This window comes from Grammomys surdaster, unplaced genomic scaffold (assembly GCF_004785775.1).
Source record: "Grammomys surdaster isolate TR1022 unplaced genomic scaffold, NIH_TR_1.0 125928, whole genome shotgun sequence".
Taxonomy (NCBI): Eukaryota; Metazoa; Chordata; class Mammalia; order Rodentia; family Muridae; genus Grammomys; species Grammomys surdaster.
The window spans coordinates 3112366-3179401 of NW_021620751.1; the positions used below are offsets into that span (position 1 = coordinate 3112366).

The 67036-nt window shown below is 39.7% G+C and overlaps 2 protein-coding genes and 1 long non-coding RNA gene across 3 annotated transcripts; 2 read left to right on the top strand and 1 right to left on the bottom strand.

Annotated features, from left to right (window-relative positions):
• The first annotated feature begins 10216 nt into the window (after positions 1-10216).
• Afp (alpha fetoprotein) lies at positions 10217-28229 on the top strand. The gene is made up of 15 exons (XM_028752653.1): positions 10217-10360; positions 11025-11076; positions 12084-12204; positions 15422-15633; positions 16538-16670; positions 17674-17771; positions 18979-19108; positions 20770-20984; positions 22902-23034; positions 23646-23743; positions 24260-24398; positions 25803-26026; positions 27117-27249; positions 27752-27806; positions 28085-28229. Exons 1-14 carry the CDS (start codon positions 10258-10260, stop codon positions 27794-27796), a joined length of 1836 nt encoding a protein of 611 aa, XP_028608486.1. The 5' UTR covers positions 10217-10257; the 3' UTR covers positions 27797-27806; positions 28085-28229.
• LOC114608650 lies at positions 18496-34057 on the bottom strand. The gene is made up of 2 exons (XR_003709397.1): positions 33964-34057; positions 18496-18670 (listed from the first exon to the last, which is right to left on the bottom strand). It is a non-coding gene; the product is annotated as an uncharacterized LOC114608650 (long non-coding RNA).
• Positions 34058-36626: 2569 nt separating this feature from the next.
• On the top strand, positions 36627-60198 carry Afm (afamin). The gene is made up of 15 exons (XM_028752595.1): positions 36627-36756; positions 39077-39125; positions 39330-39462; positions 40903-41114; positions 41967-42099; positions 42685-42782; positions 43504-43633; positions 47920-48134; positions 52111-52243; positions 54358-54455; positions 55298-55430; positions 56794-57017; positions 57997-58129; positions 59217-59274; positions 60061-60198. Exons 1-14 carry the CDS (start codon positions 36669-36671, stop codon positions 59262-59264), a joined length of 1827 nt encoding a protein of 608 aa, XP_028608428.1. The 5' UTR covers positions 36627-36668; the 3' UTR covers positions 59265-59274; positions 60061-60198.
• The last annotated feature ends 6838 nt before the right edge of the window (positions 60199-67036 follow it).

Consider the following 67036-nt stretch of genomic DNA (forward strand, 5'->3'; position numbering starts at 1 on the left):
CCTCCAATCTGCCATGGCTCAGGGAGGCAGAAGTATGGGAATTTGACTGAGTTTTCTCCATGCAGCGCTGGGTGGATCCTGGGGTATGAGAAGCCACTGAGCTCTGCTCCAGGCATGGGTAGATCTCAGCCTGAGACCCCATGGGGGCAGAGCTCCTGGGTTAGAGGATCTTCCGGCTGTGTGGCTGACCTGGGACCGGTGGTCTCAGCCTTTGGGCACCCAGATGCTGCGAGGGGGTGAAGAAGGACTGAGATGGAGGGTACATACGGGCTGGACTGGCCTGCAGTCGAAAGGGACGAGGGAGAGAAGCTTCAGTGGCACCCCACGGTTGTGGAGACTCTTGGTCATGGTGACTCGCTTGGCTGGTTCATAGCTAGCTCACTTGAGTTGGCATCCTCTGTGGCTGGAATGCAGAGAAGTCCTCCCTGGGAGATTAGGTGGTTGCTCATTAGTTGAAGGCCTCCTCCATGGTTTCCATGGTGGGCCCCAAAGACATAAGGATGTCCATGGTTTTAAAAGATTTATTGTCATAGTGGAAAGTGGATGAAGCTGTACCCTGTGTCCTCAGGGAGGGCCTGAGGTTAAATATCTTTTGCAAGTAGGAGGGTCTGGGAAGGAATGCTTAATTGGCTATGCCCTCTGGCCTTTAGGTATTTCCTTAATATGAAGATCTTTTGAGGCTCTGCGGCCTGTAGTCACGCTCTATACCTGTGCTACCTGTGCTACCTGTGCTACCTGTGCTACCTGTGCTATGTGACCTAAGGCCACAAACCTTTCTTTGGGAGGGGCTGTGGATAAGTGAAAGGAACCAGTGCCCAGGAGCAAGACCGAATACCTACCATTCCATTAGGGTCACTGGGGTTGAAAGCAGACTCAACTGGGTACCCCACTGCCTCACACAGCCCAGTGCCCCATACTTCTGCACTGTATCAAGTATGATAGCTTTTTTAAATTGCCCTCAAACACCACAGAGAACAACCAACTGCTCAGAAGACTCTTCTTATGAAGGCACATTGTGTGTGTGTGAGTGTGTGTGTGTGTGTGTGTGTGAATTCTGAATCACCTATAACAGTAAGCTGTCACCAGCTTTGCTATGTGTTACAGTTTAAGCATACATGTCCTCTCTAAATTCTTATGTGGACATCTAATTTCCAAGGTGACAGTAATTGCTAAAGGCATTTGGCAAGTTATTAAGCCACTGGGACTCTGTTCTTTTTTAAAAATTAATTATCTGATTTATTTTCATTCCAAATGTTGTTCCCTCTTCCTGTTCTCCCCTCCCAGAGTTCTTCACTCCATCCTCCCTACCCTTTGCCTCTGAGAGGGTACCCCCTCAAGGCCTTCCCCTTCTCTGTGTCATCACATCTACAGGACTAGGCACATTGTCTCTCACTGAGGACAGACAAGGCAGTTCTCTGCTATTTATATGCTGTTTCTCGGAGCTCCCAGGGGTCTGCGTTAGTTGATACCATTGGTCTTCCTTTAGAGTTGGCATCCCCTTTGGTTCCTTTAATCCTTTCCCTAATGTTGGCTATAAGTATCTGCATCTGTCTCAGTCAGCTGTTGATAGAGCCTCTCAGAGGACAGCCATCCTAGGCTCTTGTCTGCAAGCACAACATTGCACCAGCAATAGTGTTAGGGTTTGGTGCCTGCCCATGGTATGTTTCCCAAGGTGGACCAGTCACTGGTCAGCTCCAATTTTGTCTCTACATTTTGTTTTTTAAGACAGGAACAATTCTGGGTCAAAAAATTTTTGACAGTGTGTTGACCTGTTTAGCTACTGGAGGTGATCTCTATCTCCCCACTATTGAACATTTCAAATAAGGTCAGTCCCATTGAGCCCTGGGAGCCTCTCATGTCCCAGTTCTCTGGGACTTTCTAGATGTTCTCCCCACCCCCAGTCCTTGAAGCTGCATATTTCCATTCATTCTCCTGGACCTCTAGTCTTCTCTCCTGTCTACCCCCATATCTGATCCTATTCCCCTTTCCCCCATCCCCTCTCCCACCCAGGTCCTTCTCTTTTTCTTCCTCCTGTGATTATTTTATTCCCCCTTCTACATGGGATTGAAGCATCCTCACTTGGGCCTTTCTTTGTATTAAACTTCTTATGATCTGTGGGTTGTATCATGGGTATTCCACGATTTTTGGCTAATACCCACTTGTCAGTGAGTATATACTGTGCATGTCCTTTTGGGTCTGGGCTATGTCACTTGAGATGTTATTTTCTAGGTACATCCATTTGCTTGCAAAATTCATGATGTCCTTGTTTTTAATAGCTGAATAGTCCTCCATTGTGTAAATGAACCAAATTTTCTATATTCATTCTTTGGTTGAGGGACATCTGGGTTTCTTCCACTTTTTGGCTATTATGAATAAGGCTGCTATGAACACAGTGGAGCATGTGTCCTTGTTAAGAGCATCTTTTTGGGTATATGTTCAGGAACCATATAGCTGGGTCTACAGGTGGGACTATTTCCAATTTTCTGAGGAACTGCCAGATGGATTTCCAGGGTGGTTGTACCAGTTTGCAATCCCGCCAGCAATGGAAGAGTGTTCCTCTTTCTTCACATCCTCACCAGCATGTGCTGTCACTAGAGTTTTTGATCTTAGCCATTCTGATTGCTGTAAGGTGGAATCTCAGGGGAGTTGTGATTGCATTTCCTGATGACTAAGGACTTTAAACATTTCTTTTTGTGTTTCTCAGCCATTCAAAATTCCTCTGTTGAAGATCACATGAAGCTCAAGAAGAAGGAAGATCAAAGTGTAGATGCTTCAGTCCTTCTTAGAAGGGGGAACAAAATATTCAAGGGAGGAAATATGGAGACAAAATGTGGAGCAGAAACTAAATGAAAGGTCATCCAGAGACTGTCCCACCTGTAGATCCATCCCATCCATATACAAACACCAAACCCAGACACTATTGTGGATGCCAAAAAGTGCTTGCTGACAGGACCCTGATATAGCTGTCTCCTGAGAGGCTCTGCCAGAACCTGACAAATACAGGGGTAGATGCTTGAAGCCAACCATTAGACTGAGCACAGGGTCTCCAACGGAGGAGTTAGAGAAAGGATTGAAGGAGATCAAGAGGTTTTTCAATCCACAGTAAGAACAATATCAACCAACCAGACCCCTCAGATCTCCCAGGGATTAAACCACCAATCAAAGAGTACAGGTAGAGGGACCCACATCTCCAGCTGCATATGTAGCAGAGGATTGCCTTGTCGGGCATCAATGAGAGGAGAGGCACTTGATACTGGGAAGGCTTGGTGTTCCAATGTAGGGGAGTACCAGGGTGGGAGGTGGGAGAGGGTGGGTGGGTAGAGGAGCACCCTCATAGAAGCAGGGAGAGGGAGGATGGGATAGGGGGTTTCCGGAAGAGAAACCAGGAAATGGCATAATATTTGAAATGTAAATAAATAAAATATCCAATAAAATAATTCCCCTGTTGAGAATTGTCTGTTTAGCTCTGTACCTCATTTTTTAAAATTGGTTTATTGGGTTTTTTGAAGTCTAACTTCTTGAGTTTTTTATATATTTTGGATACTAGCCCTCTATCAAATGTAGGGTTAGTGAAGCTCTTTTCCAAACCTGTAAGTTGCTGTTTTGTCCTATTGATAGTGTCCTTTGCCTTAGAGAAGCTTTTCAGTTTCATGAGGTACAGTTTATCAACAGGGGCTCTGTTCTTATGGACAGATTAGTACTTTTGTTTTGAGAACTGGTCTCAATATATAGCTCAGATTGGCCTCAAATTTATGGTAACCCTCCTGTCTCAGCCTACTGAGTTTTGGAATCACAGGCATCTGCTGCCACAGGCAGTTGATTAGTTTTCCGGTGAAAGAGGTTAAGGGACTTTCATAGTTTTGCTTGTGTTTTTGTCCCTTCTGTCATTTATGGTACCATATTAGAGGAATGACCTACATCAGACATTGGGTCTATGGAGACCTCATGATCTTGAACCTCCAAGTCTTCAGAATAGAAAAATACATTTATATTATCTGTAAATTTTCTCATCCCTGGCATTTTGTGAGAGCAGAGCAACGAAAAACACATGGGAAAAGGAGTGTCCAGCAGTGAGTCTAGCACAAGGCTGAGCATTCATTTGGTATTTCCTACATCTGGCCATTGCTGTAGTAGCTGGGCAGAGGCAGGCTCCATTTGAAGAAGTCACCACTAGACAAGTATTTAGGGAGGAATTTTTCTGTACATGTCATTATTTCAGATGTGGTGTTTCCCTCAAGTGGTTTATAGTTTGACTGTGTGGACCAACTTTCTATGTTAAGGACCCCTACCCCTACCCAGCCTGTTCAAAGAAGCTAACCCAGAGAGAAACAAACACTTCATGTAGAATGTACATTTTTGTGAAACTGGTTTTCAGTTGACCCTCCACTGACATTGCTGTAGCTCTGCTTGACCTATATCGATGTCTGAGTGCACCTTTATTGACTTTGACATATTTCTGTCCTTTTAAGTTTGACAGGCAGCTCGGTTGCCCAATTTGTCTCTGAACTTTTTTAGTTTGTTCCTGTGTGGGTGAAGAAAAAATATTTTCCCCTCTTAATACCAAAGATCCAAAGATAAAATTCCTTTGATGAAGGAAAACAGCCTTTTTTCCTCCATTTTTATTTTCCTTTGAGCAAAACATGTTCGAGTCAAATGTGGAAGGTAAAGTGTTTTCCCCCAGATCAGCTCAAACTAAACAAAAGAGGGAGAGTTGATGGGAACCAACCGAGGGGACAGTTACATGGCATCTGGGGCTAGATGTGAAGAGACCAAGAAAGAAACCAGCAGAGAAGACATTGGCCAGGCTTGTCATGAGCAGTATAAAGGTGTTTACATATCTTAACACACAGCAAAACATCTTTCCATGTTTGACTTCTAGTTCCTTGATATAATCATATGTTAGGGGTTCCTTGAGAAAATGGGAGAGTCTTCACATATGGGTTCAATAAACATATATAGAGTAAGTAGAGAGAATTTAACAGCATCAGGGAATGGGGAGGAAAATGTCCAGATGAAGTGTGAGCTGCCCTCTTAATTCGTGAGTTCCCAGTGATACGGAGACCACAGTAGCCATGAGTCTGTTTTCCGCTCACAGATATCAAGAGTATGGGATAAATGTAACAAAATCTTCAGAGTAAGGCGGGCCACAGTGGTCTGAAACATTCCTTATAGTTAGAGTGTGTCTGCTTTGCAGGGTTCATTTTAAAATTTGAGGATGACAGGCATTGGCTTCCTCGAAAGATGCTAGATTCCATCTCATTCTCATGTGTGCTCTTGTGCCTGCAGAGTACCAGCCCTAGGTAAGATAATACATGAATATTTCAACAGCATTCTGTTACCAGAAGAACATCAGATGTGTGCAATTCATTCAAGGGCATAAATTCTGACTGCCATTTGATTCGATGACATTTTGATTTCTGTTTGTAAAGATTATGCTGTGTTTCAGATGTTGTGCTAAGCACCATGGTGAATTCAAGAAGTTAATCATCTGGGAAGAGTCAGATGGCTCACAGAAGACTAGGATTAAAGGGCACATAAGAACTTTCATGAGAAAACAACTTAAAGAGTGTTAGAAGTTGTCAGAGAGGGACCTTCTCTAGTGAGTGCTTAAAAAAACACCCACAGACAATTATATGGTCTATACCTTGAAGAGTGGTGGTAAGTTATTATACGCAGTGATGGGTAAGGCACTAGAAATGTAAGAACTATACTTTCAGGAACACACACACACTTGCACACACATATACGTACATACACACACATACATATATACACACAGAGAGAGAAAGAGAGAGAGAGAGAGAGAGGGAGGAAGGGAGAGGGAGAGAGAGAGAGAGAGAGAGAGAGAGAGAGGATCCTGAAAGAGTGAAAGTCATTTTCTGTCAATTCACATATGCAGTCTAACTGTACATTCTAAATATGCTAGTTCTAAGAATGGTGATATTTACTCTCAACTTTTTAGAAATATTTGTACCCACCCAGCATTTGGGACACATCGTTCTACCTCCACATGAAAAGACACTTGAGGAGAAGTATTGTTTTTGTGATATAAATGATATAATCCAGAATCAGTCATATTAAATGATTTGCCAAATGTCATATGGCTAATAACGGACACAGGCAAGATTAGCATCTTTTTGATCACAGAGTTCAGTTTACCGGGTCACATTGCACCTGGGGAGATTCAAGGATTTATGGAAAAAGTCAACAGAACAAGAATCAGAGCAACCGGAAAGTATTTGTCGTGAACTCTGTACTTAGGACTAAGCTTTGAGCAACGGCACAGCAAGAGTTAGCATTGTTTGCGGTCAGCACACAAACTGTGGTTCAAAGCTCCTCTTTATCTCTTCTTGCAGCCTTTGCTATCTCTGGTTCTGCTTTACCACACAGTTTCTCATCTACCCCCCACAGCTACACTAACCCTCGATATGCTGGAGATATTCCAATACTCATCCCCTCTGTGTAGTTCTGGAGATAGGAAACAATAAGCCAACGTCTGTCAACTTCTTCAACCTGCAAATCAGGATGTTGTGCCTACAACATTCCTGGGAGTAAAGAGCAAGCTTGGGTTACATTAAGTCAGTACAACTAGCCAGAACCATTAGAGCAAACCAGTCTCTCCCTCTGTCTCTCTGTCTCCCTCCCCCGCCTCTCTCTAGGATACAGTATGTGTGCACTTAGCTTTTAAATCATTTTTTAAAAATTTACTTCATTCATATTATGCAGTTTTATGTGTATTTCTCATTTCCTATCAGCAATGCTTTCACCCATGTGGCTTATTAGACTACACGCTGCATCAGGTTCTTAATTGGTCTAGTCTCCTTTGACAGTAGCAGAGACATTTTCAAAGGACAAAAATAATTTTTTTTATTGGCTCTCCTTTGTGGGCCTCCCATTGTTCTCAGATGAAATGGGAGCATGGTGAAGTCCTTGAGATATAGCCTCTGCCAGCCTCATCAAAAACAGTCCCCATATCAGGTTCAGTGATGGGAAAAAGAACATAGCTCCGTAAGCTCAACAACCTGAATTCCATCCCTGGAGCTCACAGAAGAGGGGAAAGAGGGAACAGAGTCTACAGGGCTGTCTTCTGACTATTATGAGTATGTGCCCACATTTCTAAACTCTGTTTCACAGACGTTGCCTTTCTTTTCATTCCTGAAATACGCTCTTCGCTCCATCAACAGACCTTTCATTTCCTTTTACATTCCTCGAGTTAAGAGGTAAGCCTCATTATTTAGCCTACCTACCACCTTTACTTCGTGTCTCTTTGAAATGTGACTTCCTTCAACAATACCTCACCCGCACAAAGATGCCAGGATCTCTTTTCCTTCCACACAGTACAACATCCATCATAGAATCTGGGTATAGTGGATGCAGTCATTCCTCCATCCAATGAGATATGGTCTCAGTCAGTAATCCTGCCTAATTCTTATTGCTGACTCTTCCCTTCAGCATCTCAAATGCAGACTTCACACTTTTGTTGAATGAATAAACAGACTCCCACCTGTTAAGTTCTACTCAGTGGCAGGCCCTATCCTGAGTTATTAATTCTTACTAGTTTTTCTAACCTTCATTTACTAAAAAGGTATTAATTTTTCATAATTTAATAGATGAATGTATTGAGAGTAAAGTTTGTTTGAGTTTTTGTCATCTGGCTGACAGTTTGAATAGTCAAGGGTAGAGCCTTTCATATACTAAAGTCCAGTTTGTTTAACCATAGTGCCTCTGAGGGGTTTCATGGGCTCAGGAAGTGACAAATAGAACCAGACATAGAGCTATGAGAGGTATGTGGTGTGATCTCAATATTTGCGACAAAGCTTTGAGCAACAGCACACGTGGGCTTGGGGTTGTTTGCAGATGGTACTAGAGATCTCGCACAAAGTCATGTGGCAGATAACGGAGAGGGCAAAATGCAATCCTCGTCGCCATACGTTCATGTTTAACTGTGACCCTGTGTACCTTTCTGATCACATGCTTTGGAGTTGTGGAGATCTCCTCACAAGGTAGAGTGAAGATAGGAATTAAGGATGACACAAACCCTGCAGGCCCTGGGCTGATCTAGTCTGCTCTTCCTGGCTTAGGTGTAGAAGCATGCCAATGAATTGGTGGCTGATATAACATGCCTCTCTCTTGATATGTACATATTATCTGTAGCTTTTATGTGTATATGTATGTATATATATGTATGCATATATGTATCATCATATTTACACATGATTCATCTAGCTTTTCTGAAAAGATGATGAAACCAGACACTTAGCCTTGCATATTACATACATACTAGCATAAAACTTAACATAGAATCTGTAAAGATAGGAAGATCTCAGAATGATCAAGGAGAGACATAGCACACATGTAATCCAGGACCCGGGAGGCCAAGTTAGGAAAATCAGGAACTCAAAGCCAGTCGTTCACAAACCAACCATCCAAACGATTGACCAGCCAAAAAAAAACCAAACTAAAACGGAGATGCATATTTCACTTTAAACCCTTGTCATTGGATGAATCCATTCACTATCCACTCAGCAAGTGTTGGTTCTTGCCTCAACACTTGATGTGCTATGCATAGTGTAAAATGTACTCAGTGTACTTAAATCATTTACTGTTATTTTATGAGTTGAGATGGGAGGAGAGAGGGAAGGAGGAAAGGTGAGAGAGAGGGGAGAGAGGAAGAGACAGAGAGAGAGAGAGAGAGAGAGAGAGAGAGCGAGAGCGAGAGCGAGAGCGAGAGCGAGAGCGAGAGCGAGAGCGAGAGCGAGAGAGAGAGAGAGAGAGAGAGAGAGAGAGGGTGTCAGAGTCTGATTTCCCTTGCAATCTAGAAAGCTAATGTTAAACTCTGGCCTGTCATTGCTGTGTTCTCATTTACATTTTATTTTGAGGACAGAAAGAAGTACAGGTACAGTCTGAAAATAAGGTCATACTGTGTGTTTCCCCCCATTTTCTATTACTAATATATTATGAGAATCTTTCTATTACATTAAATATTACCCTACAAAACCAGTTTGATAGTAGTGTTTCTATCCATTATATTTTCTAGTGTATGTCATTTGCTTTTATAATCACAACTTTAAAATAGCTGCTCACAGGCTATGCAGATAGCTCAGCAGTTAAGGACACGTTCTGCTCTTCCAGAGGACCTGGGTTCAATTTTAAGTGCCCACATGGCAGCTCACAATCATCTGTAACTCTGTTTCTAGGGGAGTCAATACCCTCTTCTGACCTCTTCATGAAACAGGAATGCATATAGTGCACAGACATATATTCAGCCCAAACACTGAAGCACATAAAAGAAATGTTTAAAGAATGGATTTAAAAAAATAAAAAAAAATAAACTCAACTGCATATGAAGTTTTAGCAAACATGTCTGGACCTCTAGATACACAGATTCTGACACACCAAAGTCTCAGTTATAGTTTAGATATGCACTGGGAACTTTTAAAAGTTTTCCATTAACTCTAATGGGTAGAGAAATTAAAAACTATCCTAGACTCTATGGCATCGAGGGTGAAGGTATGAGATGAAGTACTCTTAGGCTTAGAAGTATATCAGTGCCTGTTAGTGTTAGCATCATTATCTTGAGGGCCTGAGAGGATGATGCAGCTGACCCACGTACCTGTGACATACATACAGAATTATTCTTTGGCACATAAAATTAGAATGGGAACTCATTCATCAAGTTTTGTGCTGTAAGTTTTCTATGTTAAACCAGACACAATACACTAAATAAAATATATCCACTTGACCAACAGTTTTGAGCTAAATAATAACTGGATAATCAAGAAATATATCCACTAATGAAGAGTCTGAATTAGTCAAACAATATATTCAGTGCCTAGCACACAATATGCATTTTATTATTTCTTTTAAAGAGAATTAATGTAGTTGGATTTACATAGTAAGTCTACTATCTTTTCTTTATGGCTATGTCAATGTTTCACATAGAAATAAATACATTATTCTAAGATTATTCATCTTAGGATGAATTACCTATTTGAACAGTTTAGATGGTGAAGAACATTTGCAGCACTTGCAATACTTTGTTTATTTTGTCCTCTCTGAAGTGGTCTTTGTCCTTGAACATAGGATACAAGTGACCCTGTGCTGTTAATTATTGGCAAATTGCCTAACTTCAACATAAGGAAATAAAGAAATATGTTTGCCCACTGAAGGTTACTAGTTAACAGACATCACTTAAAAAGGATATAAAAGAACTTCAGCAGAACTGTTCACAATATTCCGCTTCCAGCACTGCCTGCGATGAAGCAATCAGCAGCCATGAAGTGGATCGTATCCATTTCCTTCATCCTCCTGCTAAATTTTGCAGAATCCAAAGCACTGCACACAAATGAGTTTGGAATAGGTAAGATGCTTTATGACTTGGGAGCTATTTTTCTATAACAAAATTCTTTAACATTCCCAAATTTGCATCTCCAGGTATCTTGATTTAGGCATTATATGTACTGTTACGGACAAGGAATCTATTTAACTGGCAGATAGATTTAGATAAAGGATAAATGTAATTTTATGTAAGAGGCTTATAAAATAACAGCAGCGTTCAGCACAATCAGTTTTTGTTGCGTTTCATGCTCAATTTTTTGATATTATTTATTTAGACAGCCCACATGTCTAGTTCCTTCGGATTGACAAAAATGACGTTTTTATTCTCAATCTTTTAAAAAGGGCTAATTCTTTGACTCTGGAAAGCCTTAGTGTGAATGTTCAGACTGTACCATAATTGTGTCCAAAGGCTACTAAATTAAGCCAGGTCGAATATTACAGTATTAGGGGAGCCAAATATTAAGGAAACCTGAAATATGAGTATTAGTGTTAAGTCTACAACTGATCATTCTGGTTAACATTGTTGTTTAATTTTTTTTAGTTTTCCCAAGTGTAAAATTAAAATGTCTGGACAGGTGGTTCCTAATAACTTCACATTTCTAAAATTTGTGGTTTGGGTTTAAATTCAACAACGATTGATTTCCCAGTTGAAGTCATCACTTGTCAAAATCCATTTTCTTTTCCAGCTTCCACGTTAGATTCTTCCCAGTGCTTGACAGAGAAGAATATGAATAACATGTAAGTTTTGCTTCCATAAATGTGCTGCAGAAATGGCATGCAAAGATAAGTCTGGGTAACTGAATATAAGTTTTTAAATTACAGGAACACATTGAACGATTTTAAGGTTTTGCTTATGCTTAATATCAAACTGCTATGCAAAATTTTTAACTTCAGTCAGTGCTTTAGATCTTAGCCTTTACATTGCCTGGAATTCCACAAATCAAGCCAAATCAGATTTTTTTCAAAACTGAAGATTAATTTCTCTGCAGTTTTGTATGGGCTCAGGAGTGTGCCTTATCAGAACTGATAGGAAGATACTGCAATATTCTCTATATTGTAAAATATTTAATATCAAGTCACAGGACGTAAGCTATTTTTAATTTCTGTTATTTGTGGAAAATATTTTATTCCTTTAAACATTGTAAATAAAAATTAAGATGTCTGGACAGGTGGTTCCTAATAACTTCACAGTTCTAAAATTTACGGTTTTTGTTTAAATTCCACAACAATTGCTCTGTCCTACTTATTTGAAATTTAGAGTAAGGAACTTAAACGTGTGTGTTAGTGATGATGTCTGCATGCAGAAAGCTGGACACACGTCACTTTGAGTCAACCTGGGACTAGCACAATCTAAGATTGGGGTTCAGTCATGCTGGGAACAAACATAATTGAAGGTCCAATGACTTCATCTTTGCTTAAATTAAGTAAGAAAAATAGTGTAAAGAATGTAGACCTTCCCAGGTATAGATAGATGCTCAGTGAGCAGTGATCCAAAAAAGAGGAAGTACGTTTTGGGGAAATCTATTTTGACTTTTAAGACTCACATCTGTATTTAGGGGTGAAGATGACAGAAAGAAGGCTGGCATTTCCTTCTGAGTGACTAGAACCCAGTTTCCCAAAGATCTTTAGCAAAAGGGGCCTTCTAAACAGATCAGAGCAGAAAGCCACCAACACACAAAGCTGTACTTGAAAGACAAGCGTGACTGGGTCTAGTCCTTAAGCCTCTGCCTGTGGTCTCGTTTCAGAGCAATCATCACCTTTTCCCAGTTTGTTAAGGAAGCCACTGAGGATGAAATCAACAAAATGACTAGTGATGTGTTGACTGCAATGAAGAAAAACACTGACGACTGGTGTCTAGAAAACCAGGTGAGTGAATAAAGAGAAAGCCACGTTGACACTTAACCAAAACTTAGGTTGCAGAAGACAAAAAAGATGCCAGGAATTTGTACATTTTCTGAAGGCAGGGTTCGATTAGTTCTAGAATCCTGAACAGCACTGTGTTGCAGAGCAAGCGGCTGCATAAAGGAGCTGAGATTAGCACAAGACTCAGTTAAGTTTCCAGAGTAAGGTTATCTGAGTGACCATGGACACATTCTCTCCTTTGAGCTTTCATACCTGTAATTAAGGAGTGACATTAGATCCATTCAGAGCTGTCATGGAGATTTGTGTTGATGATGAATGGCAATATATTGCCTCTTATGCAGACAGTGTGGCTGACAGCATTCTAGGCATCACTGCAAACACATTGATAATCAAAACGCTGCTTGGAAGGTGATGCCAACAGAAAGTCTGTTCAGTCAACTAAGAGAACTTGGCTGCAGCTTATCATAAGAACCCCTATTTTATTTACAAATGTTAATTTATTAAATTACATTATAATATTTATATTTTATACATATATTACATGTTACATACTATATTATATATTACATGCAGAGACATATCACATATTTTATATTACATTGTACATTATATATTACATATTATATTCTATATGAACAATTCATATTTATTATATAGTTATAATTTTATATATTATATCATATTATACAATAATAATTTAATTAATTGACTGACTAATCAAATCTCTATGATAATCCTTCAGGGTTGAGGATAATTTTCCCATGGAGGAAACTTAGGCACAGGGAAATCATTCCTTTGGGGAACTGTAGTTTGGCAGAACTGAGGATTAAATGAAGTCTTCTGGCTCCAGAATTAGGTCCTTAGCAAAGTGCTCACTGTCGAACACAGCATGGTGAATGTGAGGCTCATAGCAGGTTATCTGGGTTGTTAGATATAGTACATACACAGACAGGGGCATAAATGTCTGATATCCAGGTACGACAGAGCTTTAGAAAATCAATCAAGTTTAAGTACCCAGTTGTCCTGGTATAGAAGCTCAATACAAAATAGCTATTATTTAGTTAATACTGTATAGAAATAAACTTTATACTTGTTGGAGTTATGTAAGTATGGAACAACTACATTAGAGCTCCGTGATAGTGAAGTTGAAGTAGCCAAAATGTTATGTGTCTGGCCACTGTGTAGAAGATCTCCTTTTACAAAAATGATAAAATGTATTCTTTGAGACTTTCATAAAAGTATTTTAATTCCCAGCCCCTTCTAACTCCCCCAGTCTGCCTCCACTGCTACATTGTTATTGCAGTCTCTGTTTTTTTTTTAAACTTATGCTGTCTAATTAGTGCTTGCAGTATGTGCACGGGCACAGGACATTCCAATGGTGCATGTGCCAAGGGCCGCACCCTAAGAAACCCTGCTTTTTATCTTCCAACCGCCAGTCACTCCTCTGCACAGGCTGGGGATTTATGAGCCCCTCTCCCTCCATGCGAGTTTTGATTAGCTGATTTTGTGAAGGTCTTGTGCAGACAACCACAGCCACAGATACTCCATGTGTGCAATTGCCCTGTCGTGTATGAAAACAGTTTCTGCTGTAGTCTTCCTGCAATCTCTGGTTGTAGAATTTTTTCTTCCCTCTTCTCCAATGGACCCTGATTTTGAGGGGAGAGAGCCTCTTCTCTCTGTAGATGTCCCATTTGGGGCTGAACACATCACAGCTACTTACTTATCTTCTGCATTTTGGCCAGTTGTGAATCTCTGTATTCATCATCATCCCCTGCAAGTAGAATCTTCTGGGATGAAGACTGGGGGCTGGACAAAGCTCTGCCTTTCTTTGTTTAGAAGGCAATCTGGTACTATGTCCATTCAGTAAAATAAATAGAAATAGGTTTGCTCTTAGGGACTATACCATACTCAGCCGTGGGTTCTTGGCCCAGTTTACAGTGCCAGGCCTGAGTGTCACCCTGTCAGAGAGCACTGCTCATCACTCTCATGAATTTATGCCACTGTTGTACCAATGGATATACCTTAGCCAGACTAATTTTAGTTCACAGGGTTTACAGCTGGGTCAGCCTGTAGATTAGATGACTTTTCTCCCCCAGCACTGTGCACAGCCCCTTCTGGAATTATGAAATCTAGTCTGTAACGAGGCAACTTCAGATGCTTCCAACTCTAAAATTTATTAGTTAATAGAGATCTCTGGTTTGTACCTTAGTTTTAGTCATTCTTTGTCAGTCAGTTAAGAGGGTATGCATAAATTATGCCCCAAACACTTCTTATCATATCATGCCTTTTGTATTCAGTTAGTGTTCAGGGTAATGTTGCAAATGGGATGACCTGTCACTGCAAATTCAAAAGATTTATTTAAAAAGGTTGACTGAAACATATGGTAGTGCACCTCTATGATCTCAGGGGTTGGGAGGCTGAGGCAAGTGGATCTGGATTTGGGGCTACTCTAGTTTACATAGTGAGTTTCAGGCTGGTCATGACATCATCAGGAAGAGACTATCTTATCCACCTAGAGAGCATCACAAGCCAAAAGTGAATATAGAGAATTAGAGTCTTAAGAGAGACTGTCAAGATTTTTAAAATATTAGCAGTTGTTAAATTTTAACAATGATTTCCCTGAGGTGGGTGACTTCCTTCAAAATAATGGTCTTGTCCAAATCTTAGTGAATTTAGGTGCTAAGGAAGAAAGCATTTTAAAATGTTGTAGCTAAATCGGTAATTATGACTAATGAAGGGTGGTTCTATATTTAGTCCACTTTGAAGTCCCTCTTATTTTTAACTAAAAATAATATCTAGTTTTTGACTACTTTCGTGTTGTTAGAAGGCCAAAAGAAATGAGTATCTGTAAAACAATGATTATGTAAGAAGAGGAAAGTTTCTATTATCTTGGGGACAAGTTTTTCATGAAATAAAAGAGTAAAATTCACATAAAACAAGATAGGAAAGATAAAATACTGCATGGCCCCTTTTACTTTTAAAATAATTATATCTCACACACAGAATGTGTGGTACCCAACAGATATAAGCTTAAAGCCCTTCACCCTAAAAGCTACTAAAGAAAGTCCTCACATTAGACTGAGAGGAAATACACTGAATGTGTATGGAAATTCTTCTTAACTTACTGGTCTCATTTTGGACACTAGAAAACTTTACACACTTGTTCCAGTGGAGTTAGATAGTCGCCTTTCATTAACAACGAAAGATTTTCTTTTCCCAGCTATCTGTGTTTCTGGATGAAATGTGCCACGAGACAGAACTCTCTAACAAGTATGGATTCTCAGACTGCTGCAGCCAGAGTGGGGTGGAAAGACACCAGTGTCTGCTGGCACGCAAGAATACTGCTCTGGCCTCTGTCCCACCCTTCCAGTTTCCAGAACCTGCCGAGAGTTGCAAAGCATACAACGAAAACAGGACAGTGTTCATGAACAGGTGAGGACCCTCCAGTGGGTGGTCATTGTTTTTGCTGTCTACACGTGTACTCCAAAGTGTGTACAAGTAGGAAATGTAGCCAGAGTGTGTCCATGTACTCCAAAGTGTGTACAAGTAGGGAATGTAGCCAGAGTGTGTCTGCTGAGGTCTGTGCAAAGAACACCTCAGGGGCTCCAGTTAGACATACACTGTGAAATGCAGAACAGACTGCTTGCAGATTCAGCCTGTGATCCTTCAGCCTCTGGAAACATAGCTCCTTCTCACCTTTAAAGTTTTTATTTTGCTTCACACAAAAATACATCAGGACTGCAAAGAATGACTTTTGAGAGCCATTAAATTGATAATTAAGACTGCGTAGTCAGATGTGTTTGGAATAAATGTGCTCGGTACAAATGATTGAATAAATACTCACAAGCTTTGATGTCACCCTGTACCCTTCCTTTTAACTTTAAAAAATATTTCATTTTATTTTTGAAACATCATCTTAGGAAAGCCAGGATGGTCTTGGACTAAGTATGCAGTTAAGGATGGGTTTGAGATTTAAGTTGTCTTACTTAGAACCTGGCTTGGCTGATTCCCCAGACATGTCTGAGCAGACTTACTGAAAAAGACATTTCAATAAGAATCATAGCATCTTTGCTTATCTGTTTTCATAAAAGACTCTGGAACAACACATTGGATCTTTTCTTTTCTCCCGAGGTTGACATGTAGGAACTTTTTGATAGCATCTGAAAAAAGCGTGCACACTTCCCCATAACAGCACAGTAAAGAAAAAGTCCACTGGACTCTGTTGCTTTTGCTGTAACTGTGATCTTTAAATAAATTCCAGAGCTCAGTTCAGGGCAGCTGCAGTCTATTCATCTTTTACATGTTCGCAGATTTCCAAGCGTTGTCTATTCCACAGGTTCCTCTACGAAGTGGCAAGGAGGAACACCTTCATGTATGCCCCTACCATTCTTTCCCTGGCTGCTCAGTATGACAAAGTAGTTCCAGCGTGCTGCAAAGCTGACAACATGGAAGAATGCTTCCAGACAAAGGTAGTATCTTTGTGAAGCTATCTAAAACTAAATGGAGTCTAGCTATAGCTCAGGGAAAACAGAATTAAAGGTGAAAATGTGCCTCCCTGTGGAGGATGCCATCTTCAGAAGAGAGTGTAATTCTTTCTTATCCTAAATGAAAGTCCTTTTTTCTTGACCTTTCCAATTATCAACAGAATTTCATTTTCTATTTATAGTTAGAAATGATACCCATAATAGTAAGGTATAACTCTAGGCTGAAGTAAAAAATGTGTGTACTTTGTGGTTTCATGAATCAGCATTTACTGAATCTTTAAAGAGAGCAGAGGCAACAGCGATGTACGTACTTGGAGGAGGTGATTTAGTAGCTGCAAGCCCGTTTGAGTGATGGGATTGTGCCTCTCTTCTGTAGGGCAGAAAACAATGTTGATACAGAATAACCAGCCCTATAGGTAACTGACAGTTGGAGAGCACATTACAAGTTTAACCAGAGACAAGGAAGCTGGAAATTGGTGGGGTTGTTCATGTGTTGGCAAAATGAAGCATATTCCAGCTTCTGGCTTTTGTTTGGTCATTTCACTTTGCCTTTTGAGACAGAGTCTTGTTACATATTGTCAACTGGGCCAAACGCCTAAGAATCACGCCTATAGCGCAATCTTTCTTTTTCTCTTTCTTTTTGTTTTTCTTTTCATTTTTCTTTTTCTTTTTCTTTTTTTTTTAACAGAGTAGGAACCAATAGGCTTTAGTTTGCCTGGAGGCTGGACAGGTGCAGTTGTCCATGTGGTCCCAGTATCAAAATTATGATGTATTGATTTGAAGACTTTTAAAGAGATCTCAGGCATATATACATAAGAATTAATCTAAAAGTCATAAAAATAGAACAATGTGCTTAAACGTCCTGCATTCTAAGTTTAGTAAAAGCTATTTTATACTTTCAGGTGTCACCTGTACTGAGCTTTTCTAGTTCTTAGATTCTAGAGAGAATGAGTGGGTTTTCTTAACACTTCATTTCTTCTGCATCTAGAGAGCAACAATTGCAAAGGAATTAAGAGAAGGCGCCATGCTAAATGAGCACGTATGTGCAGTGATAAGAAAATTTGGATCCCGAAACCTCCAGGCTGTGTAAGTATAAGCTTCTTAGGAGGCAATCTGATAGGCTCAATGTAACGTCACTCCGCCCCCCAATAGACCATATTTCCCCAGCTCTTCTACAAAGTAGGTCAACCTTCACAGAGAGGCCTCTCAGACTTGTAGCTTAACAAGAAATTCTTCTTGTTTACCAGGCTTCCCAATCAACCCTGTGTGTCAATTGTTACTTCTCAGTAAAATATTCCCTTGAGTCAACAACTTTAGAAGCCAGTGGCAGATGAGCAGATGGTTCTAGGTGTCATGAGGCCTAGGTATTGTGCGCAGCCAATCCCCAGTGCACATTTTCAGTCCCATAGTTCCTTCCAAAGACTGGCTGTGCCTCCCTCCTGGAAGGGGTCAGATTTATCTCACAATTGCTTCCTGATTCTGCTAGAAACTTAGTCATCATTTCATAAAACACTTTTTAAAAATCTGTCTTAACAGTAAAATAAAAATTAAGACACAATGACAGAAACTGCATAATGTTTCTATCAGCAAGAGAAGCCATACACTCCACAGTTATTCCCGAGCTGTCAGTAGCAACGACTCAGTCATTTATTCAAGGAAGCAGGCTCTTTGCACAGAGACCCTTCCCATGAATTCTGCAGGTTTATTTTATACTTCCTTCTGCCACGGTCTAATGCCTTGGTCTCTGATGTCAAGTCTGGTCTACTTCTTTCAATCTGTCGATTCGGGCATCTGAACTCTCCTTGATTTCTCCCATGTATTTATTTCTATGAGATGAGAACTAAGTATTATTGTCAAAGAATTCCCCCCTTCTTAAATCCTTTATTCTTTAATAAAGATACACATTTGTCCTTTTTGAGGCAGAATCTGGTAGCTCAGGCTGGTCACTTCCAGTCAGCTGGAATTATCGCTGAATGTCTCTGTGCCTGTAACAAAGATCCCAAATGTTCAGAGTCAGGGATGAACAAGCAAGGACAACATTTATCTTGAGTTCCTAGAAAGTCTTCAGGAAGCTACAGATTACTTCCAAATTATTTGAGGACCCAGTCCCCAATCTGCAGAGCTCATGCCTGGTGGAACAGAAGCTAATGAAACCTAAGATGTGTTTCCTTTTCTTTTAAAAGAACACACCTCTATTTTTTCCCATTGGAGGCAACTCCCCAGATACTTTACAGGCAATGCAATTTCATCCTGATAAACAAGATATATATATATTTTAATCTTCTTCTCTCAGAACCATTGTTAAGCTAAGTCAAAAGTTTCCCAAAGCAAATTTTACTGAGATTCGGAAGCTGGCCCTGGATGTGGCCCACATCCACGAGGAGTGCTGCCAAGGAAATGCGCTGGAGTGCCTGCAGGATGGGGTAGGAGTCTCCCTCTCTCCCTTTTTGCTTTGTCTCACTTAATATTTCACTGTGCCTGGCTTGGCTGGGGTGCAGCAAACTTACAGACTTTCTAAGAGTAAAATTTAAGCTATGCCATGATTACTTTTGGGTCTCACTTCAGGCATTAGCAATACCTGCCCCTGGCCAAGAAACTATGGTACATTCAGTTCTTCATTTGGCTGAAATACAGTCTCTCTCATGAGTTAGTTGCAGATTTACAGTGAGTGTCACTTGTCAGGAAAATGTATAAATTGACATCAAAGAATGACATCAAAGACCGGAGAGATAAGACAATAGCCTTCTTGAAGTTATAGACTGTCTTTTGTTTACCACTGTCTCTACAGGGCAATGTCTGGCACATTGAAGGATTCTGTCTCAGTTTAATGACAGACTTATACATAAAAATAATGCAGGAAACTGTTGTATGGCGGGGGTGGGGGGAAGGGAAGGGGGAAATGTCCATTTATTGCCAAGCAGAGGTGTGAATAAAGGGATTTAAAAGAATTAGACCCCTAGGCTTTTAGCAATAGACTATATAAGAACTGGTAATATACATGACGTGGCCATTTTGGGCTAATCCTGAGCTTTCTAGATATTGAACGAGAGAGGTCTGTATATACCAAATCACTCCGCTTTTTATCCCTGTGACACCAAGGACTACTTAAAAAAAAATCTCTGTTGTTAGAGGCTCATATGATTTTGGAAACAGGGGCATCAGGAAAGACTCACTTCAACACACTCTAGGGTCATTCTTTGTAGAGGTAGCGAGGGAAGTCAGCAGGTGGCAGGGGCTCCCAGGGGACAGAGTAGGACCAGCATTAGGGCAGCTGGCACCCCTGCGGTGTGGAGTGGATGAATCCTGAGGCACAGATTTGATTACTTATTTTCTCGTGCACATTAGGAATTCACCAGCCCCTCAGTAATACCAGCAAAAATTATTTTGTTTTTCTTTGAGGTCAGCTATCCCTGTTTGTAATTGACAATTTTATTGGTTTTTGTTTGTATGTTTAAAAATTAGCTTTTAACTTTTGGAGCTCTAGCTACTTTTTCATTGAGTGGAAAAATAATTTCAGTACTTTACAGGAAGGCTTTAAAAATTGAGTAATAGGTTTCAAGGGTCACTGTTAAGAATGCACGTCCCTGAGCAGAGACAGTGTCTCTAGAATTTTGCACAGCCAGTTCGTCTTCTCGACTGCCCTCTGGAGGGTAGAGTGGGTCACTGCAGATCCTTCTGATCAAGATGGAGGGGAAAGCTAGCAAGGTTAGAATGCCAGCGGCGAATATTGCACATTGGAAAATTTTAGTAACAATAAAACGCTGCTGTCTGGTTTAAGCAACACACTTCCTTTTTTTATGGAAGACGTTTACAAAAATAGAAAGTAGGACCTAGATGAAAGCTGTGCAAAGGAGGACTCGAACAAATTGGAACGCAATGAGGAAAAGCAAAGATGAACAAAATATAAGGGAAAGATAGGTAAAAAGCAAGCAGAAAAGGAGAGATGAAGTGAGATAACCTTATTGACTCCTGATCTTTCTTTTCACCTCGCCATTTATTTCTTCTTCTACTTCCTTTCCAGGCTCTAAGTGAGAACCTTAAAGGATAAATCTTTGAGATTTATATTTTACTTTACCCATTACAGGAAAAAGTCATGACATATATATGTTCTCAACAAGATATTCTGTCGAGCAAAATAGCAGAGTGCTGCAAATTACCTATGATCGAACTCGGCTCTTGCGTAATTCATGCAGAAAATGGCGACAAACCTGAAGGTTTATCTCTAAATCCAAGAGAGTTTTTAGGAGACAGAAATTATGCCCAATTTTCTTCAGAGGAAAAAATCATGTTCATGGCAAGGTAACATGCTTTGTAAATGTACATTTGCAATGATAAAGACCATGATGTGATTGGGAGTGGTAGGCTATTGTACTTTAGCACAACTGAGGCTGTCTGCCTAGGTGTTGTGACATCTAGGGACTATAAACATAGAACTCATAACTGGGGGATGAGATAAATTATAGCGTGATGAGGACCCCAAAATTATCACTATTATGAATCTATGTTTTGTTTTATGTCTTCTCTGAAATGAGGCATGGCATTCTGTTTAAAATATCTCATATGAAAACTACTATGAACTTTCAAAGATAATGTATATTTTTTTGTAATAAGGGTTGTATAGGCTGCCAAGTCGGCTTAGTCAGTGGGTAAAACGTCACGCAAGCCTCACTGCCTGGATTTAACTCAAGGAGGCTGACGTGGAATGATTGAACCAATTTCTACAAGTGGTCCTTGACAACACATGAGTGCTGTGGCATACACGCCCCCTTCTAGTAGATAAATAAAATTAAATTTAAAAATAGGAAGTGCTCAAGATCATGAATATAATGATTTGCAATAATGCTTTAGAAAAAAAAAACATTCCCCAAACTATAACTCAATAGAGGAGCCAGATAACAGCTCTTTCATTGAAATAGATTGCTTGATATTTATAGAATTTTTGAGAAATGAAAACCTGCTTAGAGGCATTTGTACAATGGTAGCTTTCTGTAGTAGAGTCATTAGGCATGTATTCATTCTATTTGCCTTTAAGGGAAGCCAACAGTCAAGTTAATACCTTTTCCTTTATTGTATGTTTCTGTGGACTCCATTAGAAGGGGGTTTGTGCAGCTCTTAGGACATCATGCTTAATGGTTTCCGAGGGCCTTTCCTAAGCTAAGAGTCTGACACTAATTTTCCCTGCCAGTATTCCCAAAAGATGTGGCTCTTTTGTTGCACTAAAATCAGGCATTCATGCATCATTTGTACTGCTAAACAGAGTTATGCAAACTAAAACAAAGACTAGATTTAGGAGACACATCTAGGCATTTTATTGGTGGTAGAAGTAAAGGCTACCTAGAGCACAGTTAACATTAAAGAGCAAGCTCTACGCTTATATAAGCATACACATGTAAGAGAGCTGATAGTTTGCTTCATAGAAGCAGGACTTCAGTGGAAAGAATGTTTGCAGGAGACATTTTCTCAGCTGAGAATGGTCTTCCTCCAAGTCTGTACCCTTCCATTACTCACACATCTGCTGCTCTATCCCTCAGACAAAGGAGCAGCGCTTAACCACAAGCTGAATTAGTGTCCCTTTATCTTTGGGTGTTGCCTCTCTTCCTGCCTTCCATCTTTCTTATTTTTCTTCATTGATTTATCACTATCAAAGAGAGATGACACATTTAAGCTTTTGTCTGCCTCCTTACGACATGTGCCTTGGGGGGGGGAGGTATTTTCTCTTACATGGCATTAGCTCTTCACTGTTTAAAGCAATTTTAGCATACCATGCACTCTGAAAACATATTTGTTGGATATATGAATGGAAATCTTGCAGCTGGAGAGCCAAAGTGAGACACAAAATAAAGTGGTATATTTGTATCGTTCTTCTTTAATTAAAAATAATTTAACATACATGTATGCATAAATTTATACTTAGATTTTGTATATGAGAGAAAACATGCAGAGTTTGTCTGAGCCTGGCTTATTCACTTAATGATTTCCAGGTCCATTCATTTTCTGGCAAATGTCATGATTTCATGAAAGGACATTTTACCAGGTGGTTTGAGGGACTATATATAGCCTGCCTTAATAGTTTTGCTGTTCATAGGATTCACATTATATTTTGTTTTTCACATTATGTCTGTATGCTCTGACTGTTATATAGGAATAATTAGAGAATTAATAGTATAATTTTGTCTTAGTTCTAATGACATGATATTTTTTTCCTACACATTTAAGCTTTCTTCATGAATTTTCAAGAACTCACCCTGACGTTCCTGTCTCAGTCATTCTAAGAATTGCTAAAACATTTCAGGAAAAATTGGAGAAGTGTTCCCAGTCTGGAAATCTACCTACATGCCAGGACAATCTGGTAGGCAGCACTAGAATTTGCGTGGATAGTCTGTAAAAATGCATTGATAGAAGTCTTTGAAAATACAGTTTGTAGGGCAGTGAGAAGGCTCGGTATGTAAAGGCACCTGTTGTGTGAGCCTGGGAACTGAGCTGTATCCTTGGGTACCATGTAAAGGTAGAAGGGGAAAAGCTCCACTCCACCAAGTTGGAGCGGCGTCCCACATACCCTTTGGCAATGCTCCCTACCCGATAATGAAAAAAATATAAAAAAGTTACTAGTTAACTATCAATTAGCTAGTTATACTTGTGAACTAGTAATCTAGAAATTAGTTATTCTATCTAGCAACCAATGGCTTATGTAAGAAATAAACATGTTAGTTAAAAGCAGTATGGTGAATAGAACAGAGATAATATTCATCCTTGCCAGCTTCAGGAGAGCAAAAATCTTCTGTCCAATGGTTGTATTCTCAAGAGTCCATTTGTTTTAATTCCTAAAAGTCACACTGTATCATCTTCAATATTTTCTAAAGGTTCCTAAGATTGGTTTTATAATATAATAAGATACTGGCATATAGAGATTGTGTGTCTGGGAGTAGAGACAAATTCATGTAATAATGTCTGTATTTTTAGGAAGAAGAATTGCATAAACACATCGAGGAGAGCCAGGCACTAGCCAAACAAAGCTGTGGTCTCTACCAGAAGCTAGGAGCCTACCACTTACAAAATTTGTATGTGTTTTGAAATGTTTTCAGTGACTTGAAATTACTAATTAATGGGTGAAGGAAACACAAGTTTAAATTCTTAAGTCACTGTTATTCTTACTTCCATCCAACTGGGGTATAAATGTGATTACATTATTTCTCCCAGGTTATCCCTGGTTAAATATTAACAAGAACAGCCCATGAAGTCTGATCTTTCTTGACTTCTGGTTCCCCAAACCCTGTAGATTTTTGCAGAAGAGATATTCATTCTGCTCTTGGTCTGTCAAGGTTCCAACACCCGAAATTCACAGTTGAAATCAAGGATGTGCTAAGGTTGGGAAGAGACCAGTCTGTGGAGCAATCTGCAACCTGGAGTGACATGTGGGGAGGATGAGGGGGAGGGCATGTGGCGTGATTGACAGAATTAAAAGCTTCTCAGTTGTGGGGACTACATGTCTCTGGTCTTCTGACATTAAAAGTAGGTCCTAGGGAAGGAAGAAGGGCTAAACACTCAAGATGATGTGGTAAAAATGCTTCTTCAAGGTTCCTCATTGGTTACACGAGTAAAGCCCCTCAGCTGAGCCCCGAGGAGTTGATAGACCTCACCGGAAAGATGGTGGGCATTGCTGCCACATGCTGCCAGCTCAACGAGGAGAAATGGTCCATCTGTGGTGAGGGGATGGTGAGTGTCACATCGCATGTCTGTTCTGTTTGACTTGAAGCTGTTTTAGATCTCCATCTAGGAGAAACAGTAGAAACCTGTGTGGAGGGGGCATTCCTTGGTGTCTTCAATAAGTTCAGATGGAAAGTGTGTGGAAAAGCTGTCTCTCAGTGGTTTGCCTTTGGTCAGGCTTCCTATCCTTCTCGAATGCTTAGGGGAAATGCAGAGGGTTTATTCAACGACATAAAGGCAAACTTTACACATAGGAAAGATAATAACCAATATATTCTCCAACTTATTGCTTCTTATTCTCTAAATTCTCACTTTCATATTGGAGAGAAAAAGAAAAATTTCACTTCTAATAGATCACAAGTAGTCATCTTATTTTATCCACACTTAAGAGTTCTGCCTCTTGCAGGCCAGTCATATCATTAGAGTGCTATTTGGGGTAGTTTGTACCCAAGCAATGTACAGGAGTAAGATCCAGGGGTCTCCTGCCACTAAGCTTGAGCTGTTTGCATTTGACATTTGAGAATATAAAAAAGCACCATTTTGTAGGGTGACTGTCTTAGATTAGATAATCAAAGTGATCCACCCAGACATAGCCTGAGAATAGGAAGCACAGAAACATTCTAACAATCATTAAAATTTATAACTTGGTGTTTAAGGGATATCTTTGAAGTATGAGGGATTAGGAGAATCTATTTGAAGGCTTTAAACACACACACATTTATTTTCTACTAATTGTGTGTGTGCATGTGTATATGTAGAAAGAAATTGCAAAGATAGATTTGCCCTATCCTAACTTTCAGAAAAGAATTCTCTGTATCAAAATAAAAATGCAGAAGTTGAAGGGATGACTTAGACAGTTAAAAGGGTGTACTGCTATTGTTGAGGACCCAAGTTTGGTTTTTAGCACCCACTGAAAATGGCTCTCAAACACCTTCTACTTCAGTTCCATAGAGAGTTGATGTCTCTGGATTCCATAGGCATCCACGATCACCTGTGCATACCACCCCCCTAGTTACACATGTTTTAAAATAAAATATTTTTTAAAAAGGCAAAACACAACCAGATACACACAGAGAACAAGCTACCAACTGATTTCTACTCATAAAGATGGAAAGACAGTTTTCCATTTTGAAAGTCTGTCTACAATCAGAAGCATACTTCAAATAGCTAAAGGGCTTTTCTCAACACCATGTGTGCCAACATCTGTCACTACATACTAAGCTTTATCCCAAGCACATGGGTAAATGGTAAAGTCCATAACATATGGTTACTAAGGCAATTATACTGCATAGAAAAATTTCCCATAGTATTCGTGATAAGTTCCTAGACTTTGGGAGTCCTTGCATGAAATTTCTGGAAATGTGAGCCAACTTGGTAGCTAATTTTGTCTCCCTGCTTTCTCCTTTTAACCAGGCCGACATTTTCATTGGACACTTGTGTATAAGACACGAAACAAACCCTGTGAACGCTGGTATCCACCACTGCTGCAACTCCTCATATTCCAATAGAAGGCTATGCATCACCAGCTTTCTGAGAGATGAAACCTATGTCCCTCCACCATTCTCTGAAGACAAATTCATTTTCCACAAGGATCTGTGCCAAGCTCAGAGCAGAGCCCTACAGACCATGAAACAAGAGTAAGACATTGTTATTTTCTTTCATGTAGAAGACTGAAATAGAAGGAGGAGGAGCTGAGACTCCTGCCTTACATGTTGAGAACTTCTGGATTCACTAGAACACGTTGTTGCCCTTGAAACACTTAACAGTCTCTTTAAAAATAGTTCTGTTTCAGTTTTCATACAGCCTTATAGGGGAAGTTAGTTTGAAAAAAGTCCACTGAGGCAGACGATTTTCTGGTTATGAAAAATTGTCTCAGTCATAACAACTGCAACATATTTGTGAGTAGAAGGAAAATGGATGATATATTTTGAAAAAATTAGGAGAGATCTTTGTAGAGAGTCTGGACACTTCTAATTACGGGAAATGTGTGATTGCATCTATAAGCAGGATAATTATATCTGAGTCAACCATGTTGTTTTTAAAAAAGGAAATAAACACACCATTCATGACGAGACATTCTGTAATGGTAATGGGGTGACACTAGGGGAACTTATGTTCTTAAATATATGTGTATTTTAATTTAAATTTAATACTCACTGGCTTTGTACATGAGCTTCCTACATTGGCAGACCCATTCTCCCAGTTTTCTTCACCCCAGGCAGAGGCGTGTCTCCAGAGATAGTAAGAAAGGTGCTTCCTTCCCCAAGCTTTCTTATGGCCTTGTCAACTTTTAACTCCAACACATAATCACCGCTAAGAGTATTATAGGCAGCCAGTGCTCCTCGAGTTAAGCCATGATAATGGCACAAGTAAGCATCTGGACATCTGGGCTTGGGAACATGGATAACCACACTGCAGAAGAGCAGAGAGACAAGGATAACGTGGATAAGCAAGACAGAGAGCACAGTTCCCTCTCCATAAAAGCACACAGAATCCTGACATAGTGTCTCCTCTGTAATCTGCACCAGGGCAGGCCAGAGTCTTGGCATGCTTCCAGTCTCGTTCTTTCTGATGAAAAGTGTGAGGACTAACCTTGGCCACGAGTGGAAGGAGAAGTGTCTGAGGGTGGCTGCTAGGGTTCTGAGAATGTTCTACCAAATATGTTCTGGCAAAGTGCCATTTTTGCATGGCAGATTCTCCTGTATTTTCTTTTGTTCCAAACCATAGGCTTCTCATTAACCTGGTGAAGCAAAAGCCTGAATTGACAGAGGAGCAGTATGTGGCTGTCACTGCCGATTTCTCTGGCCTTTTGGAGAAGTGCTGCAAAGCCCAGGATCAGGAAGCCTGTTTTGCAGAAGAGGTACGTACGAACATCTCATTCCCTAAAGTCTTGGTGTGGTGTATCCTGCAGTAAAGAAGAGAAATACTATACTACAAATCCATAACTTACAATAATGACAAATTTAAATTTCTTTTTGAAAATCTTATGGGGTTTAAAAAATAATGCAATTTTTCTAAGTATTAGGGAGAATTAAAAAAATATTCTATATTAAGAGAATCAGTAATTTTGATTTATTTCCTAATAGAATGATTAAATGTATAAATAACTGATGATAACATAGACTGTCTCTGAGCTAAAGTAAATTAATTTTCATGAAGTGGATCAAAGGAATTCACTAGTTAGCATATTAATTAAATGACCAAGATAATAGGAGAATATTTGTAGGAAATACTTGCCACCTCACTTAAGAGCACAGTTCTGCACACCCACAGTGGAGATAAGGAACTGTCTAAGTTGACATCTGACTGGCACAGTTCTCTGTCTTTTCACCTCATCATTTGTATGTGTTCTTGACTTCCAGGGTCCCAAGTTGATTTCCAAAACTCGTGATGCTTTGGGGGTTTAAACATCTCCAGGTAAGGAAAAATTCAGCCCAGGCTAAATAATGACACTGATTCTTTCAATATATCAATCAATATAGTGATGATTCTAAGAAGTATCATTAATTTCCTTTAAAGTGAATATAATGTAATAAAGAAGGTTTATTTTTAAAACACTAAAACAAAAGTTTGGGAGATTTCAAAGGCTTCAGAAAATACCACCAGAAGGCTTTCCTCTGATCCTATTAACAAAAATAAATAAATAGATAGATAAATAAATAAATAATATAAACTATTTTCTTTTTCTGTTGCAGAAGGAAGAGAGGACAAAAAAAAAAATGTCTTGACGCTTTGATGTGAGCTTTTTGGTTTAATTGTAACTGACAATACTTTAACCACATGGTGAAGACTTCCATGTGAGACTTGTATACCTCAGGAATAAAGACTTTTTCAACTGTTTCTCTTCTCCTAGCTTGCTTATTTATAAAAAAAATAAGTTTGTTTCCATTTATTTTTTTATTTGTATCGAAGTCTCGCCAGTCCCTACCTTATGTGGCCCCTCCCCCCACACTCCCTTCCACTTCGTCTTGGAGAAGGGGAACCCCCCCAAATCCCCAGGTACCAACCCATCCTGGTACATCAAGTCACTGCGAGACTGAGTATATCCTCTTCCATGGAGGCCAGACAAAGCAGCCCAGTTAGGGGAACAGGACCCACAGGCAAGAAACAGTTTCAGGGACAGTTCCCACTCCGGTTGTTGGGGAACCTGTATGAAAACCAACCTAAATATCTGCTACATATGTGTGGTGAGGGGACCTAGGCCCAGCCTATGTATGCTCTTTGGTTGGTGGTTCAGACTCTGGGAGCCCCCAAGGGTCCATGTTAGTTGACTCTGTTGTCTTCCTGTGGAGTTCCTAGCCAATCCAGGTCCCTTAATCTTTTCCTTAACTCTTTCCATAAGACACTCTGAGCTCTGTCTAAATTTTGGCTGTGGGTCTCTGCATCTGTTTTGATCAGCTTCTGGGTGGAGCCTCTCAGAGGACAGTTCTGCTATGCTCTTCTCTGTTAAAAAAAAAAAAAAAGAGTATCATTGGGCCTTGCTCATGGAATGGGTCTTAAGTTGGGCCAGTAGTCATTAGTTGGCCATACCCTCTGGCTCTGCTCCGTTTTTGTCCCTGCCTTTCTTATAGGCAGGACAAATTTTGGATTGAAGGTTTTGTGGGTTGGTTTGTGTCCTTACCCCTTCAGTGGGAGTCCTGTCTGGCTATAGGAGGTGTCCACTTCAGGTTCCATATCCCTCATTGCTAGGAGTCTCAGCTAGAGTCACCCTCATGGGCTCCCTGGAACCTCCTCAATCCCAGATCTCTGGTGCATCCTAGGGGTCACACTCCTACCCCACTCCCACCGCTGCACCATTGTCTAAACAGATTCTTTTAAAAGTCATGAGTAGCAGTTAGTGCAGAAGATGAAAGCTACCCATAATGGATCTACCACAGTAGAAGTTGATGTCTCGGTGACCTGAGAAGACATTCTCAGGATAAGCACTGTTAGGTTCTGCCTGGTCCTCTTGTTCCTTATACACCTACTTTTCATGTTCTAGTGAGAAATGTAACATAATGAGACATGGAGTTGCCATGTTTTCATAGGATACATGAAAATTCGTCATGAATTGCGCTCTCTGGCTGGCAGGCCCTGTCCTGGAAATAATCATTCTATGGTTACTAATTCCCAGTTGCCTTGGCAGAGAGTGAGAAAGAGAATCAAAAAGCAGTGGCACCAGGCTGTGATCTTACAGAGGTGACAATAAATTTCTGAGAGAACGAGAGAGCAGGTGAGATCAGTTTGGTGGAAGACACTGCCACCATTGTTGAGGACATCTAGAAGATGAGCCTGCATTTCTCAGCACAGGAAGAGGAATGTCCAGCAAAGGGACAGGGCATACAAGTGAAGCATGAACGGCTCCTGGGTGTGCATCTGTTACACTTAGAAGCAGGAATTATAAAAATGTGTGAAGAGGCTGGCTACAAAAACTGCAAATAGAATGATTAAAGAGAACATTTAAAGGGAATGAAGTCTACATTGTCCTGAGGCCGGAAGAGGAAATATCAATCCTTTGAAGTTTGATTTAGTGAAATCCCTGTCAAAATCCAAAAATTTATTTCATTTTATTTTATTTTAGACATTGACAAGCTGATTGCACAATTCAGATAGAAACGGAAGTGATGTGCCAAAACTAAAATAGCCCCTCAAAATGAAGAAAATATCAGGGCCAATACTACTTTATAGTTCAAGGATTTTTATAAACCTACAGTAACAAAGAGAACATTTGTCTAAACATAGATCAATGGGTCAGCATAACAGAATTAAGTGGTCAGAAATGAATTCACTCAAATATGGACAACTGATCTTTGGGAAATATGACAGGGCAAACCTCTGGTATAAGGGAAGCAATTTTCTAACAAACGGTTCTGAAACAGTTGGAACTCTGAGTGCTTGGAGAACCGAGAGCCATGCTTTGTACCACACAAGATGAGCCAAAGTGGATCATAATGTGAAATTCAAAACTATAAAACTTACAGAGAAAATACTTTGGTTTGAGAAGTAGACACATCCTTAAATATTGCATCTAAAGCGTAACCCATAAAGAAATAAATTGAAAGTTTTATTCAACTCTAGAAGACATCACTAACAGAATGAGAAAGGTGAATCCAAGATTGGGGGGCAATACTTTTGCAAAGCATAAGCCGTCAAGGCGTGTGTGACAAGAGCTTACTCATATCTAGATGATACTGACCAATCCTCGAGACCAAACAATGAGCAAGTAAGTAATGCAATAAAAATGAAAAAGTAACTAACTTATCCCATCACTCAAGGTTTAAGAGAGAATAATGGTAAAACCAACCAAATAAACAAACAAAAGTCCCAAACAAACAAAACACAAAAACACATCAAACGTCACTAATTAAAAGTAAAATGAAACACTTAGAATGGTTATAACTAAAATACCATCAATATCAATTGTCAAAATGCTTAGAATTCACACATTGTTTATGGGAATGTAAAATGGTTCATCTATTTGTAAGACAATTTGGTTCTTGCTTAAAAACACACATACATATATAGAGAATTCTGTTCCTAGATATGCATGTACCCCAAAGGAAATGCTTGTTCATACAAAGAAATGCACACAAATGTTCAAGCTTCATCTGAAATGACTTAAAATTGACAGCAACAAAATCGTACAATGGGTGAGCCAACTGTGTGATATTCATATGTGTCCATGAAATACTACTTCGGAAAGAAGGGCAACTGACATGTCAGATAGCATGACTACAACTCTCTAGTATTATTAATGAAGTGTAAGGTAATAGAGTGCACATTTTATTACTCCATTCATACAAAAATATAGAGAATATAGATCATTGTACAACCATGGGATGCAGATCATGGTTTGTTTGGGGAAGGAAGAAATGGTGAGGTTGGAGGGAGAGATTACAAAAGGCCCTGGGTGCTTTTGGAGGTGCTGGATATATTTTCACCATCTTGATTATGATGATAGTTTTACATAAATCCTTGTCACTTTAAATATTCTCAGTTTAACTATGTATCAACTAAACTTCAATGATTTTGACTCACTAAGTCCACTTGAAATATTACAGTCTTTTATTTGCGTATTTATGATCCCTTATAGACTGAACATTGTATTACGGAAAGAGAGAATCCCAACCTTGCTGAGTCAGCTCCAGCATCCAGCCCTAGGTCATACCCCAGTGTCCTCTGTGTGAATTGCTACAGAGCATGGAGTATTTCCACACCCAATCTAGAAATAGAAACACCAACTTAACCTGGCTTCACAGGCCATCCCAGGGCATGGAAGTGAGCTACAGATGTGACTTCCTTTTTTTTTTTTTTTTCATTTTTTTTCGATACAGGGTTTCTCTGTTTAGTCCTGGCTGTCCTGGAACTCACTCTGTAGACCAGGCTGGTCTCAAACTCAGAAATCCACCTGCCTCTGCCTCCCAAGTGCTGGGATTAAAGGTGTGTGCCACCACTGCCCAGCCAGATGTGACTTCTACGGACAGCAGTTTCTGTCCTTCTGTCTTAACCAGCAGCTCTGTCTGATGTGGAGATCAGACTTCAACCCTCCTGAAGTGCAGAGAGCAAACAGCCATCCCACCTGGCTTGGCCTATGAGCTACAGCTCTGTGCAAAACACCTGACAGAAGCAATGAGAGGGAGGATTTGTTTTGGCTCACGGTTCAAGGACTCAGAGTTTATCCAGGTGGAGAAGGGATGGCCAAAGGTGTACTCTATGGGGCAGGAACAATTACAGCTACTTATTGCATGATGTTGACCAAAAATCAAAACTAAAAACCCAGAAGAATGACCAAGCTGCAACCTTCAAGAGCTATTCTCTAGTGGTCTATATTCTTAATGACCCATTTTCACACACACACACACACACACACACACACACACGCAAAGACACACACACACAGACACACACACACACACACACACACACACACTGATGCTAAGAGCTAGAAATCAATTGGTCAAACCTGTGAGCCTGTGGGGAATATAATATGCATTTCTATTCATGTCCAAGGATACTCAAGAGTCTAGGATGGTGGCTTCCTCCTCAAATGCACAGTAACAGTTCAGAAGAAGGAATGATTACATCACTGTAAAAGTAACTTTTATTCTCCCGAAATAATTGCTGTCTCCAAGGCTTACTGCTTCAGTCTGCTAACCTAGGCCTTGTCCTGGAAGCTTCTAGCCTCCATACAATCTAATCCAGTTCTAGAATGTTTTCAGCCTCTGAGACTTGCTGTTGAAAAAGCTCACCCTTTTCTAGTTCTTTCTGAGCTCTAGCTGGTTGGTTCAACTCATCTGTTCTGGCCCAAACTCTTCTTCAAACTGACTGACTCAATCAGACTCCTCTCACTCAGCCTCTCCTGAACTGCTCTGCTTGGCCTCATACTAATTTTGGCAATCTGTTCTAACCTTTTGGCTCCTTCTCATTCTCTGTCTCATTCTGTCTTCAACTGTGTCTAACTTGTTCTCTCTTCAACCTGTCTCTATAAAACTATCCCAGTAAAACTGCCTCCTTCCTCTTTTCCCTCATCCTCCTCCTTTCCCCTCTCCTCCACCCTCCCCCCTCAGCACTGCTCTTTTAAATCTCTTTTAAATAGCTTCCCTTTCCTCTCTCCTCTCAGGAGAGAGAGTTGGGCAGATCCTATTCTGCCAAATCTTTCTCTGATTTGTCGTTTTCTCTGCCACTCAATGAGACATCATTTTCAAACATGGGTGCTTCCTTCTACAAACTAACTTTACCTTCATTGTTTGGAATTAAAGGTGTGTAATAAGGGCACGTCCTATTCCAGTCAGAGGGATTAAAGGGGTATGCTAAGGGACGAGCCACACTACAACTAAAAACAGGTTTTTTTTTCCTGCCCAGTAAATAACAATCTTGGTGTTCACAATATGATCAAATACCTGGAAACACATCAGGAGAGAGAGAGAGAGAGAGAGAGAGAGAGAGAGAGAGAGAGAGAGAGAGAGAGAGAGAGAGAGAGAGAGAGAGATTCAATTACTATTGAATATCCTTAACCAGAACCTTTCATGTAGTCACAAAAGCTAAAACAGACAAAAAAAAAATAGCATTTCAGAAAGCCATAAATCTGCAAATGAAGACAAGTAAACAAGGAAAAAAGTACTCACAAACCTGCCAGAAAACAGTGAATAAAAATGCAGTGGTGTGTTCTTACTTTTGAATAATTACCTTGAATGTAAATAGATTAAATTCAATTAAAAAAAAAACACAGACTGGCTACCTGGATTTCAAAAGGAGCTAACTTTATGGTGTTTGTGAGATTTACTTCCTGTATGAGCACATGTAGTCTGAGAACGAAGGGATGAGAACAGATATTTCATGCAAATGGAACCAGGAGAGTGCAGTGACAGCAATGCAGGGACAGCAAGCAAGGACAGCAAGCAGGGACAAATAGGCTTTAAGTCAAAAGCGGTATGAAAAGATGAGAAGGCAACTGCACAATGAGAAAAGAGCAAAACAGCAGAAGTGTTGTGTTCACTCTTCTGGGGAGACAGGAACAAACATCTCACCCCAGAGAGGGCGCCAGTGACAAATCTAAGTATCTAGGCTTACAGGGCATGGGAGAAAGTTTACTTACTGGATATGGCAGACCCCAAACAGCTGCATCACGACAGACCCACCGTTTTAGATGATGACCCATAACAGAGTCCTCCCCGAGAGTCCTCTCTGCAGTTATCGTTTCACTTCCTGTGTAGTGGAGGACCTCGGGAGAGCTGTTGCAACTGGGAGGAAGCAGAGAGGAGAGACTGCCAGAGCTCAGGTCCTGTGATTCCTCCTTTCCTCCTTCTGATTGACAGTTCTGCCATCATTACCATAGGTCGACTATCTTCCTATTGTTCTCTTCATTGTCATGGCCTCTTGACCAAGTTTAATCTCAACTCTAAAGTGATCCTGTGATTTTTATGAATCCCTAGAGGAAAGGCCATATTATAATATAACAGGAAGATACGCAAATTATAAATATATCACAGCAAATCAATGGGCCTGAGAGATGGACTTCAATTTCCCACCTCCAGACAGAAAAGAATCATTGAAATTTTAGATTTAAATTATGCTTCAGACTAAACAAACTTAAGGGGAATACACAGAGCATTCTATCTAACAGTGCTAGGACCAGCTGTTGTGTTGTCTGCACAGTTGGTTTCTACCACAAATGAATGCCAATCATGCTCAAACTTCACAAAATCCAAACAGTGTGAAAACATTTACAAAGAGACGCTCCCAGGGGAAAAAAATCACCTGAGCTAAGGATACTACGAGGCTGATTGATGGTTAGAACCATGAGTGCAGAGGGCTGGAAAGGTGCAGGTCCACAGCAAAATTATCCTGGGCTATCTCTAGTTGCCGCAGAAGGCTTTAACGTGCCCCTGCATCTGACCCAACATCACTAGGATTGTCTGATAAAACTCTCTGGGAAACAGGCAAACAGAACTATCATCTCTACCACCTCAAAAGCTACATGTCTCATCAGATAACATCTCAGGCTCATCAAAGAGACTTCGACCTTTTACTGTAACACGTCTGCTTGCTGTTTCCATCATAAATTTCAAAAAATACCTTGATTTATGACTTTCTTTGTTCTGTTGCAATGAAAACTTTATAAAGTCAGTATCACATTAGTGATAGTGTTTGGGCCAAACAAATCCATGTCCCTAGGCCATTTTCACTCATCTTAGGTCTGGAATCAACCATCTCTGATTTCCCTTGGGATGTAAGCTACTTTATCACCTATCTATCTGTCTATCTATCTATCTATCTATCTATCTATCTATCTATCTATCTATCTATCTTTCTATCTGTGTTTCTTCCTTCCTTCCTGATATATATCTCTACCTCTATCTCTATATATATCTTCTTCTCTGGAACCCACAGAGAACATATCTCTGCCTCCCAAGTACTGTGATTAAAGGTCTGTGCCACCACCATGCTTGGCTATTTAAGGCACACATTAACCTAGTACCAAAGCCACTGAAGGACATTGAAAGAAAAGAAAATTATGGTCTGGTAATCCTGTGAGAAAAAATCTCCAGCAAGATTCCTGGGGAAGTAGATTTCAACAGCACATCAAACGGACCAGTCACTGTGATCAAGAGAGGTTTTCTTTAGAGATGAAGATGTCTGAACACATACACAATAATAAAGTTGACATACTGTAATACAAAATAAAGAATACAGCCCATGTGATCATCTAAAAAAAATCCAGGAAATGGCTTGGTGAATTTAAACATCTATTCGTGACAAAAACTTCAGATCATCTGTGAAAAGGATGTACTTCACCATACTGAAGGCTAGACATGACAGGACCACAGATAATACTACGAACTGAAAAAGATTTCAAAATGCAGAATCCAGATCTCAATATAATCCCAGAATTCAAGAATTGGTTCAGCTGGTATGAATATTTTAAGATTGTCAACCTTTACTAAAAACTTCTTTTCTAAAAGCTTTGGCTATATGAGTGCTTATTTTTCTATATATTTCCAGAAGTTGATGTTTTCAGTGTTGTCTTTGTTCTGTTTCCATACATTTAGAAAACTTATTTTAATTTTCTTTGGTTACATGTGGAAATTACTGTGTTTTGTGTTTGTGAGTTTGTGTGCTTGTGCATGTGTGTGTATCTGCACAGATGTGTATTCCTGTGCAAACCAGAGAACAACTTCTAGTTCTGCTTCTCAGCTGTCCACTGTGTGTGTGTGTATACACATGCACACGCATGCATTAGAGTCTCTCAGTGGCCTGAAATTATCAAATGATGTGGACTGGCTGGCCTGAAGGCACAGGGAACTGCCTAACTGTATTTCTCAGTACTGGGATGAGAAGCATGCATTAGAAAGCCTGCATTTTACACAAGTTCTGGAGTTTAAACTCAGGTCTTCCTAGTTGCCAGGCAAGCACTTTATGGACTGAGCTACCTCTCAGGTCCCAGAAACTTAATGTTTTTTTAGTGCGTTTCCTTTTTTATGTGTTAGCGAGTCTTTTCTCCTTTAACTTTTGGAGTATTTTACAACTTTTGGAAGGAGCATTATTCTTACTCTGTGAACTCTTTTTTTTTTTTTTTCAACTCATGAGATTTTTTTCCCCAGTGAAACACAGCATAATTATCCCCCTAGTTAATAATTACCAAGAAATTTGCACCATGACAAAAAAAAAAGCCTATGTATTTCAGAGATAGATTAACTAGGTTACTTTTTAACAAATGTTAGGTCAAAGAATACTATAAAAATTTGGTTTTGCCCAGTCACAAGGGTACTCTTGAATGTGGCCTCTTTTAAAAATTTAAACATGAGACTCTTAAAACTTACAGGTTTTATTTTTTTCCTGTTGTCTTTGACTGAATCCCTAGCCCTACGTATAAAGCCTCAGGACGTAGGTAAGAAATTTACTTGTATGTTACCAGAGATGACTAAGTTAGGGAAATTACTTTTCTTTAGCCTCTTAAAACTTTAATTACACCTGTGGTTTTATTTATTTCTCTCTCTCTTTTCTTAGTATATATATTCTGAACAGTAATTTCAAACAACCCACTACAGATTTTCATTTGGGTTGTCATATTATCTAGTCTACAGGATGTTTGAACTTAGAAACGGCCAACAATCTGGGTAGTATTGTCTTGAGATGTAATTTGGACTTCAAAATATTAGAATTTTTTTGTGGTAGATATATTTAGTCTTACAGAAGAACATAGATACAGTATATACATATGTACACATACACAATATACATACATACATATGTACAGATACATACACTTGCATAAATCTTTATATGCAATCTTTAAAAAATATTTTTGGTTGTCCAATATGTCTCCCAAGTATATGATAAATGCCCTCGGGGTATATGAGACCCTGCTTTCTCCTTCAGCTGTCTGTTACAAACCCACAGCAACAGACTACATAAGGAGTGTTAGCTTGGTGAAAAGGGCAATTTTTACATTTTACCAAATGAAGAAACTTTGAAATTTTCCTATCCAGAGGAAGGTCTTTTTAAATCCTTCTGCCAGAAAGCCACATCTCCTGTACGTGAATGTAATTTGCTTAATATCAGCCCAGAAAACACATTCTCATGTGATAAGGTTTTATCTATACATCAAACAATACACACACACACACACACACACACACACACACACACACACACATATATGGTACTGGCTTGTGTTGGATCCTACACACAACCCATGAAGTACCCACTAGTGAGGACAGACTCAGGCTCGGTGAGATGGCAATGCTTTACATTTTCCTCTGTGTTCTTCATGTAGCAGCACATTTCAGATCCTGGTTACTCTTTGTCTATTTGATGTGTTTTGTGGCTGTGCTTTCTTTCCTTTGTATTACTTTCAGCAAAATTCAGATCTTACTGTTGTCGCTGTTTTTTTTTTTTTTTCAATAGAACAATTGCTATGGTCCCCTAATGATCTTCCAACTGTATCTCATCCGATGACCCTTCTTTCTACTTGACGAGTAGTTCCTATCAATTTCCATTTGTTGGGCACAGAGGGAGGGCCCACATAGAATGCTTCATTGCTTGGTGTTTCTTATTGTGTAAACATGGTCATATTACTATCCCATATAAGATCTCAGTGGTTTCCAACTGAAGCCCATGCTTCTGGGCTTTACATTCAAGATCCTCACAACCCAAACTCTAAAAGAGGCCAAGACTAGGCATCTTACTCTCTTGCTAATTTTTGAAATATTTTTCTCTTTTTAGTACTAATTCACAGGGCACTCCCACTAAATCTTTTCTGGTTCTTTACTTAGGGATTACAAATTATTCATGATGGATATTTAACCTTATGCTAAATTAGATTATAGCCATGCACATAAACTATTCCCACTATGTGCATATGCACAAGCTAATCTTATTATGCAAGTTTCAGGAATCCAAGGTTCAAGGAAGGTGGCTCTGTTAATAACTGTTGATGGGTTCACAGGATCCAGATCAATATTTCATAAAAGATAAGTACTCCAAAATGTAGTCTATGTGGACAAACATAAATCTTCTATGACCTGAGAAAGGATCTGTGATTTTGGATGAACCTGGAGATCACATGACTAGCATTAAAAGCTATACTGACTGCCACCGTGCACACATGCATAGTAGCTGTCACTGGACCTTGCCTTGATGATATTATCTCTCAGTTAATCTTCATGTGATTAAGAGAGTTAATCTCTCTTGTCACAAAGGACAGATGTGTGCCACATAAATGGCACACTGTCACTGGAAAATCTAAAATCTGCTCCATTTTAGATAAACTCAAATAAATTTAATTTACAATTTTTGAATACACATTCATCTGTGATTAGGACTCATTGTGTGTGTGTGTGTGTGTGTGTGTGTGTGTGTAAGAAAGAGAGAGGGAGAGAGACTTTCACATTTCTTTTTTTTTTTTTTTTTTTTTTTTTGGTTTTTCGAGACAGGGTTTCTCTGTATAGCCCGGGCTGTCCTGGAACTCACTCTGTAGACCAGGCTGGCCTCGAACTCAGAAATCCGCCTGCCTCTGCCTCCCGAGTGCTGGGATTAAAGGCGTGCGCCACCACCGCCCGGCTGACTTTCACATTTCTTATCAAAGGCATTAAAATATTTTCACCATAAACCTTTTATAGTTTCACACTTGAATGTCATGAAAAATTATGTATTAGGAAAATGTATGAATATAAAGATATGTAATAACAAATATCCTTGATTTTCAGATTGTTTCAATGCTACTCAGAAATTCATAGACGAGAACATTGCATATCTGTGAGTTGTTCTGGATTCCCTTTGATGATAACAACACTTTGTATTGTCTGATATGTTCTAGGAAGGCAAATGCTCCTCAAAGATAACTTAATTAAATAGCAGCTGCACAGAGAGTAAACCCATTTGCCATGTCTATGAGTTATTTTTAGACATAAGTAGAAGTTATGCAGAAGATTACTCTGTACCCTCCATGAACTCTTGCAGGGCCATCATCTCATTCGCCCAGTATGTTCAGGAAGCATCCTTTGATGAGGCAGAAATGGTGGTGAAAGCCATGCTGGATTACAGGGATAGGTGCTTGGCTGATAGCACACTTCCGGAGTGTTCAAAGACAGCTGTAAGTAAACGTCGTATGAATCTCATCTGAACACGATCTAAGAATGATGCTCTAGACACATAGGGTTTCGTATTTAAGAATGTGTGCATGGCAGAAGAGGCTGTCCATTCCCTGAAGCCTTAGTTACAGGCAGTTGTGAGCTGATAGCATAGGTGCTGGGAAGCACATGTGGGTTGTCTACAAGAACACTCTGCACCCCAAAAGCTGAGCCATCTCTCTAGCCTGGGCACATAATTGTTATTTTGCTTAGTTTCAGTATTTAGGATAAGGTACTTTTCTCAAGGGAAATACAGTTCTGTCTTATGATACATAGGAAGGCTGAGTTATGCACTTTTGATCTCTATGCCTATGACTTATTGCCCCTTAGTCATATCTGCTCAGGAAGGAGTGATCTTCCGAGATACATGCACAAGGGCAGGGCTCTTGCTTCTCTTACTCTCTCATGCTCTGCTCTCACATTTCCCTCTTCTGGGCTGATTCCAAATGGAATCCCTATAAGAAAATGTTCATGGACACCATGAACAAAGCCACATTGAGTTTTCAACTTTGGGAGATAAGAAGAAAACCCACAGAGGAAGTTGTTTGGTACTGAGACTAATCAAATAATGACTACTTTCAGTTTTAAAGGGGAGAGTTTACTAAGCAATGTAGCAAGCAAAAGTACAAAGAAACAAACTAAGTAGCAAAGAGAAACAGCATATAGATAGCAAAACATCATCAAACCAGGCACTTGCAGTATCTAGTAGAAGTGACTGGAGCCACCCAGTTGAAGAGAACAGACAAAGGTAACATCAGAGTGGACACTTAAACTACTCAATAGAAATGGTTGGAGAGACGCTTCAGAAAATGCTTTGTTGGTCTTCTCAATTGGAGTTTTCCAGGACATCAGCGTGCTCTCTCAAGGAATGAGTACGTAGCTTCTCATCTTACTGCAGACATTTTTATATCATGGGGCAAACAATAATAACCTCTATGAGAAGGAGCACGATGTCGTTAATACTCTTAGCTGTTTGCTGATCTCCTCTCTCCCTGTCATGGAATTAGATGTCCAGCCTGCCCAGATGGGGATTTTTAGAAGACACTTGAAATAAACACCCTTGAGTTTGAGACAAGGAGAGCCTCCTGATTCCTAGAATCCATTTTCAATGAGCTTAAAGAGCACATGACAATTTACTGACACAGTGCCTATTACAGAACTGCAGAGAAGGCATTGCAGGAATATTAACAGGTTAAGGAGGCTTTCTGTTGGATGACTGGATGACGTTTCTCAATGTGGGAAATGCTCTCCAAAGACTTTAAGTAAAGGCGTCCTGTAGATAGCTGTGTGGAAACTGTAACCTTTCCCCCAAAGGTGGTCTATCCTTCATGTGTCCACAGCATCTTCTCAAGTGGTAGAAGAGAGTTTGACTGTGACAGAACATTGTCTTCTCTGTTGTTCAGAATGAAGCTCTCCAGGACATGTTCTGTGACATGGAGGGGCTGCCGCAGAAGCATAATTTTTCTCATTGCTGTGGGAACGCCAGCTTTCCAAGAAGACTCTGTTTCTTCTTCAACAAGAAAGCTAATGTAGGATTTCTGCCCCCTTTCCCTACTCTGGATCCAGAAGAGAAATGCCAAGCTTATAAAAATGACAGTGAATCTTTTCTAAACCTGTAAGTTTAATTTTCGTACCAAAAGGATTCAAGGTGTTCTTGTTGGGCTAAAATCTGTTCTTCTTTTCTGAGCTTCATCATTTTATTTTCCAAGCAGCTTCAGCTTTTCTTTATGTTTGCTTGTCAGGGTTTATCGGCGAATCAGCTGATTCATGAATTCATTCCATGTTTATTGAGTCAGGACCTGTGCTCAGTGAGGCTGTCGCTATGGACCTGCTTTTAAGACTCTTCCATCAGTGCTGTGTGTCTTCTCATGGGATAATCCGCAGGGCAGAGGTGTATGCCCAGCACTGGATAGCTAGGCAACATGGGGATCGGAATATTTTCTTCCCAAGAGAAGTTGCAAGTTTTACCTTGGGAAGACTTAAATTACTGAACATGTAGTCTCCAATTTCTTTGCAATAGTGCAGTGATTGCTGAAGGAAAGTTGTTTCCCCACCTCACCCCTCTGGAAGGCTACTGCACTTTGAAACAATCACAAGCTTGTTTGAACTTAAGGATGTTCTTGAATCTTGGATATTTTGACTTTTTCTTTAATATGGTGGAGAGAGGGAGATGAGCTTCCTACATCACAGGAAGGGAGGGAAGAATACACACAGCGATGTTCAGGATGAGATCTGCCCATGCCATCCTTAATTTGGAGTTGCCAGCTCTAACTTTAAGGGCTGACCGGTTCAGCGTCTCAAAGAACATTGCTTCAGTGGAAATCCTCTCTTACCCTTTCCTTCCTTTTTACAACTTGCTTTTCTTGGCATCTTCTTCCCCTCCCCCCTTTTCCCTTGTCATTCATCCTTCTCTGTTTCCCTCTCCCATCTTCTCTCAAAAAAAAAAAAAACCCATAATGTTTTATAGCTATATGTATGAGGTTGCCAGAAGGAACCCCTTCGTCTTCGCCCCTGTTCTTCTAACCGTTGCTGCTCGGTTTGAGGAGGCAGCGACCACATGTTGTGAACAGCAACAGAAGGCCACCTGCTTTCAAGCCAAGGTGGGTACCACCACTTACTTCATCAAGAGGATAAGGAATCACCCAATGCCATGGGCTCCGTAACTTCACTTAAAATTAAATATTAGAAAAAAAATGTCTGCCATATTCAATATTATATTTCTGCATCCACTGATAGAAATGCACTGTGTACCGGAAACCTTGAAAGAGATTCACTAATTACCAGGTTCTCACTCTTGGTTTTGTTTCCCCTTATAAATTCCAAGAAAGCCCAAGTGTGTAAATATCCAGGGTAAACCCTGAGGTGATGCTTTTTGTCTGTGGCAAGCTTTCTTTTGGCATTAATAATAAGGTAGAATCATAAAGGTAGTGACAGTCATGTTCAGGGGACAGTCTGTGACAAACCTTCTCCTACTAAATGCAATGCTGTCATGAGGAGTATTGGGTCAACCCTTGTAATGTGCGAAGGATACACATTTTTCTCAACATGCAAGTTTACTGAGATAAAAATTCCCCAAGTATTTTCTGCAGCTGGATATTTTCAGAGTAGTCGATAACATATAATTAAAAACTAAGAAAACAGCGAGATGTTGGTTTTGTTTCAACAGAATTTTTCTTTTCTTTCAGGCAGCCCCCATCACACAATATTTAAAGGCATTATCTTCTTATCAAAGAAATGTCTGTGGAGCCCTTATAAAATTCGGACCCAAGGTCTTAAACTCTATGTGAGTTTTGTGTTGTATTTCTTGCATTTTTCTTTTGCTTGTGACACACATTTATTTCTGGTTGTTGTTGTTTCTGTTAAATAGCTAATGACATTATTAGTAGTCTCCCTGATGATTAAGGACATAGGGATGGGGACTTGCCAAGGGAAAGGAAGCTGTTCTGAGATACATTTAGAAAGTGTATGTGATGGGTTTTCTATAACTGCAGTCAGCCCACATGGTAGGTTTGGCTGTAGTAATTATGGGAGACAGAGCCCCTCCCAAGCCATTTCTAATTGGAATCCAGAATTGTGGGTGGCGGCGGCAAAATACCACCCTGTGATTTTCCAAGACAGCATATAGACAAGCAGTCCTCAACCTATGGGTGGTGACTCCTCTGGGGGTTGACTGACCCTTTCAAATGGGTCACCTAAGGCCATAGTAAAGATCTGTATTTATATTATGATTCATAATAGTAACAGATACATACAGTTATGAAGTAGGAATGAAAATAATTTGGGGTTCATCACAACATGTATTAAAGGGGTGCAGCATCAGGAAGATAGAGAACCACGGATACAGATCATGTAACAGTACTATCAGCTATTTGATAGGAATTCTATGTAAAACTCGTGGTGTCAATTGTCCTTGACCCTTCTACCATGTGTGTAATGTAAGTAAAGACCCTCTTCATCTATTGTCTATTTAAATTATTTTAGTGGTCTATCAATGATCTTTCCAGAAACATTGCTGTTTTCAGTCAAAAATTCCCCAAGATAGGATTTAAGGACCTCACTTCCCTCTTAGAAGATGTTTCTTCCATGTATGAAGGATGCTGTGAAGGGGACGTTGTGCAGTGCGTCCGAAGCCAGGTACGTTTTCTTTAAAGATTTTACCTCGGGAGAAAAAAAATCTTCCGGAAAAAAGCAAAACCCAATGATTTTTAAAATACTTTTAACTTTTACATTCTAATTATCACATAAAATTTCTCATAGTTATGAGATTCGGTACAATATTATGATATTTTTATGTGTACAGTGTATACTGATCAGCTTGAGATTTGTCAGCTTGTTATTTCTTTATGTTTAGATATGTCAAGGCTCTTCTCTTCTGGCTCTTCATAAACTCTGTAATGGGTAACTGTGAACAGAGACCTTACTAGTCTAGAACTCCCTTCATTTATCATCCCTATCTCTTCTTGTACATTAACAATTATTCTCCTTTGTATCAGAAGCCCCCAGTTCCTTTCTTTGATTTCCTAAGGTCTTTTCAAGTAATTTCAAATCATCCTTCTTCTCTTCTCCTTCTTACCTTCTCCCCTCTCTCTCCCTCCCTCCTTTTTCTTAATTGACAAATAAATATTGTGTGTGTGTGTGTGTATATATATATATATATATATGTGTGTGTGTGTGTGTGTGTGTGTGTGTGTGTGTGTGGTGTGAACATATTTTAATATGCGTACATTGTAGTATGACTAAGTCAAATGACTTAATATGGATTTCTATGTTATACTCACATACTTATGTTTTTGTGGTAAGAGTACCTTCAATTTACTTCTCTATATGACATGCTGTTGTTAACTATAGTCACCATGATCTACAATAGAATTCCTGAAGTTATTTCTCCTGTAGATCTGAAATTTTGTCTTTGACCAACATCTTCCCACTTCTTGCTCCTACCCCAGCATCTGATAACCCTTAAAGCAATTTTTAAAAGGAATATACCGGTAAACATATTGTAGAGTTGAAATTATCCTGGCACTTTAAAGTCAATACAATTTCATTAAAAATACGCAGACTCCTTCTTAGTTAAAATTAAGCTTTATGGTTTTAAATTTGTTTTACTTACAGTAAAGACAGTATATTACTTAAACGACTTGAATTTTAGATATTTGGAAATATCTGCTTTAAATTAAGCAGTGGACAGAAGATGTCTCCTGAATTATTTTATTCTCAAATGTAACCCAGTTAAAGGGATGACACTCACAATTTCTTTTTGTAGTGTTTGGTTGTTTATGGGAATGTGGGTTTAATAATGTTAAATTGAATTTACTAAACTAGTATAATAATTTAAATTTTCTATGGCTTGAAGCTGAAATTAAAGGATCATATTGTATTTCAAATTTCCTCCCTTTAATGTCTTTGTGGAGAAATGCAAGAAATCCAGTTGTCATTAACTGAAAATAGGAATGAATTCTTGGGAAATTAGAAAATGCTGGGCTTCAAACGATGCTGGCTTCAGATGAGCTATAAACGCTGGAAATGTGGTACCAATTCATATCCCAGTTCTCACCTTAGCCTTGGACTCATCCTGCCCTTCAACTTCAGAGTCTGCCAGAAGATTCCAGATAGTGGGGATACACTGAGTTAAGTTAGGGAGGGCTGAAGTACCCAGAGAGTGTAGGATAGGGTAGGATGAAGGTGCAGGAGAAGCTGGAGAGGGGACTGAGAGCTGGGGGTCTGATCTCAAAATTCATCCTGTGTAAATAAGGTAACCCTCGTTCCCTTGTCCCCAGGCTTTATAGAAGTGAGATCATCGATGAACGGTGAGAATGGGGGCAGGGCAAGGGTTTGTTTCTTATACATTGCATACGTTGATCATTTGAATAGCCTCAGATTTATAGTAGCCACATGGAGATGATTACATGAATAAGAAAGCTTCTTCTTCTTCTGGGAAGTCTTCACTGGTAGTTTCTGTAATGGGTAATTTCCTAATCAGTCTTTGTTTCTTTTGTTATTGACATTCCCTCCCCCCCATAATATACTTTGATCACACTCTTCCTCTGCCCCAACCACATCCTCCCCATCTCCCTATCCATTCAACTTTATGCCCTTTATTTCTCTCAGAAAATAAAAATAAAAAACAAAACAAAACAAACCAATCCAAATGCAATAACAAAACAAAGCAGAAAGGACACGGGGACACACACACACACACACACACACACGCTAATAGGTTCATTTTGTGTTGACTGAGAGCTGCTCCTGAGTATGGGGCATGCTCTTGAGCACACTGGATATAGCCAGTATTGCTCCATGGGAGAAAATTTTCTTTCTCCCAGCAGGTATCAGTTGTAAACAACTTCTTGGTTAGGGCTGGGACTGTGTGTCCACTTCCCTCTGTTGTATCTGGAAGATGCTGTTTTCTCAGAAACACTTACCATCTCTGGCTCATAGAGTCTTTTTACCTCCTCTTGCATGTAGATCCATGATCTTTGAGGGGAAGGACTTGTTAAAGACATCCCATTCAGGACCCAGCGTGTTCCAAAGCCTTGCACTCTCTGCACACGGTCCAGTCATGGGTCTCTGTGTTACTTACTTCAAGAGGGTTCTCTGATGAGGGTTCGGCGATACTCTGATTTATGGGCATAGCAGTATGTCATTAGGAGTCATGTTATTGCTATGTTCATTTTTACTGGAAACATAGTTGGAGGTTTTCCCCTAGGCCCATGATCTATCTCGTCTCCATCCTTGAACACTTTAGTAGTGTCATGTATGGGTTCCATCTCCGGGCGTGGGACTTAAATCCAATTAAAAATAAATAAATAAATCAAAAGTGGCTGATTACTTTCATAATATTTGTGCCACTATTAGACTAGTATATCTTGTAGGCAGGTTGGGTCCATAGATCCAAGGGTTTGTAACTGGGTGATATTGATGAATATCTTTCTCCTTTGATAACACACACAGTACCTTCTGGCACTATAAATGCTGGTTAGTAGGGGTAAAACTTTTAGCTGGGCACTGTCTAGATTTCTCCATGTTTAATGACATAAATAAGTGGTGTCTTCAGCAATAGGGCCTTACAATGGGCTGTGGAAGGGTAGCCCATAGAACTGGCACTAGCCTGTGTTTGGGGGAGGTCATTGGGACACCTTTGGCCAACAGCTCAACAAAATGTAACTCATTTATATTACTGGAGTTTTCACTTGTTAGCCTAAGATTTCTAGTTGGGGCCTCTTCTCCCTTATTGTATGGTAACTCCATTTAAGTTCCTTTCATGCCTGTATGTATATTTAGGGAGCTTCTGCAGTGGTAGGTTTTACAGGGCTTTTCAAGGGCCCTAGTGTGAGTCATCCCTCCCCACATTCCTTCCTTTCTCTTTTCTGCCCTCTCACCCTTCTCCTCTTTTAGGCCTCCAATTCTAGTTTCTCCTTTGTCCCTTTATAACCCTATAGTCTACTTCCCTTTCCTTGAATGATCCCTCCCTTCCTTTAAAAAAGAGAATTTTAAAATTTCTATTTATGTACATATGTATATATATTTGCATATATATATATTTGCATATATATATATCACATCTGTGTGAGTGCTTACAGAAGCCAGGGGCTTCTGATCCTCTGGAACAGGAGTTTTGGGTAGCCATGATCCACTATGTGGGTTCTGGGAACAGAGCCTGGGTCCTCTGCAATATCAGTCAGAGCTTATAATCTTTGAGCCATCCCTCTAGATCTCTAACCAATTTATCATCCACTAATAAAATATTAGTGGTTTTTCTGTGTCCTTGGAAAGATAGTTTTAGTTCACAGGAGATCTAGATTAGTAGAAATACGTTGCTATATCTTCAGTAGCCACCGCAGAAAGTGAAGACAACTCTCATGGAGTACAACAACAATAAAAAAAAAATAAGGTGAGAGTGACACCAGAGAGATGGCTCAGTAGGTAAAGACACTTGCTGTCAAGGCTGAGGACCTGGGTTTGGTCCTCTGGACCCTTATGGTGGAAATAACCAACTACCACAAGTAATCTTCTGACTGCTACATATGTGCCATGGCAAGCATGTGTGCCCACTTCCCTGAGTCTCAATAGATAAATACAGTAATCTTTAAAAAATAAAGATATCACTGTACCAGAGGAGTTGGGGGAAAGTACTTAAAGGCCTAATATTTAACAATGGATGTAAGTTTATAATAGAGTTTATTTTTTTCAGTTTTACGACCTAAAATCCTAAGGGGGAGAGAACAGCCGCACTAATGTGAAACTTCTTGAATATTAAGTCAGTGTGAAATTTAAATGAATATTATCTATCTAATGAATTGATGGGTAGGTGCTGACGTTACACTCAGGATTGACTTTCTGAGCAGCCATTCTTTTTTGGATGGAAAGACCACTCCTGACAAAAACCTGTAAGTCACTTTTCTTGTTCTTATTTGATACAGAGCCAGGTTATGAACCATATTTGTTCAAAACAAGATTCCATCTCAAGTAAAATCAAAACATGCTGTGAAAAGAAAACACTAGAACGTGAAGACTGTATAATTAATGCAAATAAAGATGACAGACCGGAGGACTTATCTCTCAGAGAAGCCAAATTCACTGACAGTGAAAATGTGTGTCAAGAACGAGATTCTGACCCGGACAAGTTCTTTGCTGAGTACTATAACTCTTTATTAAAAGCTTAGAAGGCAAATAGAAAATAAGACATTCATATGCTGGCTAACTTGGGTGGAAGAATAAGGCATTGTAATTCACTAGCTATAAAGATCATGGCATGTACATGAGCTATCCTGTACACTTTTAAGTAAAAACATTGACAAGTTATAATGATGGCTACATTTTCTGAATACCTTATCTGTGCCAGGCAATAGGTTGAATATATTATTTAGATTATCCATTCCAATTCTAGTGCCAAATGTAGAATAAGTGCCACTTCCCCCAATACTTTGAATGAGCAGGCTGAGAAATAAAGAAGTTACATGAATTGTTCAAGATTCACAGGTAAAAATGACAGAGGAAGGAACTGATCCCAGGGGTCCTGCTCTTAAGAAGTCACAGGCTTGGCTGTCCAGCTGTGTCCCAAGGGAAAGGTTAATGGACTGGAAGCCACAGGACTAAATCTGAATCCTAGTTGTCACTGGGACAAGTTAAACTATCAGCTTTATTACTTGTATGGTCAGTGCAAAGCGATGGAGTTCATTATGGTATTTTCATATGTATACACAGCTCTGGATTTTGTTCTTTCTTACCCCATTGCCCCATCACCTTCTCCTATTCCATCTGCCCTCTATTTTTGCTCAGCTTCTTTCCCCACAATTCTTCTCCATCTGATTTTAAGTCATGTGAGTCTCACTGGCCTTTCTTCTCCCTCCCTTACTCGTAAGATCTCCCATGACCACTTCTGGTTTTATCATACACACACACACACACACACACACACACACACATGCATGTACACACACACATGCATACATGCACACACACATGTACACAAGGCACAGATGCATGTAACACAGATACATGCACACACCCACATAGATGCATGTACACACACGTGCACACATGCATACATATATGCACACACAGGCACATATGCATGTATACACACATGCACACACATGCATACACACATATGCACATATGCACACACATGCATATATGCATGTATACACACATGCACATATGCAAACACATATGCACACATGCACACACACATGCACACATGCATACACACATGCAAACATGCATGTATACACATATGGACATATGCATACACATATGCACACACAGGCATATATGCATGTACACACACATATACACATGTACACATGCATGCATGCACAGACACATATGCATGTACACACACATGCATGCATGCACATACACAAACACATACACAAAAATACTTGGATTTAGATTTTTAATCCAGTCAACCAGTCTGTGTGTCTTTATAGGTAAGCTTGCAGTTAGGATTATAATAGACTTTTTCCCCCCCAATTCTTGTAATTTTGTAGGCTTCTTTGTTAGTTGGTTGGGCTGTAATTTGTCCTTACCTTTCCTTCCTGTTAGTTTTGGGGATTTGCTGTTTCACAGAGTTGGACATGATAGATTCTTTCCTAGCTCTTCGTTTATCTAGTCTCTGTGAATTTACTCCTTCCTGTCCTTTTGTGCTCGAGGGTGCCTTTCCTCTCCTGTTTGTGTAATGTTCTTTTAGATATGAAATGGATTTGTCCTGAAAAGTCCTTCCCCCTATCAATTTTTTAAAAAACAGCTTTCCTGTATACAGGTATCTTGTTTGTCAGTTACTTATTTTCAGGACTTGGAATAGATCATCGCATGCTCCCCTGGCTTTTAAGATTTTTGATTGGAGACCTGACATTACAGTGAGGGTCTCTCTCTCTCTCTCTCTCTCTCTCTCTCTCTCTCTCTCTCTCTCTTTCTCCAACTTGACTATACTATGTTTTCAAGATTCTTCTCCGATCATGTCTATCTGGAGTTCTAAACTAAATGTCTGTTTCTTTCTCTATACTTGGGGATTGGGAGGTTGTCTCAGCTCTTTCTTTTAGCCTGTGGTTTCTTTATTGTTTACCCAAGTGCTTGGACATTGTAGTTATGGTGTTTGTTTGTCTTGTGTGTTTATGTTTTCTGATGTTGGAGTGTTATATTTTGTCAACCTTGTCCCCCATCAAAAATCTACTTTTTGTCTGTTTTATTAGCTCTATTGGAGGTGCCTTCTACAGTTTTTTTTTAATTTGATTGACAGGTCTTTTTTAAATTTCCAACACTCTTTTTACTCTTTTGCTTCCTTGCTGAACACATCTTCCATTTTGCTGTCTGTGCACCACCTTGCTAATTGTCTTATCTATTTTTCTGCCTTTTCCATATCCTTTTCTACTTTCCCTTTTAGGTTCCTGGCAAAAAGTAATCTCTTCGTGCTTATCTTTTTCTTTTTCAAGCCATCGATTGATCTTACCAGAAAACTTTCGAAACCTGCAACTGGCATTTTATGTAATCTGGTGTCTTTGGGTTCATTAGTTGAGAGGTTATGGTCTTTTGGAAGATCACATTGCTTCTGTTTCTGTGTTGCTATTTGTGCATCTGTTGGTTTAGATATGACTACTCTTAATGTCTTGATCCTTAATAGCAACTCAGCAAGGAGAAACAAACTGCTTTTGAAAGTGACTTCTTCTCCTCAGTATCACCTGTCAGGCAGCCATGAGGCTGTGGTTATTTTTATTTTCAAGTTATGTGCACACATGTGTATCTGTGTGTGGGTATGTGCACATGTGAAGTCAGGTGTTCATAGAGGCCAGAGGTCATCAGATGCCTCATGACTACAGGCAGCTGTGAGCCACACAGTATGGGTGCTGGGAATTTAGCTAAGGCAAGAGAAGTATATGCTCTTAACCACTGAGCCATCTTTCCAGCCCAGTTGCCTACATCTTATCAGTGGTCCAGCCATCGTTTGCTCTGGTCTAGGTGACTTTTCATTTCCTTTGTAGATTTCTGAAGCTCTAGGTCACTTTCTGTCTTTGGAATACTATGCATTCTCTACCATTCTGCCTCCTTCAGCAGCTCACATAAAGAGGATTTCTACCCCTACCATCTTGCACAAAAGTCTCTTGAGCGTTTTTTTTTTTTAAATTTCAGATTTAAACAAAATCTGAGATATTTACATTTACATAATGAGATATGTTGAGGATGGGACCCTAGTTTAAACATTAAATGCATTAATCTTCCATATACAGCTTATGTGTATAAACTAAATTAAATTAAAATGTATACCTTGGTTTTAGTACACCTACATTGTGGCCGTAGCCTGACACGTGAGTTTAGATGTACAAAATTTCACTTATAATATCATATTGGCATTCAGAAAGTTTTGGATTCTGAGGCATTTTTGGCATTCAGATTCCAGAAATAGGGGAATTTAACTGTAGCTGTGTGCATATCTAACCTTAGTGCCTTCAGTTTTAAGGTAGTGTTTATCTTAAAAACCAAGTGAAGCTGACTGACTGAGAAAGTATGTCTAGGAAGTCTTTATGATTGAAGTTTCATCTGGTGTACAGCACCAATTATGGCTTCATTAACATTCCTCTGTTCCTCTCCCTTTGTCTCTGCCCCTCATGTCCTTCCTCTCTTTTGTACCCTTGGAGATTTTCTCTGAGGCCATGGAAACAGCAGCCGACGATGTGGAGTTACAGAAAGTGAAACTCCCATATTAACGAGTGGCAGGCAGGAGCAATTTGCAAAGCCTCCCTGGGTCTTGCCAGGCATGCTCTGGGAGCAAGGGCCTGCGTTCTCACCACTTGGAGTCAGAAGTCTGGAGGTGTTTTCCTAAGCACAGTTGGCATCATGCAGTGCCCATGACACTTCATATGTCAGTTGTTCTAAGAACTGTTTCTAAATAATTCAAACAATTCTATCCTCTTTGATGAAAAAAGACTGTTAGTCTGAAGTATGATACAGAAAATGTGTTTTTAAAAAGGTGGTGTGAAGTGAACAGACTGAATTCCACATTTAGCTTTGACAATAGACATAGTGTTAAGATCTTACTAGAGTCAATGAAAGCGGAGTCGGGCATTTTCTTCTTTGTATGAGTTCTAACAGCATACATGTTTGGCACACCTCAGGTTTATTTATGAATACTCCAGAAGGCATACTGACCTATCTACACAAGAGCTTCTAAGAATTACTAAAGTGTATATGAACTTCCTAGAAGACTGCTGCAGCAGAGAAAATCCATCAGGTTGTTACCGTCATGCGGTAGGTCCCAACAACATAGATTCAGAAAATGATAGTCAGTTTCTATTAAAGCTTTCTGATTATAACATATGATATAATAATAAAATAATGTAATATATAATTACATATAATATATTATGTGTAATATATATTGTAATATATTAAATATTTTCTTTCATACTTCTTTCTCTATATTTGCATATGCCTTAAAAAATAAGATTGAAGAAGTGCATTCCTTAGGAAATGTTTGGAGTGTCTATTATTTAGTATAATAGGAAACTTCGTTTTTTTGTTGTATGTTGCTGTATTTGTTTCCTATTATAACCACAAAATTACTGACTTAAAAGAGCAGAACTTTATTCTCCCCATATTTCATATCAGTGTATGAAATGAACCATACAGGGCTCAAATCAAAGTGGTGAAAAGGGCTGTGTTCCGCCCACCCCCCCACCCCACCCCCCCACACACACAGGCTCCAGGGAGCAGGTGACTCCTGCTTGCTAGCATAGAAAGCTTTCCCCTTCGTGAGCTTGATATTCTCTCAGAATGTGAAGTGATCAACTTATTTGCTCTCCTACTATGTGTGGACACTGAGCATGTTGGTTATGTGCTTACAATTTTGTATATGACTCATAGATGAGAATCTTATTCTACACATTTTTCTTTAATACTTATAGTGTTTTTCTCAGGATAGATCACTGCGGGAGGGGTGATGGCATCAGAATATACAGACTTTTAAAAACGCTTGACACAAACTGCTAGGTTAACTTCTGAAAATTTTTTTTTTTTTTTTTTTTTTTGCCAGAGCCATGGGCGTGCTTGTCAATGTTGCCTTTGCTGACGCTTGACATACAGATTAGGTTTAACGGATGTAAATGTAAACTGTAAAACTGTGGCTGTGCTTTAAGTATGGGCTTGATTTCTAAAATCACATTAAAATTTTCCTCTACAAAAGGGCGGATGCGAGATAAGATTGTATGAAATTCTCTGAGAACTAATACAAAGTTCTCACCCAGGTTCTGACATATTATTTTAAATTTTCTATAAAAATTTGTTCATGTTTGTTTCTTGTTTTCATGCTCAAATTAATAGCTTTTTAATAACTCTTTGTATACTTATAAATCATAGCTTCATGTATTATAGGAGTATTTGACAATTTTTTTGATAATTCCTTTGTTATATGCTACTTTTGGCTTATTTTACGTTTTTTCTTTTAAGTGTTAGAAAAATTGGCTTATAGTCATGCAAATTTAGGCAATTCAATTAGAAAACTGTTGTTTTCCATTTATGCTCTGTTGCACTCCTTACAAGCCACTGTGTTCCTCGTCCTTGGATAAACGATGGTACTAGGAAATTCTCTTTTTTCATGGAGACACATTTGTACCCCCATGTCGACGTATGGCAGAGTGGTTCTCTCTCACAGCTCCAGGGAAATGTCCAATTTATGCTGTAAAAAAAAGTCCATAAAAATAACTGAAGACAATGCTGGGAGGTTTTAAGTTACAAACCTAAATGATAGGAAAATATACAAATAGAGATAAACATACCTCCAATGTTCTACAGTAATTTATTAGCTGGGTCACCCCGGGAACATTGCTTAGTGTCTCTGGTTACTACTAGATTAAGGATCAAGTACACGTATTGTCAAGACAGAATCCAAGTTATACCTTTTAAGTGCTAACACTCTAAAAATTATGAGATATTTGAACTGTTGATCTGTAATTGAATAGTTCAAATTCTTGCACGTACGTATAGAGCTATGCTCAATTTGGAGAAAATTTTATAGTGATTAGCATTTGGATATAATCTGTAAACAGAAAAAGATATTCAGCAAGCTGTGTGTGGCCTCATTCAGTATTAGATACAATGCTTGTCGTCATGGTTTTCTTTCACTTGTTACGAAAGTCAGTTTGTGAACATTCAAGTTTAGATGATGCAATAAGAAACCTGTCCCCACCTCCCACCTTTTATGTTCTGTTACTGACCTTGACAAGCTACTGTATTTCTCCTCTGTGGATGAATCAGAGTGCTGGAAAATTCTCATTTTTCATGGAGACACATGTCTATGTCCCGCCATGCCTGTGTGTTGCTGTGTGGGTTCTCTCCACAGTTCCATGATTGCTTTCAATTTTCAGGAGGATAAATTCAATGAGACAACTGAGCGAAGCCTTGCAATGGTTCAGCAGGAATGCAAACAGTTCCAGGAGCTGGGGAAGGACGCTCTGCAACGCTAGTAAGTTGTCTGCATAACGGGCTAACACTAGACTCTGGGATCCAGTAATCTCTGAAATATAGAATATTATTGTATTATTGTAGGCTAGTCTTTCAGCTATGCCAATTCAACTCTGGGAAGGAAAAAAGACATAAAAGTCAAAAATTCACACTGAGCCTTTCCATGACTCTTTGACCAGAAATGAAACAGCAGATAGAAAGAAATATGGGAGTCTAGACGCTGTTCCTGTAAGGCTTTTGTGTCTGTGAACTTGAGTCTCTTTCTCTTGCATTCTGTCCAGTGTAAAGGGAAGTGGAGAGATCTTCAGGTGTCAATTCTTTCCTGGGGAACCGATGGGTAGCTCAGGAGTTAAGCCAGTAATAATTACAGAATTCTCAATGGACCCGTTTAACATTGTAGTATTTATTCTTTCGGTGCTTTTATGAGAATTCTAGAATAGTATGCAGTTAACTTAAATTTATAGATAGTGATCATGCTAGCGGTGGGTTTATTACAGCTCACCATCTTCAATTCAAACAAAGCACAGTTTAGGATGTGATTCTATTACTCCTGCAATGGCCATAGCATCATAGCCTCAGTCCCTCTAAGGATCTCAGTTTTCTTCATCTTATTCCTAACATGACTGTCAAGTGCTCCTTTTAAAAAAAAGTTAGCATCAATACAAAATATTTCAAGAACTTTACTTACTGGCCAAGGTCATTCCTGACAAGGATTTTCTATCATGTCGCGAGGGTCACACTGAGCACTGACTATTCCTCTCTCTCATGGGTTTGGTAGAAGTTGTTTGAGGGAAAATGGGTAACTGCCTTTATCCAGAGCTAAATAGATGTGTGTTCTTTCAGTTTCCTTGTCAAGTTCACCAAGGCAGCCCCTCAGCTCCCCATAGAAGAACTGGTCTCCCTTAGTAAGGAAATGGCGGCAGCTTTGGCAACCTGTTGCACTCTCAGTGACGAGTTCGCCTGCGTTGACAACTTGGTGAGTTATGGCCTATGTACCCGACTATGCTTTTGTTTATTTTAATTGTAAGTTCTTAAAATTAAAAATATAATTATATCATTACCCCCTCACTCCCTTGCAAATTCATGACCTCTTTTTCTGTGTTTATTATTTATTGTTAAACACAGACATATATAGATAAATATATAAATAAAACCTAATGAGCCAGTTCCGTGCTTCTTGTATGTAACACTTTTAGGCCCTGCCATTTGGTACTGGATAACTAATTAGGGGGCTCATCCCTGGGGAAGACTAGTGCATCCTTTCTCAGTAGCTGTCAATTGCCTGTAGCTGGAGAGATGGGGCTGATGAGAACTTGCTGTTCCATATTGTCTGTCAGTGTTCTGTCTGTCAGTGTTCTGTCTGTCATCTGTTGCTCCTGTGTTTGAGACAATCTCCTTGTATAATCCTAGCTGGCCTAGAACTGACTATGTATGTCAGACTGGTTCCAAGTTGTGGTAATCCACCTGTCTCTGCCTCTCCAGTGCTGGGATTACAGACCTGATATTTGATTTTTCATATGCCCTCCCTCCCACTGTTCATTTATACTAATTATCTACTTTTCTTCGTTGTTTTCAATGTTGTCCAGGCAAGAAATATTATTTTATTTTTGGCTCATCATATAAGTCCTTGAAAACGTGAAGAGAATGTGCTGAGTCATGTTCAAGGACACTTCAAATTCTCTTCTTTTTAGATTACATCAGAGGTGATTAGTTAGGGCAAATGATTTAAGAATCAATTGCTCCAGAATGGCTTAGGAAGCCTTATTCATTTATTTTTTTAGTTTTTACAGAATGATAGGAAGGCTTCTACTATACTACATCCAGGACTGTAAACTCTACCGTTTTAAATAGTGTTACAAATTTTGCCTTTTGTCCCCAAAGGGAGAGTTCAGAAGAGAAATGCTACATTCTATCCAGTCTTTTAGGAATGGGGTGAAGAGTATGGGGGTGGGGGTGCACCCAAAAACCCATTTTCAATTGTCACTTTGAGGTCACAAGTCTCTGTATACAATAGAAACTTTGTGTATAATAACATAAAAATGAATCTGTAGGCATTTAATTACTGTAGATTGAATTTTTGCAATACTGCTGGTTAGCCTTTACAATTCTTGTTATGCAGTACAGTATCATGGATACCTGTGTTTTTCTATTCATCTATCTATCTATCTATCTATCTATCTATCTATCTATCTATCTATTATATATATTTTTCTCTATGTATATTGTGTATACTTATAATATGTCATTATACACATGCACACACATGCACACACATATAAAATATAACATGTCCTTGGAATTTAAAAATCATACCAGTGTTTTACTTCTCATTGGTTTAGGCAGATTTAGTTCTTGGAGAATTATGTGGCATAAATAAAAATCGAACTATCAATCCCTCTGTGGATCACTGTTGCAAAACAGACTTTGCCTTCAGAAGACACTGCTTTGAGCATCTGAAAGCCGACACAACCTATACGCTCCCATCAGTCTCAGCACTTGTATCTGCTTTGCATGCAGACTGGTGTCAGCCTCACAAGGGGGACCTTCAGAATAAGAAACACAGGTAACAGAGCCTAAAGGCACGTCTGTCTTAGAAAATTTATGGTGATGGCTAAGTACGTTGGCTGAGACAATTTGTTTAGTTCAACAAATTGTTTACTCTTCTAGGCACAAAACAACATTGCTTATTTATTGCTGTTGTTTATAAGCAAACATCTAGTTTGTCTTTTTCCTTATTTGTAGATTCTATTCATCTGGGTGTGGTTTAGAAAGACGGGTCAGGCAATTAGCCAGAGTGTGGCTGGCCAGGTGCAAATGAGCTGGATTTTTTTTTTTTGAGAGACAGAATAATATGAATCTGTAGAATATTATTATATTATATTTTATTATTTATTTATTTATTTATTTATTTATTTATTTATTTATTTGTGTGTGTGTGTGTGTGTGTGTGTGTGTACATGCCCTGGCACCCACCATATATATGAGTTTGAGGTCAGAGGATAACTTTTGGCAGGTGTTTTTTTTTTTTCCTTTCGTCAGGTGGGTCCAGGTCATCAGGCATGGTGGCAAGCACCTTCACCCACTCTAATGATACAGATTTTTGCCTTGAGATTTTCAGTGTTTTAAAACAGGAGAGATACAAAGCGGCAGGGATTTTACTTTTATTCGCTCATGCAATGTTTCAAATGTCAAGAATAAGACACAAGATTTTGGATTTAGACACTTGTCTGTACCAAGTGTAGTAGAAACAGCATTTAGCCACTGAGGAAAGGGAATTGATTTGGGGAACAAATCTTTTAGGAGACCTACTATGTTCAACAGAGTCCATTTTTGTTTGTGACTATATTGTCCTCAAAAAGTCCACTTAGCTAATTAGAAAATTTTGTAAGACCCTTGCAAAAATGGAACATTTTAACTTTTTACACTCATCAAATTTGAAACCTTGAAGAAAACTTGGACGTGTGTTTGTGTAACAAGCACGTAGAAGAAGGGGAGCCAGGAAGGAATCATTCACCGATTCTGCTGGGTGTCTTTGAGCACAGGTTTCTGGTCAACTTGGTGAAGTGGATGCCAGAGATCACGGATGAGGAGCGTCTGTGTTTGTTCACAAAGTTCACTGATGCTGGGGAGGATTGCAGTGAAGTTCAGGAGCCTGAGTCCTGTTTCAGTCCAGAGGTAGTTATTTCTTGTTTTCCCACGGAAATTCTACTGGTTTGTCTCTGAAAATAAGAACACAATAGAATTTGCTATGGAATCTTTCTCTTTACATGTCCAGTAGTCCTGTGTCTCAGAGCTCAAAGCAAAACTTTAGATGTCCACAACAGAAGCTTTCCCGTGTTACAAAAACTGTCAAGCAAAGCAAATGCTGTTCCAACCTTGCTGTCTTGTCTGTGTAATTTAAACAAAATTACATCCATCATCTATAAGTAAATGATGGAAATAACTATGGAATTATGTCATGGCTCCTAACTCCTTGGTTCTGACTGTCTTGCTATCTTAATGAAAGGGGGTCTAGGTGACTTGCCAAGGAAATCACAGCCAGTCTACAGGGGAGAAGGGCAGGAATGGTGCTAAGAAGGAAGGCATTCAAGGATCTTCTCAAGATCACTCAGTTGACAGAACATGAGGGAGATTAAGGAAGCAAGGTGTGGGGAGAGCTGTCCCTGCTACCCCTTACTCCTGAGTGACACCTGTAGTAACCCTCTGTGTTTGACCCAGAACCTGTGAGTGTCAGCTCCAGTGGATGGCTGTGGTGGAGGGCGTGAGGAAGTCTCAGCTTGCTCATCTTTCTTTCCCAGCAGCTCACAATGTCCTTCATGACTCCTTTTCTGCTCGTACTCACTCATGCACATTGGCACACACACACACACAACTCACATGGATTTCCTTCTGCTGGGGAATGCTCTATTGTGATGAGAGACTTAGTCTTTGGAAATACTACGATATAACTGCTAGTTTGCTAAAATATACTTATTTTAATTAGAAGACATTAACTATCTATTATCTATCTACCTTTTGTTGGAGTGTCCTTAAAGTCTGTAAAAAAGGAGAGATGAATTTATTTGTAGTTCATAAAAATATTTCAGTGTCTTTTCTCAAGTTTCTCTCTCTCTCTCTCTCTCTCTCTCTCTCTCTCTCTCTCTCTCTCTCTCTCTCTCTCTCTGGTTTTATATCTTCATTCAAAATTCAGATGAGCATGCTTCCCTGAACTTAAACATGTTCATCTCAAATTTTTCTTCCTGTGATTTTTTTTCTCTTCTAGAGTTCAAAAACTGGTAATGAAAATCAAGCTATGGAGAAACAAAGATAAACCACCAGAGGTGAATAAACATTTCTGCCTTAATCAAATGTCCAAACTTCATGTGAATGCTCGACCTCCGTGGCTTTTTTCTTCTTATGTCAGATGTCTGTTTTTGATTTAGCCATTCACCTAGGAGCTCAGAGTTTCCAGCTCAGACCCTCCTGTGTTCCTCTGGATGCCAGTCATTATATGCATGGCAGGAATGCTGTCTTTGTGCCAGGACTGTCTGATTTCTTAGTAACACAAAGGGACCCATGTCTCTCTGCCCTTCTGTGTTCTTTTGTCTGAATCAGAAAAGAGAGATAATTTTATCTCTGGAGAGGTAAAACTAGTGTAGTGTACATTTCTGGAATCACAGATCTTGTCATGCTGGAACAGGAAGACAGATGCAAGTTCAAGACCAGCCTGGGCTACATATTGAGTTACAGGCTAGCGAGGACTACAGAGTGAGACTGTACCTCAGAGAGCTAAGGTGAGGGGAGGGGGAAAGAAGTGCTAAGTTATCAGGGAGGACTAGACAGACATACTACCTCAAGAGAGGTCTTCTAAAAGTCTCTTTTGAGAGTGTCATTGAACATCACTGTACTGAGGCATGGTCGACACATAAGTAAAGAGACTTGTACACAAAAATATATTTGTAATTTCAAAAATATTCATAAAGGATGCTCAGGGTTAGGAGAGAGAGACCTGGACCCAGGTGAAGGCTTGTTTACAAGTCACAGGCCACAGTATAACATCTTATTAAATATGCGACTACTACCAGAGTTCAGATTCCTTCACTGCAGGATTTTTTTTTTCTTTTCAGCCAGTACCAGCCTACAGGATCGTCTTCCATCCTGTGGTGAAGTTCAGCTCTTAAGAAGAATGGAATAGAAGGTTCTTCTGTAACCCTTTCTTGACTCACGTTCCTACAAAAGGCAATAAAATGAAAGGATAAAGTTTCTTGCAGTCTAATGTCGTCTACCAACATGATCAGAAAATTAATCCATGGAGGTGCGGTTGGCGAAGTGCTTGCTGCATGCCCTCATTTGGCTTCTGTTGCCGTGACAGACATCGTGGCTAAAAATGACTTGGAAAAGAAAAGGTTTATTTTACCTTATAGGTTATAGTCCTTCATTGAGGGAAGCCAAGGCAAGATCTAAAGACAGGGACCTGGAAGCAGAAAGGGAAGAGACCATGCAGGAACAGTCCTTATTGTCTTACTCCCAGGCTCACATCCAGTTCCCTCTCCAAGGATGGTAATACTCGCAATGTGCTGAGTCCTCCTACATCAATTACCCATCGATTAAGTGCCTAACATACAAGCCCAGAGGCCAATCTGAGGAGGACAAGTTTTTCATTGAGAGTTCCTCTTCTCAGGTGTGTCAACTTGACAACCAAGATTAGCCATCACACTGTACAATCACAGGGACCTGAGTGTGATTCCCCAGGACTCACATAAAAAGTCAGGCATGTCGATATACACTTTTAGTCCCAATCCTGGGGAGGTGACAGAGACAGGCAAGTCCCTTGAGCTCTCTGGTTAGTCAACCTGTCTAAAAGAAAAATGTGGACAAATCCTGAGGAATGGTACCCAATGGGATTGACTTCTGACCTGCATTTTCTTAAGCAAACAGATGAAGCTATGCTTTCATACATATGTGTGCACACATACACAAACACAGACACATACTCACACACACGCACACACATGCACACACACGACTAAATAGTCATTACTCAGTTATCTTGTCAGAATCATTTTTATACTGTTCAACCTGCCTTTATACTGTTCAACCTTTTTATACTGTTCAACTCTCTAGCAATCAGAGCTCTGTATATTCCTGTGTGAGAAGAATGTTTCTGGGTCCCCTTGTCGTCAGTGAGAGGAGGAACCGGGGAGTTGAGGGCATGAACCTATGTTAGCACACCATGGGTAGTACTCACAGCCACTTTCTATGAGTTGCATCAAACCCTGCTTCCAGTGTTTTGTACGATTCATCCCATTTAGTTCTAACAATTTCCTGAGTATTTACAGAGAAGCAAGGCTTGAGGAAGGAACTAGTTCTGGTCAGTGGTATACCACTAGTCATCAGAAAAAGAATCAAGGCTTTTGTATTGCAGGATAATATTGTGAATACTACTTCGTAGGTTCATCCATGTGGTGTACATTACAAATCTTCTATTAGGGATGGCAAGATGACTCAGTGGATAAAAATGTAATGAGCTGAGTTCAACCTTGGGACCCAGATGTTGGAGGGAGAGAATCAACTCCTGGAAGTTGCTCTCTGACCTCCATACGCATGTGCCTATACATATAGGCACACACAGTAAATAAAACGCACATCAAACATTTTTTGGTAATCTTTTTTTTGCAGAGGTCTGAAGAGCGTTTATGTCAGCAGTAGCGGGAGGGTTTGCTTTGTGGTCTACACCAAAATTCCTGCTCTGCCAGAGCTGTAAATGCTCAGCAGAAATGTCAGGTAATGAAGACAGGTTTTGAGCTCGATTGTCCTGACTTTTCTAACTTGAAAGCTTTGTGTCGGGGCTGGAGCAGACACATCGTTGGTCTGCTCCTGTCCTGTGGAGAAACTGAATCCTGAGTCATCCAGGAGCCACTGCACACAGAGCAGCTGGTAAGAACTCCATCTCACTCCCTAAGTCCCAGAGATACATCTGGGAGCCAGGGACATTCAGGGCACAGCAGCTACCCAAACCCCGCCCCTCCGGAATTCCACTTCCCTTCGGCCCCTGCCTGGTCCCTTGGGCTGGAGCAGACACAGAGTCGGTCTGCTCCTGTCCTGTTGAGAAACTGAATCCTGAGTCATCCAGGAGCCACTGCACTCAGAGCAGCTGGTAAGAACTCCATCTCACTCCCTAAGCCCCAGAAATACATCTGGGAGCCAGGGACATTCAGGGCACAGCAGCTACCCAAACCCCGCCCCTCCGGAATTCCACTTCCCTTCGGCCCCTGCCTGGTCCTTTGGGCTGGAGCAGACACAGAGTTGGTCTGCTCCTGTCCTGTGGAGAAACTGAATCCTGAGTCATCGAGAAGCCACTACACTCAGAGCAGCTGAAACTGAATCCTGAGTCATCGGGGACCCACTGCACTCAGAGCAGCTGGAGCCACTGCACTCAGAGCAGCTGACACAGAGTTGGTCTGTTCCTGTCCTGTGGAGAAACTGAATCCTGAGTCATCTAGGAGCCACTGCACTCAGAGCAGCTGAAACTGAATCCTGAGTCATCAAGGACCCACTGCACTCAGAGCAGCTGAGGAGCCACTGCACTCAGAGCAGAAGGATTTCCAATCCAAGAGGTGGCCTGAGTCCCAGGAGTTCTTCCACCCAGGAGATTAGGGGCATAAGACCACAGAGACCTCTGGACTCCGAGGAGCTCTGCAATAAGCAAGATAACTGGAAATACAGATTCCAATCTTACACAGTGAGGGAAGGTACCACTAGAGTTACCCAGATGGTGAAAGGCAAGTGCAAGAACATAAGCAACAGAAACCAAAGTTTCTTGGCATCATCAGTGCCCAGTTCTCCCAATATAGCAAGCCCTGAACACCCCATCACACCCGAAAAGCAGGATTCAGAATTAAAATCACTTCTCATGATGATGATAGAGGATTATAAGAAGGAAGTAAGTAACTCCCTTAAAGAAATACAGGAGAGTACAAGTAAACAGATAGAAGCCCTTAAAGAGGAATCACAGAAATCCCTTAAAGAAATGCAAGAAAACACAAAGAAGGAATTAAACAAAAACATTCAGGATCTGAAACTGGAAATAGAAACAATAAAGAAAGTTCAAAGGGAGACAACCATGGAGATAGAAAACCTAAGAAAGAGATCAGGAGTCACAGACGCAAGCATCACCAACCGAATACAAGAGATAGAAGAGAGAATCTCAAATGCAGAAGATACGGTGGAAAATATTGACACAGTTGTCAAAGAAAATGAAAAACGCAAAAAACTCCTAACTCAAAACATCCAGGAAATCCAGGACACAATGAGAAGACCAAACCTAAGGATAATAGGTATAGATGAGAATGAAGATTCCCAACTTAAAGGTCCAGTAAATATCTTCAACAAAATCATTGAGGAAAACTTCCCTAACCTAAAGAACAAGATGCCCATAAACATACAAGAAGCCTACAGAACACCAAATAGACTAGACCAGAAAAGAAATACCTCCCGTCACATAATAATCAAAACATCAGATGCACAAAACAAAGAAAAAATACTAAAAGCAGTAAGGGAAAAAGGTCAAGTAACATATAAATGCAGACCTATAAGAATTACACCAGACTTCTCACCAGAAGAGCCAGACGAGCCTGGACGGACATCATACAGACCCTAAGAGAACACAATTGCCAGCCCAGATTACTATACCCAGCAAAACTCTCAATCACTATAGATGGTGAAACCAAGATATTCCATGACAAAACCAAATTTGCACAATATCTTCCCACAAACCCAGCACTTCAAAGGATAATTGATGGAAAACGCCAACACAAGGAGGGAAACTACAACCTAGAAAAAGCAAGGAAGTAATCTTCCAACAACCCCAAAAGAAGATAACTATACAAACATAACTTTACCTCTAATAACAAAAATAACAGGAAGCCACAATCATTTTTCCTTAATATCTCTTAACATCAATGGTCTCAATTCCCCAATAAAAAGACGCAGACTAGCAGACTGGATACACAAACAAGACCCAGAATTTTGCTGCATACAAGAAACGCACCTCAGTGACAACGACAGACACTACCTCAGAATAAAAGGGTGGAAAACAATTTTCCAAGCCAATGGTCCCAAGAAACAAGCTGGAGTAGCCATTCTAATATCAAATAAAATCAACTTTCATCCAAAATTAATCAAAAAAGATAAGGAAGGACACTTCATACTCATCAAAGGAAAAATCTACCAAGGTGAACTCTCAATTCTGAACATCTATGCCCCAAATGCAAGGGCACCTACATACATAAAAGAAACTTTACTAAAGCTCAAAACACACACTACACCTCACACAATAATAGTGGGGGATTTCAACACCCCACTCTCAGCAATGGACAGATCATGGAAACAGAAACTAAACCGAGACACTTTGACATTAACAGAAGTTATGAACCGAATGGACTTAACAGACATCTATAGAACATTTCATCCTAAAAAAAAAAGAATATACCTTTTTCTCAGCACCTCATGGTACCTTCTCCAAAATAGACCATATAATTGGTCACAAAACAAGCCTCTACAGATACAAAAAGATTGAAATAATCCCTTGCATCTTATCAGATCACCACGTAATAAGAGTGGTCTTTAATAATGACAAAACCAATGGAAAACCCACATGCACATGGAAACTGAACAACTCTCTACTCAGTGATGACTTGCTCAAGGAAGAAATAAAGAAAGAAATTAAAGACTTTTAGAATTCAATGAAAATGAGGACACATCATACCAAAACTTGTGGGACTCCATGAAGGCAGTGCTAAGAGGAAAGCTCATAGCTCTAAGTGCCTACAAAAAGAAACTGGAAAGAGCACACACTAACAAGTTGACTGCACAACTAAAAGCTCTAGAACAAAAAGAAGCAAATACACCCAGGAGGAGTAGAAGGCAGGAAATAATCAAACTCAGGGCTGAAATCAACCAAACAGAAACAGAAAGAACAATACAAAATATCAATAAAACCAGGAGTTGGTTCTTTGAGAAAATCAACAAGATAGATAAACCCTTAGCCAGATTAACCAGAGGGCACAGAGACAGTATCCAAATTAATAAAATCAGAACTGAAAAGGGAGACATAACAACAGAAACGGAAGAAATTAAAAAAATCATCAGATCCTACTACAAAGGCCTATACTCAACAAAACTGGAAAACCTGGATGAAATGGACAATTTCCTAGACAGATACCAGGTACCGAAGTTAAACCAGGAGCAGATAAACCATCTAAATAGTCCCATAACCCCTCAGGAAATAGCAGCAGTCATTAAAAGTCTCCCCACTAAAAAAAGCCCAGGACCAGATGGTTTTAGTGCTGAATTCTATCAGACCTTCAAGGAAGACCTAATACCAATTCTCTTCAAACTATTCCACAAAATAGAGACAGAAGGAACACTACCCAATTCGTTCTATGAAGCTACAATTACACTCATACCCAAACCCCACAAGGACCCGACAAAGAAAGAGAACTTAAGACCAATCTCCCTTATGAACATCGATGCAAAAATACTAATAAAATTCTAGCAAACCGAATCCAAGACCACATCAAAACAATCATCCATCATGATCAAGTAGGTTTTAATCCCAGGAATGCAGGGATGGTTCAATATTCGGAAATCCATCAATCTAATCCACTATATAAACAAACTCAAAGAAAAAAACCACATGATCATCTCACTAGATGCTGAGAAAGCATTTGACAAAATTCAACATCCCTTCATGATAAAAGTCTTGGAAAGATCAGGAATTCAAGGCCCCTACCTAAACATAGTAAAAGCAATTTACAGCAAACCAGTAGCCAACATCAAGCTAAATGGAGAGAAACTTGAAGCAATCCCACTAAGATCAGGGACTAGACAAGGCTGCCCACTCTCCCCCTACCTATTCAATATAGTACTGGAAGTCTTAGCCAGAGCAATTAGACAATAAAAAGAAGTCAAAGGGATACAAATAGGAAAGGAAGAAGTCAAAATATGGCTATTTGCAGATGATATGATAGTATACTTAAGTGACTCCCAAACTTCCACCAGAGAACTCCTAAACCTGATAAACAACTTCAGCAAAGTGGCTGGTTATAAAATCAACTCAAACAAATCAGTAGCCTTCCTCTACATGAAAGATAAACAGACTGAAAAAGAAATTAGGGAAATGACACCCTTCACAATAGTTGCAAATAATATAAAATACCTTGGTGTGAATCTAACCAAGCAAGTGAAAGACCTGTATGACAAGAACTTCAAGTCTCTGAAGAAAGAAATTGAAGAAGATCTCAGAAGATGGAAAGATCTCCCATGCTCATGGATTGGCAGGATTAATATAATAAAAATGGCCATCTTGCCAAAAGCAATCTACAGATTCAATGCAATCCCCATTAAAATCCCAACTCAATTCTTCACAGAGTTAGAAAAGGAAATTCTCAAATTCATATGGAATAACAAAAAACCCAGGATAGCGAAAACTAATCTCAACAATAAAAGAACTTCTGGAGGAATCACCATCCCTGACCTCAAGCTGTACTACAGAGCAATAGTGATAAAAACTACCTGGTATTGGTACAGAGACAGGCAGGAAGATCAATGGAATAGAATTGAAGACCCAGAAATGAACCCACACTCCTATGGTCACTTGATCTTTGACAAAGGAGCTAAAACTGTCCAGTGGAAAAAGGACAGCATTTTCAACAAATGGTGCTGGTTCAACTGGAGGACAACATGTAGAAGAATGAAAATTGATCCATTCTTATCCCCTTGTACAAAGCTCAAATCTAAGTGGATAAAGGACCTCCACATAAAACCAGATACACTGAAACTAATAGAAGAGAAGGTGGGGAAAAGCCTCGAATACTTGGGCACAGGGGAAAAGTTCCTGAACAGAACTCCAATGGCATATGCTCTAAGATCGAGAATTGACAAATGGGACTTCATAAAATTGCAAAGTTTCTGTAAGGCAAAGGACACTGTCAATAGGACAAAACGACAACCAACAAATTGGGAAAAGATCTTTACCAATCCTTCATCTGATAGAGGGCTAATATCCAATATATACAAAGAACTCAAGAAATTAGACTCCAG

Coding starts and splice junctions, on each gene's coding strand:
- Afp (XM_028752653.1), top strand. CDS start 10,258: ATGAAGCAATCAGCAGCCATGAAGTGGATCGTATCCATTTCCTTCATC. Junction 12,205..15,421: donor ACTGGTGTCTAGAAAACCAG/GTGAGTGAATAA, acceptor TTCTTTTCCCAG/CTATCTGTGTTTCTGGATGA. Junction 23,035..23,645: donor CTACATGCCAGGACAATCTG/GTAGGCAGCACT, acceptor CTGTATTTTTAG/GAAGAAGAATTGCATAAACA.
- Afm (XM_028752595.1), top strand. CDS start 36,669: ATGAGACTCTTAAAACTTACAGGTTTTATTTTTTTCCTGTTGTCTTTG. Junction 42,100..42,684: donor CCACCTGCTTTCAAGCCAAG/GTGGGTACCACC, acceptor CTTTTCTTTCAG/GCAGCCCCCATCACACAATA. Junction 54,456..55,297: donor AAGGACGCTCTGCAACGCTA/GTAAGTTGTCTG, acceptor GTGTTCTTTCAG/TTTCCTTGTCAAGTTCACCA.